Source organism: Vitis vinifera, chromosome 8 (assembly GCF_030704535.1).
Source record: "Vitis vinifera cultivar Pinot Noir 40024 chromosome 8, ASM3070453v1".
Taxonomy (NCBI): Eukaryota; Viridiplantae; Streptophyta; class Magnoliopsida; order Vitales; family Vitaceae; genus Vitis; species Vitis vinifera.
The window spans coordinates 11,388,424-11,460,512 of record NC_081812.1 but is presented as its reverse complement, the minus strand read 5'-3'; the positions used below and the strand labels follow the sequence as shown (position 1 = coordinate 11,460,512).

The 72,089-nt window shown below is 31.9% G+C and overlaps 4 protein-coding genes across 24 annotated transcripts; 3 read left to right on the top strand and 1 right to left on the bottom strand.

Moving 5' to 3' along the window:
• Positions 1-9,907: 9,907 nt before the first annotated feature.
• Positions 9,908-11,911, bottom strand: LOC100258595 (PAN domain-containing protein At5g03700). Its single transcript, XM_002266289.5, has 2 exons — positions 11,226-11,911; positions 9,908-11,117 (listed from the first exon to the last, which is right to left on the bottom strand). The coding sequence occupies exons 1-2, from the start codon at positions 11,619-11,621 to the stop codon at positions 10,116-10,118; spliced, it is 1,398 nt and encodes a 465-aa protein (XP_002266325.2). The 5' UTR covers positions 11,622-11,911; the 3' UTR covers positions 9,908-10,115.
• Positions 11,912-25,641: 13,730 nt separating this feature from the next.
• Positions 25,642-37,510, top strand: LOC100246527 (uncharacterized). 3 transcript variants are annotated; one of them, XR_002030729.2, is made up of 6 exons: positions 25,675-25,813; positions 25,897-26,026; positions 26,383-27,174; positions 35,299-35,643; positions 36,706-36,773; positions 36,951-37,063. XR_002030729.2 is itself a non-coding variant. In XM_010655060.3 (5 exons), exons 1-5 carry the CDS (start codon positions 25,728-25,730, stop codon positions 37,224-37,226), a joined length of 1,602 nt encoding a protein of 533 aa, XP_010653362.1. In that variant the 5' UTR covers positions 25,642-25,727; the 3' UTR covers positions 37,227-37,510. The 3 variants fall into 3 exon arrangements, 2 of the variants coding, with proteins under 2 accessions (XP_010653362.1, XP_002267882.2); XM_010655060.3 differs by lacking the exon at positions 36,706-36,773 and having other exon boundaries at positions 25,642-25,813; positions 26,410-27,174; positions 36,951-37,510; XM_002267846.5 differs by lacking the exon at positions 36,706-36,773 and having other exon boundaries at positions 25,642-25,813; positions 36,951-37,510.
• A 5,476-nt stretch (positions 37,511-42,986) lies between these two features.
• LOC100251671 (alanine--glyoxylate aminotransferase 2 homolog 2, mitochondrial) lies at positions 42,987-46,262 on the top strand. The gene is made up of 9 exons (XM_002267751.5): positions 42,987-43,379; positions 43,653-43,883; positions 43,957-44,127; positions 44,809-44,952; positions 45,041-45,220; positions 45,363-45,588; positions 45,694-45,807; positions 45,896-45,982; positions 46,092-46,262. The coding sequence occupies exons 1-9, from the start codon at positions 43,143-43,145 to the stop codon at positions 46,133-46,135; spliced, it is 1,434 nt and encodes a 477-aa protein (XP_002267787.1). The 5' UTR covers positions 42,987-43,142; the 3' UTR covers positions 46,136-46,262.
• Positions 46,263-66,903: 20,641 nt separating this feature from the next.
• On the top strand, positions 66,904-71,037 carry LOC100256797 (regulatory-associated protein of TOR 1). Of its 19 annotated transcripts, none has more exons than XM_059738955.1 (7): positions 66,904-67,147; positions 67,409-67,786; positions 67,931-68,081; positions 69,435-69,517; positions 69,914-70,006; positions 70,139-70,521; positions 70,665-71,037. In XM_059738955.1, exons 4-7 carry the CDS (start codon positions 69,480-69,482, stop codon positions 70,997-70,999), a joined length of 849 nt encoding a protein of 282 aa, XP_059594938.1. In that variant the 5' UTR covers positions 66,904-67,147; positions 67,409-67,786; positions 67,931-68,081; positions 69,435-69,479; the 3' UTR covers positions 71,000-71,037. The 19 variants fall into 19 exon arrangements, 12 of the variants coding, with proteins under 12 accessions (XP_059594938.1, XP_059594939.1, XP_059594935.1 ...); XM_059738952.1 differs by having other exon boundaries at positions 66,957-67,147; positions 67,931-68,072; XM_059738950.1 differs by having other exon boundaries at positions 66,957-67,234; positions 67,931-68,072.
• Positions 71,038-72,089: the final 1,052 nt, after the last annotated feature.

The window sequence follows — 72,089 nt, the reverse complement described above, 5'->3', positions numbered from 1 at the left end:
AATCCATTGCAACACAAACCATAGTCAAAGGTGTTTCTCAATTACTTAAGTACTCTATGAATAGTAATCCAATGGTCTTGATTAGGACTTTGGGTGTACTGACTCAACCTTCCTATTGTATATGCAATGTCAAGTTTGGTACAGTTCACTAAGTACATCAGGCTCCCAATGATTTAGGCATACTCGATTTAGGCAACTATGTTCTTTATCTTTCTTCAATTGTGAATTGGGATCATTGGGAGTTAACACTAGTTTATAGTCAAAATGTTCAAATTTCCTTAAAATATTTTCTTTAAATAACCCATTAGGTGTTTTAGTTATCTTGATTCCTAAAATCACTTCTACTTCTCCTAGGTCTTTCATGTCAAACTTAGATGTTACGAATTTCTTAGTCTCATAAAAGACCTTTGCGCTAGTTTCAAATATTAGCATGTCATCGACATACAAGTAGATAGCAACTCATGTGCTATTTCCAAACTTGTTGTAAATACATTTATCAATGCCATTAATGGGAAATCAATTAGATACCAACACATAATTGAATTTATTATACCATTGTTTAGGTGCTTATTTAATTCAACCCATAAAGTGATTTAACTAGCCTACAAACTTTTATGTGTCATTCAAAACTATGTAACCCTCTATGGACCCAGCATTTTAGCTCAATGCGTTCCCACTCGATGGCGCAACTCGCTTTTTATTTATTTGGTGAAAATATGATTATTAGAAAAAACTTGGAGTCGTCACTTATTTTTGTTTGATTTTTAAGGGAAAACAAAATAAGAAAGAAAATCTTAAGCGCAACTCTTTATTTGGAAAAGACAGTTTATGAAAAACCAAAGTCGGATTTGGGGGGTCAGGTTACTTATTGGGAAGGTATGGTAAGGATCATAACACCCCTTTAAGTCCCTAAAAACGAGTCTCTACTAAATAAGGTAAAACAAACATGACAATTAATTATGAAATTAATGGATACCAAAATGATCATAAAAAAATAAGTCATGATAACGAATAAATAAATAAAGTGAGAGTGAGAACGTACCTTGGCAGCAGGTAATAAAGTGCTATCATGAAACAAAGTTAGTGCACAATGATAAGTTTAATATATCTCTTGCAAAACCAATCAAAATCAAACAATATCAATCACACAATTCACTTTAATTATTTTTAAAAGAAATGTTATGAATGTTGGCCTCCCACCAAAGCCCAATTTATTTTTCATGAATTAATCTCACAAATTCCATTATTTTGGAATTATGAAGATCGCCTTCATGCTTATTAAAAATCAAGGAAAACAAAAAATTATTTTAAAATCAAAGAAAATTTGTGAAAGTGCTTACCTAAAAGGAAATGTGGCAATATTTACAAAAATGAGATTTTTAGTGGTTTAGAACCCTAATGAAGGATGGAAAGTAATAGAATTAAAAAAAAAAAATTGAAAATTGGAGTGGAATTAAAATTATTTGAAAGAAAACTAGAGTTTTGAAATTTATTTAAAAATGGAAATCTTGAAAATTAAATTTTTAAAATTGGAATTTAGAAAATTAGACGAAATTTTAAATAATTTGAGAATCGGATTTTGGAAAATTAAATTTGAAAATTAGAATTTTGGAAAATTATTCGAGAATGGATTTTGAAAAATTATTCGAGAATGGAATTTTGAAAAATTAAATTTGAAAAATGGAATTTTGGAAAATTATTTGAGAATGGAATTTCGACAAATTAAATTTGAAAAATGGAATTTTGTAAAATTATTTGAAAATGAAAGTTTTGAAAAATTAAATTTGAAAAATGGAATTTTGGACAATTAAATTTAGAAATTGAAGTTTTTGAAAATTATTTGAAAATTGAAGTCTTAAAAATTAAATTTAAAAAATTGGAGTTTTGAAAATTAGAATTTTGGAAAATTATTTGAGAATAGAATTTTGACAATTAAATTTGAACATTGGAATTTTGAAGAATTAAATTTAGAAATTGAAGTTTTTGAAAACTACATTTTGACACCAAAAGATAAAAAAAAAAAAAAAAAAAAAGTTAATGCACTAAAGAATAGTCATGCACAGCCCTGTACACGTGGGGGGTTTAAGTGCAAAGGTAAGGTTGCTTTGTGAGTGCTACTTGCTCTCCTTTAAAAAAAATCATATTCCAAAAGCTTGCCAACCTAGGACCTTCTATGCCCAGTTTTATCCACATCCATATGTATAAAGGATTTGAATCGTGCAAGTCATGTGCCAAACGAACCCACTCAACTTCTCAAGATGATAATTGTCTCACATGGGAAATGAAACCACGTTTCTACATTTTTTTTTACACGGGTCAGTGCTAGTGGCAGTGGGGAATGAGGTCTAGATTGATTGGAGCTGAGGACCGAAGCTAGATGATGTTCCGGGGGTGATTGGTAGGCATTGTGGCAGGTGTGTGGTGGCTATGGAGGTCATGGGTGGGTTGTGGGGTGCATGTGGTGGTCATGGGGTGCATATGGACTACATGTGGGTTGTGGGGTGGCTGTGGAGGCCATGGGTGAGTTGTGGGTTAGGTTGTGAGATGGCCGTGTGGGCAATGCAGGTTGCATAGTGGCTATGTGGTATGCCATGCGGGGACTATAAGAGAGGTGCGGGCTGCATAATGGTGGTCTGGTGGCTGTGTGGAGGTTGTGAAGGAAGTGCAATTGAGATAAGTGGGTTTGGTAGGTTAAATGATGATAATGATGATGATGAGTATAGTATATGAGATGAGCTGAACGGGTAAGTGGTAATGGGTATGGTGTCGGGTTTGGTGGGTATGAAAAGTGATGTTGAGTAAAAAGTGTAATAACATGTATTAGTCTCTCATAGCCAGCAAAGAAGTAATAGTAGCCAAATTGGGTTTATTGGTGTAGTGTCTCACTTCCCTGCATCTTTGTATTCAACTTTGGATAATGATGACTTGCTCAAGGCTCTCATGGGACTGGCGAATGCCCAACCTTAGCTTTTGCTTCGACCGTGAGACAAAGGTCCCAATGTTGCTGCTGCGATGGATTTTTCGTTCATTTCATCTTCAACCGTAGATGACATCCAATATGACAGTGAAGATGAGGAAGATGATGATGGAGTCATGATGAACCCACCAAACATGTCACCGCATTTTACCCATTTCCTTGAACAAAAAATCTCAATATTGTTGAAACCATTTGACACACGAAGTAGTGTCTATGCCATAATAGGATTTCGATACTTGAAAAGAGAAGAGTTGCCTTGAAGTAACTTCTGAAGAGTGAGGAGGCCACCGTACTGGGCACAGGAATCACAACATTTTGAATTTCCTTCCCAAAAAATACTTCACTTGTCTCTTTTATCTTGGTCAAACCCAACCACACTGATTTCTTCATTACATATAGAACATGTGTCACTTCTTTCCATCCGCTTCAAAAATGCACGCATGATGAGAACGAAACAAATTCGAGCTAAGTCTAAACAATACCTAATAGAATAGTGAATATATCAACAACATAAAGCATGCAAACAAACCAGAAACCTACAAAGCCACCATGCATTCTCTGTTATTCGTAACCAAATCTCAAGGTGTACCTCTGGTTCTATTCCTCTCCTGTGTCTCTCATTCTCTGTTGCTCTTTGGTTTCTTTCTATCCAAACCTTTTTTTTTCTTGCCCCTTACCTTTCTATAAAACTCACAGCCTGCAATCTCACTCTGCCCAACTCACTCTAACCCCTTAGGAAAAAAATGTCCATCCTCCATTGTAAGCCAGAAATAGAGAAAAACAAATGAGAAGGGAAATAGAGACATAACGAGAATAGATATAACTAAAAAAATCCATTAGTCATAGGTTCATCTCATGGGATATTGAAGAGCAAGAAAAACTGAGTGGGATGAACAAAATGGATTTTAAATGTGAACCGAAAACACAATTACAAACATTATATAAAGAAACCCATACAAAGCCAAACTAACCCCAACAAAACAAATAGGAAGAAATGAACACACTATAGCACAATCAAAGCAACTTAGAGATCAGTCGGAACAAGCATCTGACCCTCAATGCCCACTCCCAATCAATAGGATATTGCTAAAAAAATCAACAAAAAATGGAACAAAATAGTGAAAAAAACGAGAAACAAGAAAATCGCAGTGATCATACCTGGTAGGTTTCTTCTCTAGCGTAATGCATCCAACTTTCTCATTCCTTTGGTACTCTGTTTCATTTTTCTCTTTTTCAAAACGTCTCTTTCTACTGTGTTAAAAAAAACCTTGTGGTTTTTCCTCTCTTCCCTCTATGGAGCTATCTCTACCAGAACTTCCCCCCTCCCATTTTCCTCTTCCTCTTATATCTCCTGTCTCTCTCTGCTCCATTCCAAAAAAAACTTTTTCATCTCCTCTCATAATCTGCCAACATCTCATTCCAAATGGCCCTTTTGCACCTCACCACCAAACTCTTTAACTTTCTCAAAAAAAACCAACACGAGTCTTCTTTTTTTACTTTCCCACCAAAAATTTGTTTTTTTTTTCCTTTTTTTTAAAAATATTTTTATATCTTATTATTATTATTATTATTATTATTATTATTATTATTATATTTAAATAAATGAGTAAATAAAATAAAAATTAATAAAAATGTATTTTGGAAATAGAAATGAAAATAAAAAATAAAAAATAAAATAATAATAATAATCTTAATAATAATAATAATGATATTAGAAACAATGGTAAGAAAAATAATTATAATAATGATAATTAAAAAAATAAAACGACAATAATAATAATGAAAATGTACAATGACTATATACATATATAAGTAGATATGAAAATGAACAAATAAATAAATAATTAGATATAAGTACGCAACATGTATTTATCAAGAAAACATGCAAGTTACGTAAGTCATGTAAGTCATGCAGGCCATGTAAGCCATGCAAGCCACGTAAGCCATACGAACGACTTAGGGGTGCTAGGGCAAGCCCCAAAAGGACTAGGCGTACCTAAATGGGCCAGGTGTGCTTAATGGGCTTAAATAAGTTCAAACAAATTGTCATAAATGTGTATCTAGTATCCAGAATGACTCAAAGAGGCAAGATATGTGAGTACTTCCAAGAACTGCTATAAAATATTGAAAGAGTACTCAATCAAGGTATGTGCCAATAGGACAAAATGGAGGGTCTACACTCTCATGTTGGTCTATATAAAATTCCTCTTCCAATTCCCCATTCAAGAATGCATTATTGACATCCATCTCGTGTATCACCAAGTTATGAATGGGAGCTAGAGAGATCAATACTCTAATTGAGGATATTTTGGTTTTAAGGGCAAAAGTGTCAAAGCGGTCTATACCCTTACTTTGTTTAAACCCCTTAATAACTAAACATGCCTTACATTTCTCTATAAACTCATGTAGCTTTAACTTTCTTTTAAAAATACATTTACCGCTTATAATCTTAGTAGCATGAGCTAAATACATTATCCCTCATGTGTGGTTATACATGATTGATTTTATTTCACTGTTAATGGCTTCCTTCTAGAATGGTGCATCTAGAAAAGTTATAGCTTCTATATAGGATCTAGGGTCCTCATCTATTAGGAAATTGTAAAAGTCATCTCCAAAATTTGTTTATTTCCTATCTCTTTACTTCTTTTTAATTCAAATTTAGAAAGTTCATTGGACTCATCTCTAATCATTCTTTGATTTTTTTTTTCACTACTTGGGTTTCATCAGAAAGATGTTTTCAAAGAAGTCAGTATTCTTTGTTTCCACTATGGTGTTCACTTCTATAAAGTGATTCTCTGATTTAATAACTAGAAACATATTTGTTGCACTATTCTCAAGATACCTCATAAATACTGTATAAACGTTTTTAAGACCTAATTTTTGCTTTTTAAGTTCAAGAAAAGGTACTTTAGCTAAACACCCCCACACTTTTAGGTATGTTATATTAGATGTATAACCCTTTCATAACTTATAGGGTGTTTTACCAATTTTCTTATGAGGTATCTTGTTTTGAATATGATATATAAACGATGAGGATAGTTTCTTCTCACAAGTTCAAGGTGCTCATGAACTTACCAACATTGCATCCATCATTCTTTTAGGGTCCTATTTTTCATCTCAATTACTCCATTAGATTAAGGGGAATAAGGAAGAGTAGTCCCATGAATGACCATATGATCTTTATAGAAAGAGTTAAAGGGTTGAACTTAGACTCTCCTCCTCTACCAATTCTAAGTCTCTTTATTTTCTTACTTGTTGATTTTCTACTTTGCTTTTGTATTTGATGAAAACATTTGTTGCTTCATCTTTGTTTCTTAAAAAATATACCCTTCTATACCTTAATTAGTCACTTATGAAAGTTATGTAAAATCTTTTACCATCTATTTTCATTGATTTTTTAGAATTCCTAAGTCATTATAAATTAATCTTAGTAGTTTTGATTCTCTTTATATTGATTTTCAAGATTTCTTTGTGGTTTTAGATTCCATGCATGATTCACATTTTTCATTTTCTTAAGACAATTTAGGAATTCAACTTAGATTAACCATTTTCTTTATATAGGAAAAGTTCTCATGTCTAAATCTAACATGTCATAAATCACAAGAGTCAACTAAGTAAGCAAAAGAATATGCAATATTATTATTAATGATTTAAAAAACATTCAACATAAGTAGATCTTGATTACAATTGTCTTTCCTAACAAGTACATCATTTTTTGTTAATATAATTTATTAAAGTTAAACAAGATCCTCATTCCTGCATTTTTGAGAATAGATATTGACATCAAGTTCTAATGGATATTTGGCACATGAAGGACATCATTGAGAATGAGAACTTTTCTTGAGGTTAGCTTAAAGAGAAATTTCCCTTTGTCAATCATCGCAGAAGTTTTAGAGTTGCCTACAAACACTTGTTCATTTAGTCATTTTATCATGGTATAGGAAGTGAATGCACTTATGTTGCCACAAATATGCTTGATAGTCCTAAAATCTACCACCTAGTCCTTTACACAAGTGACCGTGCTTCCCTTATAGGAGACTACCACAACAATAACCTTTGTCTCTACCGGGTTTGCTCTTAGATTAGACTTCTTATTTTTTTTTTCTTATGATAGCATTAAATTGCATAATGTTTAGGCTTGCCACAAACAAAGCAATTAACCCCCTTTTGATAGTTAAGTTTTGGACCTTGTTTGTTGTATTGGGCTTGGTTATAAAGTTTTGTTTTCTAGATCAATTGTTTTTTGCCTCGGTTTTTCTTCTACCCAATTAGCCTTAGAGGACAATTCTTTGGCTTTCTCAACCTTGTCCCTATTTTGATTTTGTCCTTCAATCCAAACATGGATTATAACATCTTATAAGGACATTTTTTTTTCTTTTGTGCATCATGCTATTTTGATATTCTTTTCAAGAATCTAGAAGAGTCTTAATCAAGTACCTTACTATTAAAGGTTTTGGCAATCAAAGATAAAAATATTGATTTAACATTTATATTGACAACTTGATTTTATGAATATATTAGTAGATATTTTGACACAAAATATTAGGAAAAAGAAAATTGATAAAAAAAAAAAATTCACAAAAATATTAAGAAAGACTAAAAAAATGATTTAAAAAAAATACTTATATTGAAGTTGTTTTAACAAAGAAATTAATTTATATTGAAGGATATAAAAGAATGATGATGCATAAGTATTTTTTATTTAAAAATATTAATAATTTTGCGTATAAATTTATATATATATATAGTATGTGTAAGATAATATATGTATAGGTATATAATTGGATGTGCACTTGTAACAACAAAGCACATTTGGTTAGGTAGGGACTGCACATTGCATCCTCTAGGCTTTGGTTCAAATCCTTTATTTGCATGTTTTAAGTGATTTTTTTCATTTACCTTGGAACATCAAAATTTCGTAGATAAGTCAATGATAAAAGAGGGAAAAATGAAAAGTTGCTCATTTGAGATTTCATTCTCATTAGCTAGGTCATTAACTAGTAAGTAGTCATACGTGGATTTGAGATGATACATCTCTATCCTCAATTATTTGGAATTTTCTAAAATTTTCTATGTCATATTTCAGTGTTCCTACATCTTCCACAACATACTGTTTATCCATAGTATCCCAAATGTCCTTAGCTACCTTGTATCGACAATAAACATCAAACAACTCATTTGAGAGTGAGCTAATGATGACATATTTGACTTATTTATTTCCAATTACCTAGGTAGGTAAAATTAAATTAAGAGTTGTCCTTGGGTTTTAGGTTAGTCAACACACGTCTCATGTTCACAACATCAATTACATAAAATACCATTTCCTATCATCTCTTGAAAAGCGTCCCATTAAAGAGATCAATCCTAGAGGTGTCTAGACAGGTGCGAACTAGTGAAGTCTTCATTTAAAATATCTACTTTAAGATTTTTAGTTCAAGAAGTCTAAGAAATTAATTAAACAACTTGACTAAACCTAAAACCAATCAAACAATAAATAAAACAAAAATAGAACAAAGAACTTATTGGATTAAAATGATTGGAGAGTGACAAAGTATTATTCTTAAAGTAAATCTACCCTTCTCGAAGATGAACCTCGGCATAGAAAAGAATTGACGTCCAACCTCTAGGGTACAATAGTCAGGAACCTTGCCTTAGGTGCGCTTTATAGGCGGAGGATAATACAACTCGTATTTATGAGTCATAAATTCCTTCAAAAAATGCGAAAAATGAAGAAAGCTACAAAAGAAAGGATATAACAGCAAGATGGTATTTGCTTGGTTACAGTACAATAGCAAATACAACACAATAGCAAATACAACGGGATAGATTGCTTAAGTTGCAATAGTAGATGAACACAAATCTAGAGAGAAAGAAAAAATTCAAAGAGAGAGAGAGCAAGTGTGTACGGAGTAGTAGCAATGGGAAGTAGAATATAGGGACGAGACAACCTTTATAGGCTTATAAATTGGCCCAACAGAATGATCAAATCAAAAAAAGAGTTAAAAATTAATTTATAAAAGGTTGCTAGATTAGCACACATATGCATGAGGAGAAGGGGTCTTTCCTTGCAGGATGTGTGCAAACACTATGCACATTAAAAAAAATTTACTCGAACCACCTGAAATCTCACTAGAATAGGCTTGGGCCCCTTGGGGGTGTGTGGTTCCCACTTACCTTTCCACAAGCTCATGAAGTAAGGAAATGGGAAACAATATAAACTCATAAAAGGTGTCCTTTCCTATGTGGGATTAATGCTTTTTACTTTTCACTCATAAACACAACTAACACACCACTCTTCTAATAACTTTAGACCATATACTCCGTAGAGATACCATTATATTCTTTAATTTTGACATAAGAGTTTGTCTTCTTCAATATTTTGATGATAAATAATTAAGAATTTGTTTAATAGTAATTTTAGGAATCGCTTTTAACCTAAAAAGTGTTTTTAAGTGTTTAGCAAAATTTAGGAAACGTCTTTGAAAGTATGAAAACATCACTTATAATGTTTTTTTGATAAACACTTTACAAGTGATTATTCTAAAAACACTTTAAAAAAGAAACATTTTAAATAAAAACACTACTAAATGCACTCTAAGTTTATTTGGTCTCAATATAAATTAGTCACTATAATTTCTATTATGACCTCATTTGAGAAAGCTGGTTTGAACAAATAGCCTGTTTACTTCCTTGTTTTGTCTTACCCATAAAATCGTCTAATTTCAGGTAGTTTCATAATCTTTTTACTGTATTTGGATCTCTAATGCAAATAACTTGAATGATTGTCCGGTTTAGACATGTGACAGGTGAAGACAAGTAGAAAGTGAAAGGGATCCCTCTTTGGAGATATAGGTTGGATATGTGTCTGGAGTAAAAAAATAAAAAAATCACTTCTTATCCCCAGTGGAAACCATATGTGCCGTTCAGATATGACCCCAAGTAATAGTGTTTACAATACTAGGAGGTTGCAAGTAGACAGAAATTGGAGACATAAGAAGGTAGCCATGTTTCTTTGAAAAATTGGCCTTCCAAATTTTGTGTTCTCTTGTTTCTACAATTGGAAAAACTGCAATCAGGTATTGAATTCTCATCCAAAAATCAAAAAAAGGGGCAAAAAAGAATACGGAATCACATGTGATCAAGTGGTGTTGTCAGTAGCCAAGTTCTTTCTTCTCTTCCGGATGATATAGTACCCAAGCCCTCCCAAAACAAGAAGAATAATCAAACCATCAACGACTCCTACCATGACCAACACCCATTTTCTCACATTTTTAGTTCTTCCATGACCCCCACCACTTCCCTTTGGAACCTTCACCATATAATTAAATCCACTTCCCCTGTCTACCTGTTTCACTCCTCTGACCAATCCGTAAAGAAAGCATTCTCTTACATCTGCCCCACCTTTGCCTGAGGAATACAAAGCTGCAACACATTTACAGTCATCCATACACAAACTGGAGCACTCTTCTCTGCTAACATTAACTTGTTTGGGATCATTCCTCAGGACAGTGCTAACACCCTCTAACTCAAGCATCTCCACCTCTCTGCCGCAGAACCCTCTTGGGTGTCCCTCATCACAACTTGAACGCATCCTTTCTTCTGTTTTTTTTACAAACCGGATACAGGAACAAGCATTGGAGAAGGTACAAATACCATAGGGTTCGCAGGCCAGAGGAAGGTCGCATGTGGTGTTGAGTGCTTGGAAGGAGGTTTCAAATTTTCCCTTGTCAGATGAGTAATAGTAGAGCCCCAAATTTCCTGTTCCGTTTCCCAGCGACATAAACCTTAATGGTTCAAGTCTTTGTGATAGAATCTGTGCAATTTTCTTGTGTTTGTTGTTGAATAACTCCAAACCTTTTGTCCCCAATTCAATAAATGTAATGTTTCTGTTCTTGGAAGGCTTGAATTCCCAGTAAGAATGCTTCCAACTGCCAGAATTCAGGTATAGAGCAATCTTGTTGGGTTGAATTTCGAAAGAGTAGAATGAATCTGAGTTGCTGGCAAAAGAAGTCAAGCGAGTACCCAGATCGAATTTCTGACCCCACAGCATCACATCTGTTGGAAAATTGAAACTCTGCCATTTTATACGGTTCAAGGCGTCCACCAATACCAGATTGCCGGTCCTCGATAACTGTAGTCTCTGCATCAAAAGAAGGAAAAGAACTATAACATATTAGAATCCCCATTGGCCTAATGGGAGAAAGGACTACAGCGGCTAATTCCTAATTAGTTTTTACATTAATGTTACCTCCACACCTTGTCCAAAAGTAGCAGTTCGCCAACCCACTTGCTCCTTCGCACCCTTCAACTGTAAATCTCCATCTGTAGTCAGCTCAAGGGCGCACCTTTCTGATGTGTAAAACCTTGTAGAATGGCCAGAATCCCACACCTTCACGTCCCCAAGAAAAACACCCAAGGAACACGCGTATTTTCCATTAATTGCTTCCACGCTCAATGCAGCTCTGAAACTGGGTACCATTTGGTTGGCCTCCATTAGAAATGCTCTCCCTTTGAATCCCACACTATATCCCACCGGCACTGCAAGCATAACCTGAGAAGGGGCGGGAAGATCAGACTTGCAAGAGCCATGGGCGAACAAATGAATTAGAACCCCAAGCAGAAAGAGAAAGAGAAAGAGCTTCATTAGTGAAACTTCAATCCCTATCTGCACTTTTTGGCACTAATCCTTGGGCTTGTGGGAGGTGGGTTTGGTGTCATTAGGAATTTCTGGTGAGGGTTGATGGAAGACAGTGAAGGAAAAGTTTGGCATGGGTGTTGGAATGTGGCATTGCCAAAAAGGGCATGAGCTTTCAATTCTCTCTTTCCACTGGTATCCAAAAGTCTATATCCTGGTGGGCGTCATGAATGGGCACTATGCTTGGGGCAAAGGTTGTTGCTCCTACTCACTGGAGTATCATAAAGCGAGCATAGCACCCACCTGCTGTGGACAGCTGTAGATGTGGATGCCAAAGCCTATCAGGCAGCGATTGTGCTCGTATTTTGGGCTTTGAGAGAGTTGGATTGCGAAATTGGTAGCGTAGTCTGATGAGGACCCACAATGGTGAATGAGTGCTTCTTTCCATGGGTGGGGGATCATGGGTTGAACAGTGATGTTGCGTGAGCACATGCTGACTCTGGTCTCACGCCTCAATGACACGCTGTCTTATATGTCAACCTAGTGCTGCCACCGTGGGTTTGCGGCGTGCTGCATGCGTGGCAACCACTGCCAACATCCTTTCTGCTCTTAATGTTTTCTTATTTGCTCAGTTACTTTTGTTCTGTTCAAAACCTTTCTCTGAGCCTATGATTCAGAGTTGCCGAGGTGGAAAGAACAATCTTAATTATTTCAAATAATTATTCCTTTTAAATAATGCTATCATGCGATGAAATCATTTTGGAAATTCAACAAATATTTCTGTCACATCACTGACAAAAAAAAAAAAATCTCTTTAAATGAGTTTTCAGTTATTTGTGTTGGGGGCATTGGAGAACAAGTGGGCACGTGCTTCCCAATCAATTGGAGATTTTGGCATCTAATATTTGGTTTGAATGCTTTCCTTCCGGAGTTTTATTCAGAATTTCAAACGTTTAAATTGATTTTGGAGAAAAATAATGTTTCATATTAATTGGGAAGGAGAGAAGGAAGCCTATGATTATAGGCTTGGAAGCATGCTCCTTGTTGGAGTAGAGGCTTTGAGAAAGTGACGACAGGCCACTGATGAATGATAAGTGAGAGCAAAGTTAATGGGTTCAATCAAATGATGGGTGGCATGCCAAATGCTTCTGGTCCCTGCCGTAAAGTGAGTTTGGAAGCATAAACCTTTCCATACTACTTTACATTGCTTTCCGTATTGGTATTGGTAGTGGTAGTCGACTTTTAGTTCTTTGCTTAATTTCACTCATTTCCGATCCATTAAGAGACCATTTAATAGTAATTCTAAACAACGTTTTTAATATTTTTAACATTTCAAAATTTTTATCTTTTAAGTATCACAAAAACTATAAATACTTTTTAAAATCACCACAAAATGTACTCTAAATATCATTTACATCAATTTTATATACAATTATTGTTTGGAGGATTAAATATTTTTTATATCATTTTCATACATGTTTCTCACTTTACTCGAAATGAGAAGAAACATTTAATAAAATTTTAAATCAATAAAAATTAAATATAATTAATTAAAAATTTAAGAAAATAGAATAAAATTAACTCTATTTTTAAATACTATTTATAACAAGAATACATTTTACTATAAAAAAAAACAAACCTCGAAGCCTCGTTCTTCAAAATTAATATTCTACATTTGAGAATATTACTTCTATGAGAAAATGTTGTTTTTGAAACTTCAATAACAAATATATATATATTCTCTATAAAAATTCTTTATGCATATGATATAAAAGTTCACACTTCATGAAAAACAATTTAAAAAATAAACTATTTTCCAAAGAAATTCTTAAAAACTATTTTTATTAAAAAATTTCAAAAATATTTTTAAAAATTATTTTCTATTTTAAAAAATAAAATTATTTTTTAGAGCAATTTTCACCCTTAACTTTTGTTAATTTTTTAATTCAAGTTTAAAAATAAACTTCTTTGAGACATTCTTTTTTTTCTAAGATGATTTTAGATTTTTCTTTTCTTTTTTTTTGTATTTTTTTTTTTATCTCAATCCACCAAAATTACTTTTTAACTTGAGCTTTTACAAACACCTAAACACAAGTTGTATCATTTATCCTTTTCCACTACTCTGAGTAACTTACATCCATCATTGTCCAACCTCACTCTACTCTCAAATTATAGTTATTGAATTATTAGTTTTTTAGTCAAATTATTAATGGGTGTGGGTGTTTGGTAAATCAATTTAATAACTTAATTTAAATTATTAAATAAATTAAATATATTTGGTAGCATAGTTTATTGGTATGACTTAAAGTCAAAAACAACTTTAAATAATAAATCAAAACAATTAAATTATTCATATTTTTATTTTACCTTCTTACTCTTATTTATCTTATTTACTTTCACCATCTTTTTTGTTATTCTATAAATTTCATTCTTATGTGACCTCATTTGCTCTAGTTATAATTTATAAGAATAAATATATCAATTTGATGAGAATAATCTTTAAATTAATTTTATCAAACAACTTCAATATTTAAAGTAAGAATTAAGTAATAAGTTTTAAGTCAACGACTTAAATATAATTTAACTTAAAATTAACTTAAGTTATTGAGTAATAAGTATTAAGTTTTACAAAATCCCCCTTTAGTTTTCAAATATAATAACTTAATTACATAAAATAAAAATTATTTATCTATAAGGATAAACCCATTTTATTACTAATTTTAAATGTTGTTAACATATAAAATAAAACCAATAACTTTACATAATAATACTCCGACCTTAATAAAAACAAACATCTTATTGTGATTAAAAAATTGATCCTAATCTCATAAGAATGAAATTTCATTAAATGGATTTTAATCATTTGATTTATATTTTTTTTCATCCTATTTCATTAGATAATCTTAAATTGTAGGGGATTGATTTAAAGATGTTATGAAACCACATTGTAAAGGTAATTACACAACTCCGACCCATTGATCAATATTCTTAAAATATTGATCTTCAATCTTAAGATGACCATGTAATCATGGACATTTTTTCTTTTTTTTTTTCTTTTTTTTTTTTTAAGACATCGATGAGGTTTTCATCCATGGGATGCTCCCAAAATGAGGACTAAATAATGGGGGAAGTCGTTCATGTGTCACGGAAAAGGCGTGACATACTTAATATCATGTCATAATTCTTATAATGAATGTTGAGAGAGAAAGAATATTACTGTACTGATGATAATGCCATTTTATTTTTCACAGTAGATGGTGGGAGCGCTTTATCATTAAATCACTTTGTATTCAAAGCAATCACATAGAATTTGCATTTACTTATTTTTCCATTCAAAGTTGTTATATAAAGGTATGTTTGGCTTCGATCTAAAAAAACATCCCAGTAGTTTTTTTTTCCTTTTTTTTTTGGGGGGGGGTTGAAAATTAGAGTTATAAATTAAAAAAAAACAATAAATTAATATTTTCACCAGTTCTAAGAACGTGGAGAACATGCTATAGAACAAGAACTTATTTTGACATTATATATATATATATATATATATATATATATATATATATTTAGGCTCACTTCATTTAAGTTTTTCGTCCAATTGTTAAGTCCATCTTCATGCACATTTAAGCAAGGCCAAATTTGGGTCATTCATTTTTTGTTTCATTCCAACCATCTATTTCAAAAAAGCTTAAAGACCCATATGAAGAGAAGCACCCACTACCAAATTTCTCTTCTTTTTTCCTTGTCTTTTCTCTGTATCATCTCTTCATATCCACGACTCCCATAGACTGCACATCTACCATAGCTCCTCATCATTGTGCCGCATCCACCCTTCACTACCACCACCATCTCATTTTAGACATGTCTGCACCAAGGATTGAGAAAGAAAGAGAAAGAGAGAGAGATTATAAGGTTTTTGGGCAGTTTGCAATATATCAACATATTCATTGCCAAATTGATTGATATTTGTGAGCCCATCTTCCAAATTTTAAGGAAGAGTCAGCCTACAATTTTGATGTTGATTGTTAGCATGATTTTGAGTGGATAAAGGAGAATTTGTTATGTCCTCCAATTTTTGTACCTCATACACCAGACAATCCTCTACTCTTATACTTATCAGTTTCAAACATTGTCTTTGGTTGCATGCTCACTCAACTTGATGATTCAAGTGGACTAATGAGATGGTTAATATTGTTGATTGAGTTTAACATCTAACATGTTGCTCAAAAGTCCATCAATGGGAGCATTGTCGCAAATCATTTGGCCTTACTTAGGGGATTGATGATTATGGAGTTTTGATTGTCCCTAAAGGCTAGATAGATGGACATGTTGCTCAAGATGAGTACCACTATGAGATGGACACACTAGGTATCAATTGAATGTTTAGTATGGATCAGCCACAAGTAGTTTTCCTTTTTGATTTGTTTGGAATGCAAGCCATTGAGAATTCAAAGGATGTTTAGCTTGTTCCTACTTCAGAGTCATTAGAGGATTTTGTTTCTATTAATGATGCATTTGAGGGTATTGTTAACCTTGTTATTGTTAAGTTTGTTTCTATGGACACTTCTCGTTCCCTTGATGTATCTTTGGGATTTGTCTCCCAGTCTGACAATATACTCACTATTTCGTTAATGGACATGAGTCATTTTTAGTATTTGCCTATTTGCTTTGACCACATGTGTGATTCTTTATATTGCTTGTCACAACATCCATTTGCTTCACATGTTTTTGACATAGATGATGAGCCTCAATCATCTCATTCAAATTTATATATCACTTCTCATTTGGGCCACGGAGTTGAGCCAGTAGGTGGGGATTTTAAGATTGTTGATTTTGGTTAAAGTGATTAGCCTCAAGAACTCTAGATCAACACTTCATTATCTTCATATTAGAAGGTTGGTCTTATTTAGCTGCCTAAAGCATATCTAGATGTGTTTGAATAGCCATATGAGGACATGAAGGGATTGGATCCTTCCATTATACAACATCACCTATCTTTACTTCCTCATGCTAAATCATTTAAGCAAAGTTTGAGAAGACTAGACCCTCCATGGATCCTTAAGGTGAAAGAGGAGACACACAAACAATTAAGCATTTGTTTCCTATCAATAGTAGAGTACCTAAAGTGGTTGGCTAATGTCATTCATATTCCCAAAAAGGATGACAGAGAGTTAGAGTTTACATTGACATTGTCTTAGATTGCATTCTTGCTCAACTTGATGATTTGGGGTAGGAGCAAGTTATTTATTACTTAAGCAAGAGAATGCTAAAGTACAAGATGAGATATGTCATGATCGAATGTCTCTACTTAGCATTGGTTTGGGCTGCCCGAAGGTTGAGACATTATATGACAAAGTATTTTGTACAACTAATTTCTCACCTAGATTCCTTGAGATATTTGTTTAATATAGCCATGTAAACTAATAGACTAATGAGATGATTAAGGTAGTTGGCTAAGTTTGACATCCAATATGTTTCTTAAAAATTTTTCAAGGGAAGTATTATCACATATCATTTGGTCTCACTCTGGTATTTGACAATAGAGTAGTTGATGATAACTTTCCAAATAAGGAGATTATTATTGTGACCAATTTTTTGGGATGGTGTATTTCGATGAACCTATAAACAACTTTGGGTATGGGATTGACATATTGTTGATATCCTCTCATGGTGACCATATCCTAAGATCAATTCACCTAACATTTTCTAACTATTACCTTGCCACAAACAACATAGTTGAGTATAATGCGTGCATCCTTGGCTTAGAGATTGCTCTTGAACTTGGGATCAAACATATGAAGGTTTGTGCTGACTATAAACTTGCACTTCTAAAGATTTCAAACATGCCTTGACACTTTTAAAATTTATTCATTTCAATATTTTTTATTAGGAATGCCAAAAATTTAAAGAAAAAAACTAATTAAATTAAAATTAACACGTCAATGAAATTACATTCGAAAATTTTATTTTTTCACTAGCTAAATTCTTCTCATCACTCATCAATGGTATTATCAAGATATCTTTTACTAGTCATATTGATGTTACAATAGTTTTTTTTTTTTTTTTAACTTTTCTAAGAAATGTTCACATCATTTAACTTAGAATAAACGAAAAGGAAACCCAGTCTCAATCATGCTTAGAAGTTAGAAGTCCTTCACATTGATTTCTTCACTCCACCACACCCGATCTTGCTAGGCAAGTAAGAGGAGTTTGAAATCTTTATTATCCTTCTTGTTAGTTTACATGTTAACGACTCCACTTTTTGAATAGAGTTAACACCATTTCAATTGTGAGACAAAATTGATCCACACAAGGGTATGCCTATTAGCCACCATATTCTTGTTGTTCTTGATAATCCTCTTACACAAGCAAAACAACATTTATATACATCCACCATTCTTTGGGTTATTTTGTCACTTAGGCGTATTTCCCTACATCCACCATAGAAATAAAAAATAACAATTCGTAAAAATTAGAAAAGTTGTAGATGAAGCAAGTACAAGTCAATAGAAATAATAAAAATAGTGAAAAACTTCTTACCCCATACAGCTTTCCCAGCTAGTGTGACCAAACCTAGGTCACAATGACCTACCATTATTAACAAGAGCATTAGGAATGAAGGAACAACCATACTAGGGTTGTAAAATTGTCATTACTTATCACATCACATAAAAGTTCAAAGAAGAAATTTTACTTCAATGATGGTTCTCTTAATCATAACACCAAGAGAGGTATACATTTGGCCATTAGGATTTTTCTTCACTCTAGTTATCTCGAGGTTGAAAGTGCATTTGAGTTCATGGTGCATCACATGGCCTTTGGTGAATCGCAATCTTATAGGATGGATAAATATCTCATACTTGGGTTTTCTTCTAAATCCTGCTCCCACAAACATGGCCATAGTTACCATCCTCTTCCATTGCTTTGCTGCAAATGACATACTAGACATGGATTGTCAAAGGTAATAGGTAAAGGGATTGGGTTTATGTTTCAACCTTTTCAGCATATGCATATCCTCAATCTAAACTACAAGAGAGATTTTTTCTTGTCATCATATTAGGTGTCATCATCCTTGTTTGAGAAATTATACATAATACTAAAAAATGAAGTCTATTATAACAGCAAGATTTCTTTTATTAATAGAGACAATATGCACAAGGCATTACCAACAAACCCCTTTCTAGAGTCAATCTCAACCACAATTTTAGCAAGATTGACTTTCAATATTATTTGGGCTTTGTTTTTGTTGGTATTTAGATTGCATTTTAAGCTAGGCCTATTTTCTTAATTGGACTTGATTTTTTTTATTTGAGATGTTGGGCTTGCATAGTTATTGATTTAGGTTGCTAACTTATGTTATTTGGGTTTGTATATTTTGGATATTAAATTAGGCTTGATTAAAATATTTTCAATGGCCTGTGACATTTCTTATATTTCTTTATATTTTGGCACTGTGTTGAGAGTGGGAAGAGCAAAATGAGAGCAATCGGGGTGGTTGAAGCAGGGTATGGGCATGGGTAGAAAGTTAGTGAACCTGATTTGGGGATAAAGAAGTCATCTTGCAGCCAGAAAAATAGGGGGGAGGACGGCTAAGGAGGGCGACTCTCTAGATTTTTTCTAAAAAAACTCTCTTTGTATTTTCTTTGTTTTTTTGGTTTTTTTTTTTTTTTTTTTTGTGAGATGTTTGAGATATTTGTGGGTATTTCTAAGCTTTGTTGAGGAAGCTGTGTAGAGCCACTAGATTTGGGATTGCACTATAAAGGGTATACCAATTATCTCTGTCCTCCTCTTTGTTTTTATTTCATTTTATATTTATTTTTGTATATATTGGATTTATTCTGCATGTCATTTTGATATATACCGGTGTATGCAAATGATTCATGTCGTTTCATATCCTCTAAGTATTTTAAATTTTTGTTAGTTCGGTTATTGTTGTGTATGCGGTAATTTATTTATTCATTTGTTTATTTAGTCATTCATTTATTTTGTATTGTTTCTAATTTTCAGATTATTGTGTAAATCTAATGATAACCAAATAATGATGTTTCTGCTTATAGATTTTTTTTCTTTTTAATTTATTTATTTTATTTATTTGTTCATTTTATAATACTAATAATAACAAAACTAAAGCTCTTTTTCTAGATTTAATCATTTGTAAATAATTTTTTTTAGTTCTAATAAACCAAAATCCCTTTTCAATATTTTTTTAATAAATTGTTTTTTTTTGTCTTAAAAATAAATAAATATTTTTTTAATGGATAAACTCAATTCTATAAAACTAACTTTAAAAAAAAAATATTTTTTAATAAAAGACAATGTTCTTCCAAGCAAGTAAAAAATTCCTTATTTAAAGTTATAAAAAATATTTGTAGACAAATAAAAATTATAAACAGTTTCTTTTAAATAAAATTGAATTGAATATATATATATATATATATATATATATATATATATTAACACAAAATCTTAAAAATCCTTTTTGTTATGGTAAAAGTCAAATAAAATTCATCCCTTTTAAATAAAATTGTGAAAATGTAAAATTCTCTTTTGAAACAAAATATAAAATTTTAAAGTTCATTTAAAAAAAATGAACAATCAAATTGTATTACTCTTATGAATAAAACTTGAAAAAAATCATTTTCTTAAATAAAATTAGATAAACTTTTTTTTTTTTAGTTTTTTTATTTTTATTTATTTAATTAATTTTAGTCCTAATAAAATTGAATAAACCTTTTTTTCAATAATTTATTTATTTTTAATAAAATCAAACAATAAATAATTTCTAGTAAATAAAAAAAAGATTGAAACATTTTTGTAATTGATTTTGGAAAAAATTGTGTCTCTATTAATTTTTTTTTTCTTCTTTTCTTTCTTTCTTTCTTTTTATATATATTATTTTTAATAAATTCTTTTAACAATATTAAGTGTAAATAACTTTCTTGAAAATTGAATACAAATGAAATTAAGAAAATAAATTGATTATTTTTAAATAAATAAATTGAAATCACTCATTCAAAATTGTTTTTAATAAAATCCTTTGAAATTTTTGGAAAACTAATTTTTTTCAAATATTTTTTTAATTAGTTCAATAAATCAATTTGCATAATTCTATTGTCATTTATTTTGTACATTCTTATAATTTTATTTTGTCATCATCTTTGTGTATATTGTTTCATTCTTTTAATCTTGGTATCTATGATTAATTAATTAATTGTCACAATTCACTTAATTCGTTTAGTAAAGGTCATACATATACGGGCTTAGAACGGTGTTATGGCTCATCACCGTACCTTCCTAATAGGTAACCTGACCCTCGGACCTACGGGCTTAGAGGGGTGTTACGACTCATCACCGTATCTTCCTAATAGGTAACCCGACCCCCGAACCTAGACTTGGTATTTCATAGACATGTTTTTCCTTCAGGAATCACGCTTAGGGTTTTTCTTTCTTATTTTGTTTTTCCTTTTGAAAAAATAAAACAAAAATAAGTGGCAGTTTCAAGTCTTTTTTTTAAAAAAAAATCAAAATTTCATCAAATATTAAAAAATGGGAACACATCGTAAAAAACGCGAGTCCACAATATTATTATCCAAATTTCTTGATGAAAAAAATGGTTTAGATAATGATTCACTTTAAAAATATATATATTTAAAAAAATAATCATAATTTAAGTTTTTATTCTTAATTGATTCAATAAAAAATAAATTTAGGTAAAAATCAAATAAATACAAGAAATTAAATTAATTTGTTTTTTAGAATTCAAATTTTAAATAGAAATTTTTAATGTGCACTCAATTCCTATAATAATAATAATAATAATAAATTATTTTAACTATTAATTTCAATTTTATAAAAAAATAATAATAATATTTCAAGATGATATAAGTTTTTCTCTTAAAAAATTAATAGTAATTTATGTTATTAATTTAGTCAGTAAACGCTTCTAAAAATATTACAAATATTCATGGTGGTGAATTGATTTGTTTTTTCCAATCCAAATTTAAATAAATAAAAAAATCCTTTTTATTGTTATTTGAAATATTAAATTCAAATTTCAAGAAATCAAGAGCTAGCTAGCTTATATAAAACTTTTCAATTTAAACTTTCTTAATCAAATCTATAAGTCCAATGATTCTCCTAATCATATTTTGATGATAACAAATTATGGTTAGCATATTAATGGTTCAAAATCAAGATAAGTTTTAGGTTTTAATTAAGAAATTCAAATTGGAATGACAAGATACTCCTCGGGGAATCAAAGAATGCAAACTTAAGAGAATATGAAGATCGTTCAAGTTTAGGACTTACTTGTAAGGTGAATGTATGGGTGTACTTAAGATTTTCATATTAAGTTATACATCTTTAAAAACTCTGTTTATACATTAAAATTAAATTTTCATTAAAAACACGAGTTTTCTCATAGGAACTTTAGCCAAATTGTTCTAAAAATGATATATTAGTATACTTCAAAACCTTATCTAAGTGTTAAAAGTGAAAAAAAATAAAAATGATAGGTTTTCAGACCAAAAAAGTAAACTGGTCAAGGGAACTGGTCAACTAGCTCAACCAGTTAGGTAACTAGTTGACCTATTCAGTCTTCTCAGTCAATGATTGGTTAAGGGATGCAAAAATCTTCTCTTTTTTCTTATAGTTATGCATTCTCGATTGAGGGGTAGGTCTTCCCAATTGAGGGGTCAATCTTCTCAATCGAGATCTAACAGCCACCTACAATACATTTAATGAAACAACTAGTTAATCGGTCGAACCGAAACTTGACCAATTGAGGCCATTTTTTTGGCATTTTTGGTGTCCGATACTAAAAACCTATAAATTGAAAACTCCATTTCATTTATGAGTAAGTGAACACCTGCATTCAATTGTCCAACTACTTGTTCTTCACTTAAAAGCTCTTTTTTTCTCTTTGGTGCATTAATTCTTCACTTGCATATCCTATAGTGTACCTTTTGTCATTCATCCTAGCCTTCTTATGTAATTGAGCCTTCATTGAGCTAGGTTGTGAGTTTCCTTTATTTGTTTAAAGTGGGATTGTGTGAATAGAAAACTTTAAGTCAATGAGTACTTGAAAGGATTCTATAAGAACTCATTAGAGTCAGAATCTAAGTGTAAAGAATTAAAAGTTTAGTTGAAGCTTCAAGGATAGTGGAACCCTTACTCGATTAGGAGCTTAAGGAAAACGAATGTAGGCAATGGATATCAAACCACAATAAAATTTGTACTTGCACTCTCTAACTCAATCTATTTACATTTGTACTTTATTTTACTTAAAATTGTTGTGCTTGAAAAAAAATTCAAAAACCTAATTCACCCTCCTCTTATATGTTTTTTTTATTAAAATATTAGTCTTATTTTCTCATTATTTTTAAAAGATATTAAACATTTGAAAAAGGCAAAAACAAAAAAGAAATCTAATGTTTTATCATCTTCTAATACACCAAAAGAACCTTAATTTTTGTTTGATGCTTCAAACCCATCTAAAATTTATTCTATATTTAATTTCTTCCAATGATGCCCACTTATATAAATTTAATTATTTAATATAATTTATTAATTTGAAAATATATACTAAAAATTGATTTAGATAATATTTTTCTTTAAAAAATTATCATAATTTAAGTTTTTATTCTTAATTTATTCCATAAAAATTAAATTTAGATAAAATTTAAATAAATAAAAATAATTGTTTTGAATTAATTTGTTTTTTAGAATCCAAATTTTAAATAGGATTTTTTTTCGTGCATTCAATTCTTATAATAGTAACAATATATTGTTGCTTTAACCATTAATTCAATTTTTTTTTTTTTAAAAAATAATGTTACAAGATGATATAAGTATTTCTCTCAACAAAAATTGATAATAAATTATGTTATTAATATACTATGTAAAAAGCTTCTTAAAAAAAAATTACAAATATCCATTGCTGTGAACAAAATTGTTTTTTCAAATCCAAATTTAAAACAAAAAAAATGTTTTAATGTTTACTCAATTCTATCATAATAATAATAATAATATTAAGAATCTTTTTTGTTGTTTGATATATTAATTTAATTATTTTTTTTAAATTAAGAGGTTTATCTTATATAAAATTTCTTCAATGTAAACTTCTTTAATCCAATCTCTTATTCTTTCTCCCAAACATCTACTTATCTAACTTTTAATTATTTAGTATAATTTGTTAATTTTAAAATATATGTAATTTATAAAAATAGTAAGTGTTTATAGATTTTTTTTTCCCATAATACCTTCGTTTTATTGCTTATATCTTTTTACTTTTTGTAATAACTTATTTAATAAATCGTTCATATCATGTATTTATTATTATATCAATTCAAAGTATTCATTATTATTGTATTTCAAATTGATTTTGTTATGGATGCTTATTTACTATAATAAATATTAAGAATCATTATCTATTTATTTTATGTCTATATAAGTGTAGATTCTCATTAAAAAAGCTTTGTTCACATTCGTCACCTATAATGATTTTTTGTTCATTTCCTTTATGTCATTCATATTTGTTATATACTAATTCATTCTCTCATCCATAGACTTTTAAGTTCATACCATTCACTACCCTTTTCACATCGAAATGCAATAACCATAAATCATTATCAATTTATTTAATACTTCTCATTAAAAATATAAAAAATACAAAAAATAAAATTAAAAATTAAAAAATCTCATCCAATCCCTTCTATGGATGTTCATATTAGTTCATTCCCTTATATTGACTTTTTAGTTCATACTCATTCATTTTTTTTTTCAATTTATGTTCATTCACATCCACCCATTCCCTTTTTCAATTTTGTGTCCATTGCCGTTCATTTCCTTCTTCAAATACCTTCTTCAAGTACGAGAAGATCTCTTTGTATTTTTCATTTATGAGTTTGAATCTCTTCTTTATAAAGGTAATTTGTTTAATATTTTGTGATTGATGTGGTTTGTTTTATTCTTTTCTAAGGTTTTCATTACCTATTGTCTCTTTCTTTTAAATTATTAAAAAAAAAATAATTAGAATTCAAATAGTGAAAACTATCAATGTATCTAAAGATAATTTACGATGTAGCATGTGAAATCAAAATTTTAAAATAATAATTCACTTTTATTTATTTAAAAATTTTTAAAAGTAAAAAAAGTCAAAAATGCAAGTTTATCCCTCCAAGAAAAGTATCTTACCATGAGAGGTGGGGATCATTAATAGCAATGTATGCTCCTAAAAAGTTGGTCTCAAGGATTCTGCCCTATGAATCACAGGGTGTATGGCAAGCTACTTGGACTTATTTCTGTAAGTCCTTCAGCAGTCTCAACTTATCCACTCAATATGTTTCATCATTCTAAGTTCAAAAACACCTTAATGTTACTCATAATACTTGTAATGCACTTATCTTCCACATTTAGAGATTGGCATCATAAATTATTTGATTTACTAATATAAACCATCATAAAACTCACGGTAGCTGTTATGGCAATTGGGCTATAGGATGGTGGTGGTTTGATTTACTTATAAATCAACAATAGGAAAATGAAAAAAAAAAAAATTAAAAAAATTTAAATTTTTTATATTTAGTTTCACTATAAGAATGTTAAATATAATTAAAATTATTAAAAAATTTATGTATTTTAAAATAATTTAATCTATATAAAAAAAAAATTAAAGTCATGTAAAAAAAATTTGAAATATGTATAAAAATAATTTATTAATTTTAAATTTATTTTTTATTTTTTTATTTTTTATTTATTTTTTCCTCATATTTTTCTTCAAACTTTCTAGAATTTAACGTAGCATTAATTTTTATTAAAACTAATTTATGGATGGGAAATGCAATTTCAAGAATTTAAATGAAAACATAAAATAAAATAAAAAGGGGCAAACCAAAGGCTTCTCCTCCTTTCCGTCGACGAGAAAAACCAAAATTTATTTTTTCCTCGTATTTTTCTTCAAACTTTCTAGAATTTAACGTAGCATTAATTTTTATTAAAACTAATTTATGGATGGGAAATGCAATTTCAAGAATTTAAATGAAAACATAAAATAAAATAAAAAGGGGCAAACCAAAGGCTTCTCCTCCTTTCCGTCGACGAGAAAAACCAAAATGGCCTCTGATGCGCGCGTCTCCACCTCGATTACTTCAAACGCGCCTACTACCCCAAAGAATACGAGAATACAAAGACTTGAAGAATAAGCATATGTACCGTCTTAATTATTCACGCACTCCAACTCTGAGACGCGAAGCATCAAATACTGATTACTCTCCTCCTTTATGTTGTCCAGGACAACCTCGGTGGCCGCCATATCTCACCGTCTCCATCAAATCTTCCCCCAGTTTTCCTCCTATTTACCAAAGATGAATTCTGTCGACGGCTCCATGGAGAGAGTTTCGCGCGATATTTGCAGTGACTCTGTGAGTTTTCTGTTCTTTTTGTTTTGATTTTTTTTTTTTTTGGGTTTTTGGTTTTCCCTCTCTTTTGAATTTTTTTGTTCGGATATGTAAATTTTTGTAGTGCTGATGTCTCAGAAGTACTAGTATGATAAACAATTGTGTGCTTACGGCATGTGTTGTTGGGGATTTTGAGATGTTGAGTTGTATTTTGTCTGCACAGGATGTGTTCACCGTAATGTTTTAGTTAATTGGCTGTAGTTTGTTTCTCTTTTTGAATATGATTGTTGATTCAATCCTAATATTTCTGTTCCATCCTCCACTGGCTTAAATTTCATTTGTGATAATCACATTGGAATGCCCTCTTCCGCAAACCAAAGGTGAGAGCCGATGGTCGTCTTCAACAGGTGAGGAATTTTGCAATGGTTGCACGCAGTGGCTCAAAGGAACCCGTGTCCTTGTTTGATTCTTCCTATGCCGAGGAATTTCCTATGCTCTCTCCCGATGGTATTTTGCCTATTAAGAATAGAAAGTCCAATAAAATGAGAACTCGGGTGGATCTAAGTACGGAAGTGGGCACGAGAGAAAATAGTTCTTTGCACCATGAGAGCCCACCTATGTCCAATTCCACTTTCCAGCAGTATGGCACTTCTCTCCCTTCTGATGACACTTCTTTCCCTTCTGATTGTCAAGAGAAGGGAACGCCTTCTTATTCTAGAGAACTCCATCATGTTCAAAGTTGTGTAGATGACGAAGTTAGTAGTACAAATGCCAATCAGGATGACTCCAAGCTGCCCACTAGTCTTGGGAAGAAGAGCATGCCTCCACATTTGAGACAGCGTGAATATGAAGACAGTACTAGGAAAGATGAGTCTGATAACTCTTATCTGCCTACTCAATTTGGGAAAAAGAGCACACCTCCTCACTCCAGAAAGCCCCAGCGAGGCCAACCCTATCACAGGCATGATGTTGGTACTGGAAATTCTGAATGCCCCAGAGGTTTGCAGAAGTTTGAACCATTTGATATCTGCAAGTCTGGCGTCATGCATCCTGTCAAGAAGTGCCTAATCCCTGAACAAAATGAAATAAAGCACTCCATGGAAGGGACTACACAAGAAGTGCTTAGACCTGGCATGGTTCTGTTAAAAGGTTACATCAGCCTCACTGAACAGGTACTGCCTAAACCATTTTTAAATTATAATTAGAACTGTTTCTATAAATTTATTAAACTGCTCAATTCAACATGCCAATCCCTGTATTTGAGCTTACCTACATGGATCCCATATATGCCAGTGTGCTCTATATCGTTATGTTCTTCATTTAATCCTCAGTAATCATGTCTTATCTCACCACTTTTGAAACCTCCAATTTCAGTTGAATCAAATTACTTCTCTGCACTGCACATGACTCAACCATTTTATACATCCTTGCCTTATCCTTTCCTCATGTTGTATTGTTTTGTAAAAGGAAAGAATCGGATTCACCAAGTCCATCATCAAGAATTGAGTCTCAACCATCATCACCTAAAGCCCATGCTTAGTCAATTATTTGTACAGCTTTCTTTTCACTCCTTTCTAGGTGAAAATTTCTGTTGTAATTATCTGCCCTGTTGTATAACTCTTGTGGTCATTTGTATATATCTTTGTACACAGTTCAACTATCAATTAACTTGAGAATTTAAAATGCTTGTGTGAGTGTTTAGCTAGGTTGGCAATTCCGGACAAAATTCCTAAGTGTCCCCTAACTCGGCTTTCCTATTCCTATTCGGACTACTTGACTTTGAAGACTAAGACTTTGCTAAGAGGCCGAGGTATGTAGCCGAGTGTGGAGTGATTGGATGTGAATCAACCCGGTTTTTAATCTTTAAATGTGTTAGAAAGTTGGGAAAAATGGTTTTTGGTGCAAGGCTTTCATTCCCCTGTTTCTGGATCGATCCAGGTGCAGGGGTGGATCGATCCAACTAATGTTTTTTTTATCAAATCTCAGCCATTAGATTAAGGGCTTCTTTTTACACTTTAAAAACCGATCTTCTCTCATTTTTTGGTGTGAGTGACTGCAGAAAACGTGGGGAGAGCAGCCACACTCCTAGTGTTCTTCATTTTCTCATTTTTGTTTTCCTAATTTGGGGTTTTTGATTGTAAAGAAAATCTACTTCTCTTAATGTTTTCCAAACTAGTTTTTAATGAATTTTCTTGAGTAATAAATGGGTTGATTCATTCCTTCATTCACATCTAAATATCTCATTCTAATTGGGTTTGGGTACTGAAAATGAAGGTACTAGTCAAGTAGTCCGAGAAGGATTGGTTGGCTTGAGCTAGGTAAAACCTTGTACTCAGTTTTTATTCTTCATAGTGAAGTTTTTCAATCGGTGATAGGCTCGTGGTTTTTTATCTCTTTGAAGGTTTTCCACGTTAAAATCCGGTGTTCATTGTCTCTTTCTCTCACTCTACATTTTGATTTATTTTCGAGGAGTGTTGAAGCATTTGCATGTGTTTTGCATTGATAAATTGTTGGGAGAGTGTTGATGCATACATTTTTACGTGTGGATGTTATGTTTTGTTGAAAAGTTGTTGGAAGAAAAGTTTCTTGACATTAAGATAGTCTAAGGTTAGGTAATATTTGTTGGGAGAATTTTTAAATTGTTATACAACACCTATTCACCCCCCTCTAAGTGTAGTCCATTATTGAGATTCACATTTTCAGTTTGTATATCTCTTTCTGGTCTCTAAGCCGTTGCTCCATCAAGCACTTTCTCTTTCTTGCTGCAATAGTCCATCATTTTTTCTTCCTAGCATCATTGGCCAAAAACACTGTCGTGAGCTCAACCACTATCCCAATTGTAACCAATGCCAGTTCCACTGTCAAATATTAGTAATCTCAACTCTCTGAAGCTGCCCAACTATGCCCATGAAACTTACACAGTGCAACTATCCCTCATGGCAAGCATGATTCTACACTCTTATGTTTGTCTACAATTTACTGGATTATCTAGATGATACCCAGCTTTGTCCTGAACCAACCATTGTTTAAAATGACATAACTATTCCAATCCCTGCCTATACTATTTGGAAGCATGAAGACAGCTTGATTCAGCTTGATTCTTCATGCAATACATGCATCATTATCTGAGTTGGTAGTCTCTTTGGTCCCTCGATCAACCACGGCTAAGGAAGCATGGCATCTATATGTCTATAACTCAAGATTGAGAATCATGCACCTTCAAGATCGTCTTGTCACCATCCAGAAAGGCAAGAAATCTATCACAGAATGTATAGATTGTCAAAGGAATGAACTTGCAATCATAAATGTTCCAATTGATGCTGATGATCTAACTATATAAGTTCTTCAAGGCCTTGGACCAGAATTCCAAAATATCTCTGCAGCAGTTTGAACAAGAGAAACACCAGTATATTTTGAGGAACTTCATAATCATTTGCTAGAACTGATCGTCAATTTTTTGGCATTAAAACAAATTTATAACCTAATTCTATTAAGGTAACTTTTACTCGATCGAAAAAATGTGTTTTCAACAAAAGTTATGATGGTATAGTGGTTTTAGATATTCTCCACTAAGATAGTGTAATTTCGGTCATCAAGGCTTGAATGGAAGAAAAAGAAATGAATATGATCAAGTGAAAATGGATTGACAATTTATGATAAAATGAAAATGGTGTGATGAGGTCAAATTTGGGAGAAAAATTCTATCTAAAACAATCAAAAGTTGAAAGAAGATTATTATGAAAAAGTTCTTGAACTTAGGATTCTCTAAAGAACAATATCTACAGTAAGTGTGTACTAAGATCTACTATTCATCAAGTTAGATTAAAAATATGAAATCTCATTTAAACCAATTTTAGATATATCTTTAAGTCTAAATCAAATTAGGTGATTCAATCCGAAGGATTAATTCAATCCAAACATTCGGTTCATCTTAAAATCATCTTCCAATGATTTATACAATGCAACTCTTCAATTTCACTAAATATAGCTTTAAGAATTTAGTGAATTTACCTAGTTTTCACCGTACTTGTCATTCAAGATAATTTGTTTTTCAAAATCTTATGAATCAATCAATTGGATCAAATTTAATGATCATAGATCTTGTCCTTAGATACCCCTTCCTCCAAGAAAAATAAAATTTAGCGACTCATAGTTGTGAGATCAATTCCACACAACATGTGTAGGTAGTGAGAAAATAAAAGAAAGTGAAAGAAAAGGAAAATTTTCTATTTAGAAAGCTAGAGAATTACAAAATATGAGAAAAGTTCTCCCAAAATATCAATTTTTTTTTTTAAAAAAGTCCTTACTCAAAGATCGTATCCTCTATTTATAGACTAATTGCATGAATGACACTTGACATTATCTCATTGAACTTTCAAAATCTTGCAATTTCAAAAAATCTGAAATTTGGTGCCCAAAATTAATATTCCGCACGTGAGACTCCAATTTCACGTGGTCATGCGAAGTTGATTTAAGCTGCCAACAAGTTGTAGGTTATCTGGACTGTTTGGCATCTGCATGCAAAATTTTGCATGCTCATGCGAAAGCAATTTCAACAGGCTCCTCTTATTATGCAGCTTTTGCATTCCCTGGTTCATTTTGCATGACTCTGCAAAATTCATTTTCTCATGCAAAATGGGATTTCCCATAATCCTACCATCACTTGACCATGCTCCATTCCGCATGATCAAGCGAAATTGCTAACCTTTGATTTTTCAGCTCTCTTCAATAATTCTCCACACACCTTCCTTCCACAATTAAATTAGCCACCTCCAACCAATTCCAAAAATAGCTCCAAATCAATTTGCATTCATGGGAACATGATTCATTTCCCATGAATGCAAATGTGTTAAACATTTTACTCCATGAGATCAAGATCAAGTTTCTTATTCTCCATGGTTTCCCCATTTCTACATGTAAAATCACACATTCACATTACAAATTTGGATCATCATCATACTTTTGCCCACTTCAAATAGATTCATATTTCTTGTCACTTAATTCATCATCAATTTCACCTTCAAATCACTCCATAACTTACAAAAATTGTTAGTAACCTTTGCAAGAATAACATGTTAATTGAGTATTTTTAGGTATAATTACTACCCAAAAGATGTAAAACTCATGGTAATTTTCATTGCCCATACAAGTTCCACCACTCTTTCCACTCTTTAGAACAGTTTTGCATTAAACAATGTCCTGCATGCTCCTTCAATTCACAAAAATTTACTATCAATTTCTTGGTTTTGTAAACAAAACAAAACCTTCATTGAATTTTTTCATTGTTTTGTTATTAACGATCTAGGCACAGGCCAATGCTGGTACGTGGAATAAGCAGATGCAATGTGTATGAGTGGCCCTCAACCGCACTTGTTCCATCACCAAACCAATGGCTATGGCTATAATAAAATTATCAAAGCAAGATTGGCATTGGTGGCTTGGACATCCTTCCACCAATGTTGTTTCTAATTTTTTATCTTCTAACATTTTACCATTACAGTCTGATCCCAAAGTTCCTATGCATTATAAGTCATGTCATTGCAATAAAAGTCACAAATTACCATTTGGTTTGTCAAGATTCACAAGCTCAAAACCACTTGAATCAATTTCTAGTGATATGTGGACCTCTCACATTACTTTGGTAGGTGGAGTTTCTTACTATGTCATATTTGTTGATCATTACACCAAATATCTCTGGTTGTACCTAATGAAACGTAGATCTGATGTTCTACCAAGTTTAATGCAATTGTTGAATTGGGAGGGTTGGTAGCGGTGGAAGAGGAGGTGGATCAGGATTCGTTGAGGGTTATTTCGGCTTATGGAAGAATGTTGGAGTTCGTGTCAAGGGTGGACTAGGAAGTGGTTGAGGTAGGAGGTGGGGTCATCAAGGAAAAGGACTTTGGATGAGGGGTCTTCACAGGAAGAAGGGGGTTTCTGTGCTCATTGGAATGATGGTTGTCTAGTGAAATTCAACAAGTTTTTGGGATTCTCGACAAAAAGGTTTGAAGGGGAAATCCTGAATTTGCTTTTGAGGATGAAAAAGAGAAGAGAACAGAGCAAAAGGAGGGATTGTATTGCATTTTCAAGGTTTGAGAGAGAGCTGAAAAATTTAAGAGTGTTCAATTAACTATAATGGAGTAGGTAGGGAGAGTGGGATGGTCTAAGGAGGGGCTAGAATCTTGAGTCATAGATGAAGTTAAAAATTTTATCTTGAAATGTAAGAGGGGCTAACGACAATGATAAGAGGAAGGTAATTAAGGCTTTAATTAGGTCCCACTCCTTTCCATTTTAAGAACATGTGGTTGAAAGAGGAGGGGTTTGAAGAGTTGCTGAAAATTTGGTGGCAGGGGTTTAATTTCGGTGGTTCTTTCAGCTTTATTCTGGCAACAAAGTTGAAAACTTTAAAGACCAATTTGAAAATCTAGAATAATGAAGTGTTTGGGAAGATTGAGGTTAAAAGGAGCTTGGCTCTGTAGCAAGTGACTTATTGGGACGAGCATGAAAAGTTAAGAGTCTTATAGGTGAAGGAGGTGGAAGCTAGGAAGGAGGCAAGGGAGGACTTCAAAAAATGGGCACATATTGAGGAAATTTCCTAGAGGCAAAAATCAAAAGTAGTATGGCTGAGGGAGGGAAATAGGAACATTGACTTCTTTCATAGGATAACTAATTCCTACAGAAGGAAGAATTGTCTGACCAAGATCAAAATTAATGGAACTTGGTTTTCAAATGAGCATGAGATTCAAGAGGGAGTGGTTTGTGTTTTTCATAACTTGCTTACGGAACCTAGGGATTGGCATCCAAGTACTAATAGTATGGATTTTGATAGACTAGAAGGGGAGGATGTTGCGAGGTTAGAGGAGCCATTCTCAATGGAAGAGGATTTTTTTTGTCTTGTTAGAGCTAAGTGGGGACAAAAGGCCCATATGAATTATCTTTAGCTTTTTGGCAGTTTGGTTGGGAGTTTGTGAAGAATAATGTTATGGGTTTTTTCAAAGAATTCCATGAGCAAGGTAGATTTGTAAGGGGTTTGAATGCTACATTTTTTGTTTTAGTCCCAAAAGGGGAGGGGGTTGAAGATCTTAGAGATTTCAAGCCTATTAGTTTGGTGGGAGGCTTGTACAAGATACTAGCAAAAGTGTTAGCTAATAGGTTAAAGAAGGTGATGGGTAAGGTGGTGTCTTCGTCCCAAAATGCTTTTTATTGAGGGAAGACAAATTCTTGACACAACATTGATTGCTAATGAGGCTATATAGACTCTTTGTTGAAAAGGAATGAGTGTGGTGTGTTTTGCAAGCTTGACATAGAGAAGGCATATGATCATGTAAATTGGAACCTCTTGCTTCTTTTGATGTAAAAAAATGGGTTTCGGGAGGAAATGCATTGGTTAGATAAGGTGGTGCATTTCTACTGTGAGGTTCTCTGTTTTGATCAATGGCACATCATTAGGTTTTTACACACGTCAATCTAGAGGATTGAGGCAAGAGGACCCCCTCTCACACTATTTATTTGTGATTAGGTTGGAGGCTTTTAGTAGCCTCATAAAGAGAGCTATGAGTGGGGTTTTTTTGTTAGGTTGTAGGGTGAAAGGAAAGAGTGGTGAAGGGGTACAAATCTCTCATTTGTTGTTTACTAATGACACGCTTGTTTTTTGCAAGGCTTCTCAAGACCAGATGGCTTTACTTAAGCTAGTTGCTAATGTGGTTTGAAGCCATTTCAGGGTTGAGAATCCATTTTGGACAAAAGTGAGATTTTACCTGTGGGAAGGGTAGAGAATTTAGACGATTTGGCCCTTGAGCTTGGTTCCAAGGTGGGAGCGCTTCCTTCCTCCTATTTGGGGCTTCCTTTAGGTGCTCAGTTTAAATTCGTGGTTGTTTGAGATGAGGTGGAGGAGAAGTTTGGCAAGAGGCTAGCCATGTGGAAAAGACAATTTATCTCTAAAGGAGAATCACTTTCATTCAAAGTACTTTGTATAGCATGCCTATTTACATTATGCCTTTGTTGCGTATGCAAAGAGTGGTTAGATTGAGATTAGAGCAGATTCAAAGGGACTTTCTCTAGGACGGGGGGACCCTAGAGCAGAAGCCTCACTTAGTAAAGTGGGCGGTTGTTTGTTCTAACAAGAGAAGGGGTGGCTTGGGCATTGGATGTTTTTCTTTTCTTAATAGGGCCTTATTAAATGGAGTTGGTGCTTTGCAGATGAAAGCAGGGCTCTTTGGAAGCAAGTTGTCAGTGGAAAGTATGGGATATAAGAAGGGGGGTGGAGTACCCATGAAGTGAGGAAGGGGAATGGTGCAAGTTTATGGAAGGCAATCAAGAAGGAAGGGTATCTATTGAGTTATAGGATCGTGTTCTCAGTGGGTAACAGTAGAAGGGTGAGGTTTTAGAAGGATAAGGGTGTCTATTGAGTAATAGGATTGTGTCAACTTTGTGTGGCACATGTTTCTTCAGCTGATCAACTTGCCAACGAACTCACCAAACCTCACTCTCGCCAAAAGCATCATCAACTACTTTTCAAGATCAGTGTTCTTGACAGAAGCACCTTCTTGAGGGGGCATATAAGGAAAGAATTGTATTCACCTAGTCCATCTCCAAGAATTGAATCTCAACAGTCATCACCCAAAAAGATCACACTTGGTCAATTATATATACAGCTATGCACAGCTTTCTTTCCACCCTTTTATAGGCTAAATTTCTGTTGTAATTAACTATCCCTGTTGTGTAACTCTTGCTGTCATTTGTATATATTTGTACTCAGTTCAAAGATCAATTAACTTGGGAATTTACAATACTTGTGTGTCCCCTTACTCCAACTTCTCAAAAATGTGTTTGTTTCTTATTTAATCTGGTTTTATAGTGTTACAATTTATGAGTATGGGGGTCCTTCGTATGTTGTGACTATGGCCAGTGTGCTACTGATGTATCTATTTCAGACAGCATTTGGATGTCTGTTGCTCCTATCTCAAAAACCAATTGAATAAGCAAAACACAATTGGACGCGCGCTCACAGCATAATGATTATGTGACAATAAGCAATTTGACTTTGATTCCTCTGATGGGTTTTCAGTGAGGATGTCTGGATGCACCTTTTATTGGTGCAAATACATCCCTGCTTTTGGTTGGAGTATCTTTTTTACTCCTTTTACTGATAATTTGTAATATTAGCAGTCTCCAGGTCAATAGTTTGCAAAGCTACATTTTAGCATTTCTTTCAAAAAATAAATGTTGGTTATTGTTATTCCATGGTACTATTCCAAGACATTGTTAGTTAACACTTTCTGCACATCAAAATGATCCAGATCAAGATGGTAAAGAAATGTCGAGATCTTGGTGTAGGGCCAGGTGGCTTTTACAGACCTGGTTATCAAGATGGAGCCAAACTTCGTTTGCAGATGATGTGCCTTGGTATGAATTGGGATCCTCAAACAAGGAAATATGAAAAATGGCATCCACTTGATGGTTCTGAGACACCTGACATTCCCCATGAATTTAGTGTGCTGGTTGAAAGAGCGATACAAGATTCACAGTCCCTTATTAAAAAGAATAGTGGTGAGAACAATGTGGAAGACACACTCCCGAGGATGTCTCCAAATATATGCATTGTGAACTTCTATACGACCAGTGGGCGGCTTGGTCTCCATCAGGTTTGTCCTAGCCAAGTGTATCCATCTTCTTCCTATCAACAGAATTCCAATTATTTCACATTTAAGTCACTGTTTACAGTTGTTCTTCTCATTGTTTATGGTAAACCTGCATAAATATTATTATTTAATATTTGCAGGTAGTCTAATAGTATATTCATGGTATTTAATTATTTACATATTGGTTTTCAACAGCATTTTAGATGCTGAGCCGAGCAAGTCTCTGAATCGGAAAAAAAAAGAAAAAAAAAAAAGAAAAAGAAATACTGTTTATAGCCTTAGAAAGCCGATATTATAAATACAAACTATGCCATATTCTTTTGTTGTTTTGTATCATTGACTCAAGTAATGCGTAAGGTGTTGAATGTGTCTAGTTGTGAAATCTTTTAAATTCCTAATCTTAGGACACAGCCAACTAGCCAAGTACTCTAATTTAAATTTTCTTATCATTCTATACACTATGCTGGATTAAAATGTATATCTAATATAGAATAATATCCAACATAGGTGCTTCATTCCTATCTTTGTAACAATGGAGCAGATTACAAAGTTCTATAGGATCCTTTTACTTATTGGAGACATTTCTTGAATGCATATCTGATGGATGGGTATGTCCTACACATACTATATTGGAAACACTTATCATGTCAAAGACAGGCATCCCACATAACTTGGATCATGTAATTTAGATTGCTTTTTTTTTTATTTTTGGTCTATCCACTTAATTTTGTTGATTGTCCGCTGATGTTAGTGCTGGTTTCATATTTCCAGTTATTTTTGCACTGCCATTGTTCTGCAACTCACCTCAAACCATTAGAGGGCTTTCTTTTCTCCTGATTTTATATGCTTAACAAAGCTTTATACATGCTCAACACGGCCTTCACCACAATCACTCAGATTCATCTCCATGAATCTGTGTTCATTGAATTCTACTAGGTTCTTTGTTAAATTTTTGCAACCATGTCTTGTCTCACAACCTCAACCCCATATCCAGATTCCTTCTTTGTTGTCTAATTATCGAAATTTTGTAACTGGGATCTTTTACAGCTCTTTATATTCTAACAGCTTGGATTCTCTTGAGCTTCATCATTATTGACTAGTTTCACTGGAAGGAATGTTTGAACCCGCTTCAAGTAACTTCCATCTCTATACAGTAGCATGTATAATCCATAGAGAAACAAACTTAATTTCTTCTTATTTTCATTATTTCTAGGCCAATAATGGTTTCATAAAATGATATTTACTCCTTGATTCCTCGAGTTCAAACACTTATACTTATTTGAAGTTTTTATCTTATTACCCATATGTAGGACCGTGATGAAAGCGAAGAGAGCCTCCTTAAAGGATTACCCGTGGTCTCTTTCTCCCTTGGCGACTCAGCAGAGTTCTTATATGGGAATCAAAGAAATGTAGATGCAGCAGGTAAAGTTGTATTGGAATCAGGAGATGTCCTAATATTTGGTGGTCCCTCAAGGCATATTTTTCATGGGGTGTCATCAATTATCCCTAACTCAGCTCCAAACTCCCTACTAGAAGAAACAAATCTTCTTCCTGGCCGTCTAAACCTTACCCTCAGGCAGCTTTGATATGCTTTACCTTCAGACAATTTTCATACAGCCTCATCACGAAAGAATGCATCACTGTCAAGTTTTGTCCTCGTATATTTTTCTTATTGCTGTTGGTTTTGTGATTGAGTATGGCAATATTGTTTGATATTTTTGTTCTATTCCGAATGAAATTTAGATTATTGGTCCCTTTTTTTTTTCCTTTTTGGGTGGGGGGTGTTCTTTCTAATAACTTAAGATTATGGAACTTCTTGTATTCTCTCTTGAGGATTGTATTGTCCCTAAATTTGGGCTGGTATGGCTTACCTTGAGTTTCTCAGACAGAACATGCCTTTAACTGGGTTGAATGTGAAACCTTATAGCATATTCTGAACTGGGAATTGTCAGTACAGCCAGTGTGGATATAGGCAATCAATAACAGCATGGAAGCTATCTTATCACATCTCCACTTCAAACACCCAGATCACATGGTGCAGCATCTTCATTCCCATCCTTCATGGCAGAGGGATGTCAGATTTTGTCACCTCAGATTCAGACGGTACAAAAGTGATGGTAGCCTTCTACTTCAAATCGAAAGCAAAGTTTAGATGAAAAGGAGTTGATTGAACTCCTTTCCCCCACCCCCCAAAAAAAATATAATAATTAAGATTTACAGTAGGTTCCAGCATGACTTTCCATCTCATACAAGTGGCCACCCATGCCAAATCAAAGTGATCTAAAATAGTTCCTGAGACTTCAGCCTTTACATCGCAATCAGGTTTTGGATGTCTTGTTGCTGAATCGTTCGTGTACCCATTAACCCCACTGCAACATTTAAAGGCCAATCACACACCGACAACAATACAAAATATATAGATGAAGCAACATGCATGATTTTCTGAGTCCCTCACTCGCCTCTTGAGCGTCCACTGTGCCCCCTCTTAATAATGAACCACAAAATCCCAACATCAGAAGATAAGGTATGGTATGAAACATATTCATATAAAATTCCAGCCACGCATGTCTTGCATCATCAGAGTCATCACGATAAGATACCCTCCAATTATTTATAGGAATTATGATGGTGTAGGGATGCACTAAACCCTGAAATCCGTCCCTTTACTCAAAAATATATGCTGCATTCATGATTATGTGTTTCTTGGAGCTGATGTGGATGATTGAGATTGTGGGTTCGCGTCCATCTTTCTCTGTAATAGGTCTTTTTAATAGAAAATGTTTGTCCATATTCTTTTATGTCAATTGCTTTCTGTTTGTTCAATGAATGTGCCCGTCATGTGGTGCAAAAGGGTTGTCCTCAAGGTGGGACGACGATGGAAAACAAACTTGTTAATCGTTGGTGGTTCCATTTTGTTGCTATGTGAATCGTTTTCATAGAAGGTAATGTTGTCATAAAAAATAGCTTTCGAGTGTGACAAAGACCGGCTAAAAGAAACATTGGCATCGGTCTCGTCTATGATAATTTGTTTTAGAGCTAAAATTGAAGTTAAATTCATAATCTTCAAAAGATAACATTAGTATTATAAAAGTTATATTAACATGAAAGAATTTTGTTGGCAAGTTTTTTTTTAATACTCTTCTTCACATATACAGGCAAGTTCTTCTAAATAGACTTTTATATCACATTAAACTATCAATTTTCCAAAAAATTCAAACTTTTAGGATTTAAATTCACGATGTAGATCATTTTCTTTAAACAAAATTAATTAAATAACATATAAATTCTTATTAAACTTCAGAAAGAGTTTCTGACGTCTCAATATGGATTCAAACATGGCCTTCATTTGGAGTTTATTTTATTTTCTAACCGACATTAAACTTTAACTATGCGGTTGAGGGAGAACGAACTCTCATTAATTTATTTTTTTAAAAAAGGTCTTAATTGATTGGCAAAACCCTAGAAAATAGGAACTTGCGTACACGCATGAGAAGATGATGGAAATCCGATACGGCAAACATGATAGAATGGTAAGGTGTGAATCTGATTAAGAGGAGACGTGAAAGGCTGAAAACCATTTATATCCCATATATGTACACTTCCTATGCGTAATTTGTCATTGTTATTATCATCACCTTTGAGGGAGACTGGGAGAGCCATCATTATTTTAGTGCATTATTGCTATGGTGCCTCCTTATCATACCCACAACTTCAAACTCTTTAACGCTTTTTCACCTACTTTGAGCAGCTTGTAGCTAGAGGAAGACGCCCAATAAAGGCAACAATATTGTAAGTGCTTTAAACAGAAGCCACATAAACGAAGCAAAAAATCCATCTGGGTTAGTATAATTTGCTGCTCTTAAGGAATCTAATACAACATGTGATCATTTCATCCACAAAAGTCTTAATCAATCTTGGGAAAAGCAAAAACCACAGTGCTTAATGAATTAGGCCAACAGACCTAAAGTAAGGAGTGACATGTGAGGTTGATCTTCAGGAGGTTTCCACCTGTATACGCATATATAAAAGGGTGATGAACCAAAAGCAGCCTGGTATCAGAGAAGAAAATTGTGTAGTTTGTTAGCTTTTAAAGTTGATATGGTAGGGGATTGGAGGAGTGGGAACCCCATCTGATGCCTTCTTTTTGGGACGGTGCCTGCCCTTCAACAGTCGTGATTTATTAAGTTTCAACCTCTTTGAAATTCAATACAACATTTATGTTGTTCTCAAGATATTTCCCAAGGATTTTCATTTTGCAATTTTGGCTGAAAGCTGCATTCTAATCCTCAAGATTCATCACCTCAAAAGTCAATTAATGCATTAGAGAATGATTATTTTTTTATTTTCTGGTTTTTTTAAAAAATAATAATAATAATAATAATTTTTATACAAAATATGAGAATTCTTAAAAGCTCATATTAAAAATGCAACAATATTTAAAAATTAATTAAAAAAATTAAGATTTTAAAATATTTTTACTATCTCAAATTTTAAAACTTTTTAAAACAATGTTTAATATCATGAGCAAGTCCATACTTTTTATATTTAAAAGTTTTCGTTTTCTATTCAATCAAAAAATTGAAGAAAATGTAACAAGTTAACAAAAAGTAAAAAAACATATTAAGAAGTAAAAAAAAAAATTAGCATGTTATTTTTAGTATTTAGAAAAAGTCAAATATTTTGATTTTTTTATTTAATTAATTTTTTTAAAATAAATAATAAATTTATAAAAAAAATAAAAAAACAAACAATAACGGATTGCTTTTAACAAAAAAATTAAAAACAAACCACACTTGCATTTAATCATCATTTACAATGAAATAAAAAAGGTGGTACAAGAAATGTTGCAAGACTTGCTTAAAAGATATATGATATTAAAGAAATATAAATATACTTATAATTGAATAAAAATATTTCATGTCATTATCATAAATGTCTAATTTTTCCATTATAAAATTATTCAAATAATTTTATCTTAAGTTTATAATAAGGGAATAAAATAAACCACAAAAATAATTATATTAATAAATATATTAGATCTTTAGGTGCCAACCAAAATCACTTTCTCAATTATCTTTTTGTTTTAAATATTAGTAATAATTCCTTTTTTTTTTCAATGGAACTGTGCATGTGTTTTTTAATCTCCATTAATACTATTAATTAAGAGTTCGTGTTTTAAAGTCTTTCTTTTTTAATACTTAAAAAAATAAAAATATTAAAAACACTTCCTAAAATCACTCTAAATTCATATCATTATAATGATGAGAATTTTATAGATACGGTTTAATTATAACATATTTTTTAACATTTGACTTTTATTATAAGTACATTCCTAAAGGAAATTGTTAGAAGATTTACATTACCTAAAATTAGTAAATAAAAATACAATAATTACACAAGCTTAATTTATTCATATGAATATTTGTTCCAACCAAAATAGCTTTTAATAATTTTTTTATATTAAAAAGGAATTATTATTTATTAGGAAAATGTCATAATCATATATTTTATCAACATATTATCATATTTTTGACGATAATATGATCATAGTCATGTAATTTTATTATTTTTTAAAAATCCTTTTCATAGTGATTTTGTTTACTAAAAATGCTTTTGAAAGTAATCCTCATACAGATACATTTTTTATTTTTTGTTTTTAAAATTTAAAAATTTTAATAATAAGAGAACATCTTGTATAAAAAAAATATAAATTTATTTTGACTTTAAAAATCATTTATAAAAAATTTAAAATTTAAAATAGTAAAAAAAAATTAATGTCTAATTTTTTAAAATAATTTTTATCATCTTTGCTTTTTAAATCTAAGAAAAAGAGTTGTAATATTGAAATTAGTCCTATTTTTTATTTTAAAAAGAAAAGACATAAGGTGTATCCTAACAAACACCTAGTATTTAGATAAAATAATATTTTAATAATATTTTTTATATATTATGTAACAAAAAAGTGACTTATAGGAAAATTACATGGAAGAATAATCACCCAAACAATTGAGCAAGAATCATTTAAGTGATTTTTAAAATTTTTAAAAGTGAATTTGAAAAAATTCCCAAATACCTAAGGTGACGCATAGATATTTTTTTTTTATTATTATTATTTAGTTTTTTAGTTTTAAATTCAGAAATATTTATAAAAAAAATATAAGAATTTGATACAAGAAGAAAAAATTTACCTTATGTTTTTTAAAGTCTTTTCAAAATTTTAAAAATATGAGAATGTGAAAAAAAAATTATTTTATTAAATTTTAAAATTTTCAAAAAGTGTTTTAAATTACACAAGATGACATAGGTTACATATTAGAATTCTTATATTTTATATAAGACTTTTTACTTTGAAAAATAAAAAAATAAAAATATATTCAAATATTTCTTCAAATTGATAAATGGTAGTTTTTCATTCATCCTTTCATTCGTTCATGTACAGAGTATATATAGAGGGTAATCATCATTCCGAGAATGGGAAAAATGATACAATGAAAGAATTATATAAGGAAATAACAACTAATATCATAATATCTCAACTTTCCTAATATCTCAATATTCCTAATATTTCAATATTCATAATATCTCAACTTTCCTAATATCTAAACACTAAATGATATAAGGAAAGAATGATATGAGGAAAGCATTCCTAATATCTCAACAATATTCACTCGTTTAAAAAAACATTTTTAAATATTAGAAAACAGTTACTTCATGTGATTGACAATATTTATAATTGAAGTGTTTCTAGAAGTATTTTTTTAAAAAATGTTTTTTTATAAGTATATATTAAAAGTAGTTTTCGTGAAATACTATAAGTGATTTTTTTTAACACTTAAAGTGCTTTTGAAAGTGATTTAGAAGCAAATTTTTTATTAAGGTTAATATAAATGTTTGTAATTTCTTCTAACAACTCATCAAATGTAGCTTTTGCATTTTTCTTTTCTTTTTAGGAAATTAATCGTATTTCATTGTATGTATGCATATGTTTTGAGTAAGCTTCTATTAAAATACACAAACAAAATTAAATTACATTAACCACTCCTCAACTCTGATCCAAATAAAACTCAGATGAAATTCGATCCAATGTAAATTCAGTTACCTAATAGAATGACATATAAATTTAGTAAGAGCTTAATCATGCGGGAATTGAGCAGGATCAAGTGGGACCAGTCCTATCCACCAAACAAGTAGTTTAAATGACTAGTAATTAGGTGAGTGTTTGGGCAGTTAACTCTAGTAGGGATACAAATAGGAACGTAGCCAAACAGCGGAACCCACTATTTCTGCATGTGCAGAACGGAGAGAGCCAAAACCAAAACCAAACAAAATGCAATACAACGTAATACGTCACGAGGATTTCTCTCTTTATATATATATATATACGTAGGGGCTTCGCCTCTTTACCTTTGCCAGTCTCTCTCTCTCAACACAACACGCTCCCCCATTCTCGGATATCTGTTCCGTTTCCTGAGAAACAAGGGAGAGAGAGGCGCCCAATAAAGATGCAGAGGTTCGTCGTCGGAAGGGTTTCGCAGGAAAAACATTTCCTTCAATGGCGTCGGAACCTCTCCCAACTCGTCCAAAACAAGGCTCCTCTCCAAGAAAACGACCTCCTTCTCCCCAAAATGCCCCCCTTCGATTACTCTCCTCCTCCCTACAACGGCCCTTCCGCTGCCGATATCTTGCAGAAGCGGAAGCAATATCTCAGCCCTTCCATATTCTGCTTCTATAATCAACCCGTGAGTCCTACCATATGTGTTTGGTTATTCGTTTATTAATTTATTTCTGTTGATTGTGATTACTTCTTTTTTTTTTTTCCTTTACATACATGTTTTTGTCATAAGAAATTTTTCCTGGTCATTTTTCTGTTTCTATTAATTTTTTTTTTCCAAATTTATTCTTATTTATTGTCAAAAAATTGTAAAAATATAGATCGTCCGATTCTCTAGAGTGGGCCACTCTCATGTTGCGAACCGTTAGATCTAAAAAGTTTTCTGATGGGATTGGGACAGGTGAACATAGTGGACGGGAAGATGCAGTACTTATTTGATGAGAAGGGGCGCAGATATCTGGACGCATTCGGAGGGATTGCTACGGTGAACTGCGGCCACTGCCATCCCGATGTAGTGGACGTAATAGTCAAGCAAATTAACCGCTTGCAGCACTCCACGGTGCTTTACCTCAACCATGCCATTGCTGATTTCGCGGAGGCGCTGGCCTCCAAGATGCCTGGAGATCTCAAGGTATGTATCCAATGGTGGATATTGGTTTGGGGTGTTGAATCAGCAGGGAGGTTGATGGAGGTGTGTTTTCCAGGTGGTGTTTTTCACTAATTCAGGCACGGAGGCGAATGAGTTGGCGATGATGATGGCGAGGCTATACACTGGGTGCAACGACATAATATCACTGAGGAACGCGTACCATGGGAACGCAGCTGGGACTATGGGGGCTACGGCCCAACGTGTCTGGAAATTCAACGTCGTCCAGGTATAGTCCTGTGTAACTCCACCGCTGGCCCATTGACCTTTTTAGTCTCTGCTTTGGCCCAACTATTTTTAGTTACCTTAATTTGATAAATATTTGGTAGTACCGAAAATTATTTTGAAGCTGCAGGCAAAATTATATATCAAGGCATGACACTGGTGACAAGAGACCCTAGCGTAAAGAGTTGGTCATCAAGTGACCCAATTCTTCTAGTTGGATAACGAAGGCCCACATAGGATTGTGTGCCTTATGAAAATGGAGCACAGAGCCCTTTGGCTGACAGGTTTAGCGTGGGTGCTACTGGACCACAATAAAACTGATTTCTCTGGAGGATAGTATGCCACAATCTACGTTCCAATCATATGTGCGGGACTGTTTCAGTCCGAAGTGGGAGTGTTCCATCCAATCTTCTATGTCGATGCTTGTTTTAAAATGGGTGAAAAGGAGGCAAGGAAAAGGAAACAATAAAAGCTATCTGATGATGACAGCGACATTTTAAGTTCTAAACTGATTTCAGTATTTCCTAGTGCTTAAATCGATTTAAACTACTAATTCTCAGGTGCAGGAGTGGTTATTTTGTTTTATGGCAATGTTTTCTCTGAAACCCAAATGAGGATACAATTTGGGACCTGCATTGATCAAGTTTTCTATGCTTTTCGCATGTGTTTTTTATGGGGCCATCAGACCGGAGTTCATCATGCCCTCAACCCGGACCCGTACAGAGGTATGTTTGGCTCGGACGGGGAAAAGTATGCAAGGGATGTCCAAGATCTCATCGACTTTGGAACATCTGGCCATGTAGCTGGTTTCATTTCTGAAGCCATACAGGTAAGTGCCATGAATTTTAATCTCTGCTTTCCTAGGTTTTATTATTTTGCGGGGTTGATTTTACTTGAATGATTTGTTATGCGTGCAGGGAGTGGGTGGAATTGTAGAGTTGGCCCCAGGTTACTTGCCTGCTGTGTACAGCAGCGTAAAGAAAGCAGGAGGCCTTTTTATTGCTGATGAGGTTCAGTCTGGGTTTGCTCGCACTGGGAGCCATTTCTGGGGATTCGAATCTCAGGGCGTTGTTCCTGACATAGTCACCATGGCAAAGGTGCTTCATTTTGTTTGAGTAAAACATCCCTTTTGCCGGACCATAGTCTGATTCACCTTTTGCAATGCCGCTGGGTTCACTAATCCTGCTCATAGAAAATGGTTTTTATGTGCTGACTTGGTTCCTTCTGTGGTACTCTTAGGGTATCGGAAATGGCATTCCCCTTGGTGCTGTAGTAACTACTCCTGAGATTGCAGAGGTCTTGACCCGTCGCAATTACTTTAACACCTTTGGTGGAAACCCAGTCTGTACCACTGCAGGCCATGCTGTTCTGAAAGTAATCGAGAAAGAAAAGCTTCAGGAGAACGCATATGTTGTTGGGTCATACTTGAAGGAGCGGCTCCTTTCCCTCAAGGACAAATATGAAAGTAAGGGTGAATTTTTCCTCCCCCTTGTGCAGTATGTATCTTCTCTCTACTGTCCCTTGTAATTTTTTCTGACGATGGCTGAGTGTATTGTAATCCTGTCTGCAGTTATTGGAGATGTGAGGGGAAGAGGGCTGATGCTTGGAGTTGAATTCGTCACTGATCGCAAACTAAAAACTCCTGCAAATGTCGAAATTCTGCATATAATGGACCAGATGAAAGGTCTGTATTCTCCTTTCTCAAATGTTACTGCTGTCTGCTTTGATTTGCTTCTAATCTAGCTACTAATTCACTGGTACTGTTTTAATAGAAATGGGAGTTTTGGTGGGGAAGGGCGGATTTTATGGAAATGTTTTCAGAATTACGCCTCCCCTCTGCTTCACTAAGGAAGATGCAGGTAAGATTTACTCCTCACGTACACACTAACGATGGTAGCAACTAGCAATATCTTATCCCAAATAACCTTCTTAATCTATTGATTATGAACCGTAATTCTTTTGTGGCAGATTTCTTTGTGGATGTCATGGATTATGCAATGTCGAAGATGTGAGGCCTAAATTTCACAGCAGATAGGATTTTGTTTGATCATTTATAAATTGATCTAATCTTCCTTTGTATATCTTCTCTTCTGTCATGTACATGAAGATGATTAATATACAGATTTCCATTTGCATAAATTGCAGAGGCCTTGTACAGCAACCAGCCAATTTATTAGACTAAACTCCATGGGCTCATAGACTAAACTCTTTCCCCCCAAGAAGAAATGTTCTCATTCAGACAAGTTCTGCCCTCCCAACACTTTCATGCCTAACTATAAGACTATAAGACTGTGAAGAGCATTGTTCTATATTCTCTAAAGTTGGCTCTGGTGATAATCTCCCTTATAATATGTATATAAATGCATGAATCTACAAAATCCTTCAAATTGTATCTGATTAAACCATATGTCCATAGAAAAGCCAACCCAAATTCATTGGAAAAAAGTATTACAGGTATCACATGATAAAATGGTTAGTGCTACATGCAGATCATCCTCAGATGACTAGGTTTACTAAAACCCATTTCTAGGTCTTAGTTTACCATGATTTAAAATGACAAATGCCTTTGAAATTACAAATTCTCAAAACTACTAGGCCTTTCACCCATCAACAGCAATTTCAACATTATTTTCTCAAAAAAAAAAAAAATCCTGTCATGTATAAAACAACTCAAATGAAAATTCATTTTAGCATATCAAATATATATGATATGTTTAGAATCTTTCTAATGAAAAACTATACTAATCATAATAATAATAATAATAATTACATGAGAAATTTTCAATTATCGAGAAATATTTATTTTTATTTTATAAGTTTATAGAAGTTCATGATTTAATTATTGGAATATTAGATGTTTTAAAATTTAAAAGTATTTTTAGTAAACAGATTTTATAATTGTGGGTTTCATATATTATATATTATAATTTAAATTATTATTTATAGAATTTTGGAGAAACATTTTATCTAGTATATGATATATTAGTTCAAGGGAATATTTTTTAAAATTGATTTTTATCTTAATTCATATTCTTAAATAAATCAAATCTTGAAATAAAAATCATCAAAACAATTTTACAACTTTAAAAATTGTTTATTTCAAAAGAATAAAAGGAGAATAGAGTTTGATTAGACTCATGAGAACTACAAGAATGAAAATTTTTGGAATGTTAAATATAAAATATGATTCTTTACTTAAAAATATCCTTCATCTTAGAAAATACACGAAAATAGATATCAAATGTAGTAGTGGTGCCAGGAAAATATTGTAAGGAGGGAAGATCCAGGAATACATTTTAATCACAAAAAAATTCAGCACTCTTTAGCCAATAGAGGTAACCATACAATCGTTTTTAGAAGAGCTTCTCAAATCCTCACTTACACATAATTTTTCTAAAACTTTGGAGGGTTCACGGGGAAACTTGCCCTCTTGTCCCCACCATCTGAGGGTGGTTCATTGGTGAATTGGGTGTATGTAAAAATTTTATTTCTTTATAAATTAATTTGGGTTAAATACATTTTGCCCCTCAATCTTTGACGTGTTTTATATTTTATCTCTTTATATTCAAAAGTCAATATTTTACCCCTCTAATTTGTTAAAACATAACACTTTGCCCTATGTGAAACCAAGGTTTGGTTGATCTTGGTTTTGATGATAACAAAATAAGGCTTAAAACTAATGATTATATTTCAAGTATGATTAGACAAGACAATTTCCAAAGTAGCAATTACAAAGACAAATTAAGCCAAATAAAAATCATTAAGAAGAAGAAGACATTAAAGATAAGTGTTTTTCAAGACTCGACCTTCATAAGATCTCTTTGTAAGGTTGTTATTACACTAAGATTTTCATGTATTACATTCTTTATTTATGCAGCAAAATCATCAAAGAGTTATTTTGTTTTAAATATTTTAAAATTGAATGATTTCATGTTTTCAACTAAAACTTTATGTCAAATGTTTTTCAAACTTGTTTAAAAGGTTTTAAATTGAAAAAGTTGGTTGTTGAGCCAAAAATGACTCAACAGGTCGAGGGATGCAAAAAAAAAAAAACAAAAACATTTTCTCTCTTCTAGAACGGTTGTTCAACCGGTCAAAGTTGAACCTCAACCGATCGACCCCCACCTCAACCGGTCGAAACCCAACGGTCACCTGCCAAGTATTAAATGCTAACGGCTAGTCAATCAATCGAACCCCCAAATGCTAGTTTGACCTTTTTTTTCTCTATAAAAAAGCTTCAATCTTCATTGTTTCGTAAATTTAACCTTTCTAAATCTTTCTTGAATATATTTAAACCTTGAGAGAGTGTTTTTTAGTACACAATTATTCTAAAACTTACATATCTTTAGTGTACCATTCAATCCTAGTTTTCTTGTATCATTTGAGCTTAAAGTTTTGTACTACGATTTTATGAAATTATTTATATATCTTTGAGAAGAATAATCTAAGTGTGAGGTATCACTTAGGGATTCTCAAGTGTGGGGTATCACTTGAGATGTTGTTCAAGATTGGGGTATTTTTTGAAGATTATAAAGAGTGTTTGGAGTCAAAAGTCCAAGAAAGTAGATTGAAACCATAATTCAATTGTATTGCTTGAAAACTTAGTTTGGAAACCTTAAAATAATGGAACCTCAAGCTTGGGATTGAAGCTAGAGGAGAGTGGATGTAGATCGGGTTGCGTCGAACTACTATAAAAATATTGTGTTTATATTCTCTTTTCTCTATTATCTTAATTTATATGCAATTATTTTTATATTATTTTATTATATATTTACATATAATTATCTCTTGCATTCACATAATTTAAATTTACAAAAAGAGATCATCACCCTATTCACCCCCAACCCCCTATAGGGTGATTACCATAGGTTGGATTAACTTAATTTTTCTAACACCCTCAATTACAAACCTTTCATAAAATTACAGAAGGGATTGTTTTTTCTTTTAACATTCTAGTTCGAACATTAGTTTGAAGTTGAATAGAACCAACTTTGAATTAGAAATCTTGAAGTAGAATTTCTCAAATATTTTTAAACGTAATAGGTACCTATTTTGAATTTTTATTTTAGAAAGATGTTTGTATGACTATTTGTGATTTTCACGTATAACTAGGAAGTATGACAGCTTTAAACTTGGATAATAGACATTTTTTATTATATTTAAATTTTGTTTATTTACTTAACAAGTTGTTTATTGACTTTTTAATAAATTGGGGGATGTGAGGGGCAAAGTGTTGGATTTTGAATGTAAGGGGGAAAGTGTGACAAAGTAATTTTATTGATTTTCAATGGTTGGAATATTGAAAATGTTAAATAAATTTTATCCTTAAATTTTGCCTTTGGTTGCTTCTTATTTTTTAATTCCGTGTGTTTATTGCAGTAAGTGCAATGAGTTCGAGATTTATTATTGTCTTACAATAATTAGGATAAAATTATAGGCCGGATTGAGTGTATCTAAGATAACTAAATATATATATAATAAAAAAAATCAATTCTTATTGAAATAGTTGAAATACAACATCAAATTGTTCACAAGTTTTTGTGAAGTAAGACATTAATTCTATGGTAGTTATTAATAACACTGCAAAAAACTTTACTGAAATTCACATTATTGTTGTTATTTTTAACTTAGATAATAAGAGATTTTAGTCATATTAGATATTTACATCATGATTTCTACTTTGTGAATTCATGCTTCATGGGATCTTTAACAGAATGAAATGAATTTATGTTTCGTGAAATCTTAATAGAAGCAGCAGCTAAATGCATTGAGATTGTTCTCTCATTTTGTAATTTTGCAGTAAGAATCCATGTTGCAATCATGTTTTTCAATTCAACCAATTGAGATATGCGGTCGAATGACACCCAATAAAAGGAGCCACGTTAAACCCATGACCTGCCAAACAAACAGTTTTTGCAGGAAAATCGCCATTATCATTTCTGGAATAAGAATTCGTTCACCACGAGACATGTTCTTCGAGAGTTTGCATTCAACTCTCAACATCATCCATTCTAATTTAAGCTTGAAAATTAACATGCATATGAAAATCGTTAACCAGTACGAGTATTCATCATTTTATAACATCCGATGAAATGCTGAAAATCAACCAAACAGCGCAATACAACAAGGTAAAATGCAAAAAGTAAAAAAGACGCCATAATTATCATTCAAAAATAATCATACCTTGAATCTCAGGCGCGATACACCATGATGGACATTGGAGGATACATATTGGAGACTGCGACGGGGCGCCGGATGATGAAGCCGGAAAATTGTATGGCAGATGAGAGAATGGATACTAAATCCATCAACAAGTGAGATAGTTCTCGAAACAGGCTTATGCTCTTTCTTAGAATCACGCTCGTCAGTATCCAAGCTGCATCCTCAAATCTCGCCATGGTTTTTTCACTTCTCTTTGTTTGGAATCTTTGGATTGCGCCGTGGGTCATGACATATGACCTCCGCTGATTTAGATTTGATTCCTACCGCTTACCGTGTTTCATTATTATTGTATCAGTGATTCAGTATCGTAAATTCATTTTGCTTTTATAATTACCCAAACGCCCTTTTGTTTGAAAATAAAGGAAGTATCATTGTCAACGTGATGTATTTGATTGCTCCATCATCCTCTTTGATATTTGATTCGGCGGTGGGATATGGTTCCCAGGATCGGTTAAATTTTTATTGTAAACGAGGGTATTATGGTAATTAAGGATTTGACTTTGTCAGAGGGCAGATGAGCACATTGTGGAGTCATCCCGAGCAGGTGGCAAGAATAAAATCATGACTACGATCCAATTTTTGGCCTTCCACCTCATAAGTGTCGACATTCTCTCTCCATGTCGCCGAAAAAATGAAAAATATTAATAAAAATTAAAACCAACTAATTAAAAATAAAAATATAAAAGGACAAAATGTGAAAATACATAAAAGGACAGATCTATTCTTTTCTTTTTTCGGCCGACATAAAATATAGCGAATAATTGTAACAAAAAATTGTCTATAATTTCATTAATTTAGAATGTATTTATTTAATAATATTTTTAATATTTGAAAAAATTTATATTTTAAGTATTAAAAAAATTAAACATATTTTTTAGAATAATTATCTCACGCACTCTTAATAAAGAATACTAAAACAATGAAAATAAAGCTATAAATTAAGGAAATTTTATTTTGACATAAATTATTTAATGGGTAAATTTCCCCATAGCCTTCAACTAGAACAATCTATAAACTTTATTCTATGGTAAGACTATTATTTGACACGACATTTCATCAATTGCAATATTTTCAATTATTTATATTTGACACAACTTTTCATCCATCACAATCTTTTCAAGTATTCTTTTCATGTGACCATTTCTTTTTTACTTTTATTTTTTGGCCGGTAGTATACACTTTATATTTCTTACTTTTAGAAATATAAACTCTTATATAAAAATAAGAATTAATTAGTTAAAACGAATAAAATAACCTCTAAATTTATAAAATAAAATCATTCTCGTGTTTTTAACTTGAAAAATAAGTTTGTTATTTTACATATCATTTATCATTTTAAATATTTAGATGTGAGTTTTAAAATAAAAAATTATTTTTATAAAAATAATAATAATAATAAAATTTTTATTCAAATGAAACCAAAAAAATAAAAAATATTAAATTTCAAACATTGGGTTTTAATGATTCTTTTAATCAAATACCCTAAAAATAAATATAATAATTTTTATAAAAAAATTTATCTTATATTTTTTAAAAATTGAAAAAATAAAAATATTTTACTTCCTTAAATTAAAAAAAAAAAACATTTTTAAAACACACTTTTTATGTGGGATTTTTTATCATTTTGTATAAAGATTTTATTTTTAAAAATAAAAAAAATGAAATGTTTCTAATATAAACTTTATTTTCTTTTTTCTTTTTTTTAACTTATAATTTTTCTATCATACTTAAACTTAATTTCTCAAACAAAATAAACCTAAAATTTATTTTTAAAATTTTTGAGTAATTCTTTACTTTAATCATTTAATTTAGGTAAGAAATAAATCTAAAATAAATTTACAAAGTTTCAAAACTAAAATTAAAATTCAATCATATGCGCACACCATTTTTAACTCACAACTCAACCAATTTTTAACAAATTAAATCCATAAATTTCTGAAATTTCCATTTAAAAATGAAAACAATATCAGTATAATAATAATAAAACTTTGAATAGAAATGAATTTACTACCGTTTTTCATAATTCAACCTATTACAATATAATAAAATAAAATAAAAATAAACCAACTATTATTAATTTCAATGAATTTTTTTTATTAGAACTCCAAAATATGATTTACAAACTCACTTAGATATTCACTAAACTCAACAATTTCAATTAGTTTGGGAAAATAAAAAGATAGGATTTGATATTCTTTTTTGATCTAAAAAGTATTGAATTAATGTAGACAATTTAAGACATATTTTAATCATAGATCCATAGGTCAAAAAATACATTGTATAAAATTAGTGAGAAACAAAGTCTTTAAAGGCGAAGGCATAAAATGAGGCGTTTTTGTACCCATGAGGCGAGGCGTAAGCCTCAAAGTGTTGAGGCATAAGCCTTTTGAGACACTTATTTTATAATTAATAAAAAATTTATAATATATAAAAAAATAAAAATAAAATAGCATAAATTAAAAACATGAAAACAATCCATTAGAATTATAAAAAACCTTACTAATTTCATACTTTTACAATAGAAAATAAAGGTAATCATACTAATAGTTCCAAACAACCATAACCAAGTCACAAAATATCAAATAGAGTTCAACACATATTACTAGAACGTTTCAACTTAAATCATCCTCTCCAATGTCATCGTCATCCTCGTCCAATGTATCAATAGTTGGAAAGTTCCCACTATCAAACCCTCCCAACTCATCTAACTCCTCATCTTTATGAATTGGTGTCAAATTCAACCCCTTCCCTTTGCCTTTGCCTCCACTTTTACCTAACATAAAATAAAAAGTAGGTGTAAATATTATAAGTTCATTAATAAATTTAACAAAATTTATAACTTAAAATTTTGAGTGCTTGCAAATTTATCATGTTTTTTTTTTTTGTTGGAATGTGAAGAAACCATGTTGTCTGATGACGCTTGAGTCTCTTGGTTTTGGGATGACAAAATTATAATGGCATCAACATTAAATAGTTCATTATCTTTAAGCCAACAAAGATCAAGCGGGAAGAGGGGATCTTCTTTCTTCGCAATCCACTCATCATCCAAATCAATCTCATCTACCAAAATCGGATCAACATTTTGTTTCCTTTGTAGACTTCACTCTCTCAATCTAGTATTGTACCTCACATACACTAGAGCATTTAACCTTTTATGTTCGAATCTATTTCTATTTTTGGTTTGAATCTACAAATAATAATATAAACAAATTTATATATTAAAATTAAATTAAAGTTCTCTAACATTAGAATAAAAATGCATATACTAAATTTTTTTTTAAAATAGAAGTATTACTGATTCAAAAGTGCTCCAATTTCTCTCACATCCCGAAACACTACAAGTGAGGCTAATGACTCAAATAGCAAACTTCTGCAACTCTGATGTGGAACCCCTAAAACGCATCCACTAACACGTAGGACTTCTTAATTTTTGAGAATCAATTTTAATTTGGCTTCCAAATCCACCCATTGTTTGGTCATATGAATCCAACTAAATGTCAGCTTTTAAACATTCTTGGTAATCCAACATCCTATTCATGCATTCAAATAATCCATTCCTCACCTCATCCACATTAGAGAACTTATCTTCATAGCGCAATTGCGAATTAAGATAATAACCTATTGCATGTAAAGGCCGATGAAGTTGCGGAGTCCATCTTGCATCTACTTTGGAGAGTAAGAAATGCAGTAGCAAACCATGTAATTGGTGGACGAATAAGTTTATGATTTTTTGTAAATGTTCTCATCAAGCTAAGAACCCAAGAATGCCCATATATGAACTTCACCATTTGTCTAGCTCGCAAAAGTGTATTAGCATGAACATTTAGCTTCCCAACATCATCTAACATTAAATTTATGCAATGAGCAGCACAATGAGTCCACCACAATCTTCTCCTTTTTTCCATAAGCCTCATTATGATATTCACATAATTAGATGCATTATCAGTAATAACTTGCACAACATTCTCCTCTCCAATTTCTTCAACCACCTCATCAAGATGCTTGAACATCAATTCTCCATTTTTATTGTATCAGATGCATCAATTGATTTAAAAAACCATGTGTCAATAGGACTATTCACCAAAAAATTTATAAGACATCTATTCTTTCCATCTGTCCAACTATCTGACATAATTGAACATCCATATTACTTCCAAGCTTTTTTGTGCTCTTCCATCATGATATTTATATCATTCACCTCTTCTTTCAAAATCCATATCATTAATTCATGCATAGATGGAGGCTTAAACCTAGGCCTAAAATTTGCAATTGCATCAACCATAGGAACCCAATAAGAATCATTCACTATATTAAATGGGAGACTTTTTGAGTATATAAACCGACCAATTTTTTATACACTTCCTTCCTTTCTTCTAGCTTCTACTTAGAATTAAAAGTACTTTGTCTAGGTTGTGAAATGACAAATTTATCCATGGGTCCCCTAGGTATAGGTTCCCCATTCCCATATAAACTTCCACTACCACTCTCACTACCACTACCACTCCCACTCCGCAATGTCCCCATTTTTTTAGAGAAAGCACTCTCATTTGGACCCACACCAATTTCTTGGAGCAATTCATTTCTTTTTTATTTTTGTCCCTTATAATTGCTCAATGCCTCTTGCCATTCCAATCTAACATTTTCACTAACTTTGGTACATGGTTTCATACCATGATGAGTTTCGGCTAAGTGATGTTTGAATCTATTCACCCCTCCCGCACATCTTTGATTACAAAACTTACATCATATATACTTCTCTTCGGAGACTTCAATAACATATTTCCACACAAAATCTTTTCGTGAAGCTTTCGAATCAGAGGAACTCATTCTAAAAAATAATAATAACAATAATAATTAAATTTCATTATATAATTGACTTTAAAAATAATTATAAAACATAATTGAAATATAAATTAACAATTAAAAATTAAAAATAAAGTATGAAAGAGTGAAAAAACAGTGTTGGGTTCACTGTTTAGAAAAACACTGCTAGGTGCGTTGTTTAAAAGGTATTGTTGGATGCCTTTTTAAAACTTTAGTATTGTGCATTGTTTAAAAAATGGTCCAGTGCACCATTTAGCTTTACTGCACTGTGCATGCATAAATGTTACTGCCAAGTACAATAAATGTTGTTGGATGCAATAAAGGCTATTGCATGGTACAATAAAGGTTGTTGTAGGGTGAAATAAAGGTTGTTGGAGGGTGCAATAAAGGCTGCTGCAGGGTGTAATAAAGGTTGTTATTGGGATTTATTTGAGATTGTTGTGAGAAAAAAATAAATAAAGGTAAAGAACTAGAGAAGAAAAATAATGTTGTTGAAGTTATGAGAAGTTGGACACTAAAAAGAGTGAAAAATAGAGAGAGAATGGGAGATGAAAAAGGTGTGACTGTGTGACTATGTGAGACTAAGAGAGGGTGAGCGACAAAGAGAAAAGACCTACCTATTGAGAATCAAAATGAAGAAGATGTAGTTTTTCACGTTGTGTTGTCGCTGAAGGAGAACTTCTATCAAGATAAAGTCGTCAAAGTGAAAAAGAAGAGCAGCACTTCAGTGTTTTTGCCTAAGAATAAGTCAATCTTCAAGTTGTCAAAGAAGAAGTTGATCTTCAGGTCATCGAAGATATGAACCATGAAGAGCTAGGGTTAGGGTTAGGTTTTTCCCTCAACTCATTCTCTTTGTTCCCTCTTCAGTCTTCAATGTGTTTGTGGGGTTATAAAGTCTTCAACGGTAAGTTGTTTTTTTAATTTTTTTATTAGCCACCTTAGCAAACCAAAGGCTCACACTTTAATGAGCAAGGCGTGAAAGGTGTACGTAGGGTGCGCTTCTAAAGCACTTCAAGTGAAAAGGCGTTTGCCTTTTGTGTTCAACGTTGTTGTGCCAACGCCTTAAGGCGTTTTCTAGACGCCTCGCCCTAAAGTGCACCTCAAGAGCGCCTTTCAAAACATTGGTGAGAAATAAATAAAAAAAATTAATAACTTCAAATTGATGAATGGTAGTTTTTCATTGATTATTTCATTTGTTCATGTACAGAGTATATATAGAAGGTAATTACCATTCTAAGAAAGGAAAAGAATGATACAAGGAATGAATGATATAAGAAAATAACAACTAATATCCTGATATCTCAACATTCCTGATATCTCAACATTCCTAATATCTAAACATTCCTAATATCTTAACACTCCCCCTCAAGTTGGTGCATAGATGTTACACATGCCCAACTTGTCGAAAAATTTTGAGAACACTCGACTTGAGACCGCAGCTTTGGTGAGGATATCGACCAATTGATCTTCTAATCAAATCTTAGGCAATTCCACAATCTTATCATCCAAGTTCTCCTTAATGAAAAATCTATCCACCTCGACATGCTTTGTACGATCATGTTATACTCGATTGTGAGCAATATCACATGAGGATTTATTGTCACAAAACAATCGGATTGGTTACCTAGATAGGTAACCTAAATCCTGTAAGAAAAGTCTTAGCCATAATGCCTCACAAAGTCCTAGAGTCATACCCCTAAATTCCGCTTCTGCATTTGAACAAGCGACGACATTCTGCTTCTTACTTTTGCATGTCACAAGATTACCACCTAAAAAGGTAAAGTAACCAAATGTAGATCGTCTATCATCCACTGCACTGACCCAATCACTATCAGTATATACTTCTATATTCTGATGATCAACATTTTTAGTGAACAAAATTCATTTCCCATGAGCATTCTTCAAATACCTCAAAATACGCATGACTGCATTCATATGTTGATCTCCAGGATTATGCATGTATTGACTTACTACACTCAATGCATAAGCAAGATCTGGTTTTGTATGAGCTAAGTACATTAATCTCCCCACAAGTCTCTGGTATCTTCCCTTATCGGTTGATACTTGATTAGGCTCAACACACAATTTCAAACATTCTTCTATTGGTGTATCAACAAGTTGACATCCCAACATTCCAGTCTCCTGTAAAAGATCTAAGGCATACTTTCTTTGAGACAGAAAAATTCCTTCACTTGATCAAGAAACTTCAATCCTAAGAAAGTATTTCAGATGACCTAGATCTTTCATTTCGAATTCTCTAGATAGATAATTTTGCTGAGTCTTTCTTTCTTCAGGATCATTTTCTGTAACTACCATGTCATCCACATATACGATGAGTGTTGTAATCTTAACATGTTGTTTTTTTAGGAACAAAGTGTGATCTGAATTACTTTGACGATAGCCAAAAGCTCTCATTGACTTTGTGAACCTTCCGAACCATGCTCTTGGGGATTGCTTCAACCCATACAATGACTTCTTCAATTTGCACACCTTCTGACATTGCTTTTCTAACACCATACATCCTGGTGGAAGATCCATATATACTTCTTCAGATAACTCGCGATGCAGAAAGACATTTTTCACATTGAACTGTTGTAATGGCTAATTTAGGTTTGCAGCTAAAGATAGTAATACTCAAACTGTGTTGATCTTAGCTACAGGTGCAAATGTCTCTGTGTAGTCAATTTCATAAGTTTGAGTGTACCTTTCTGCTACCAGTCTTGCTTTAAATTGTTCAATACTACCATATGTCTTGTACTTCACAATATAGATCCAACGACACCCAACAGGCTTCTTTTCTGGTGGACATTCTACGAGTTCCCATGTTTCATTCTTCTGCAATGATTTCATCTCTTCATTCATGGCTGCTTTTCACCTTGAATCAACTAAGGCTTCCTACACATTGTTAGGAATAGCTATAGTAGACAATTGATTTACAAATGACTTATTTGATTCAGACAAATGATGGTTAGACACATAGTTGCTCATGGGATATTTGACTTTGGTAGATAATTTAGGTTCATATGTGGGTTTAGGAATACCTCTATTATGACGGTGTGAAGTTAAGGATCCTTCCCCAATAACTGGGGTTGTGTTACCATTGGCTGTGGAAACAATTTTTTGTGACGAAGGTCTAAGGGGTTAGACTTGTCTAGAATCAAAAGTCATATGATTTGTAGTACCAAAATCAATTATCCATGCACTATTAATAACAGGTGTAGAAGTATTTAAAAACTTACTACCATAATCTGTAGTGACTACCAATGTAGAGGCTTTCTTAGCAACATTAGCTTTTGTTTTTATTTCGGCAACAATTGCAATCGAGGTTTTCTTGGAATCCTTCTTCCGTTGATCAAGATTATGATCCCACCAGCTTGGATATCCCACAATTTCAAAGCAACGACTCCTGATATGACTAGTCTTATTGCAGTGAGTGCATTTGAAGGTTGACTTATCAATATTAGGATATGTCTTAAGATGGTTGGTCTTGGATTGGTCCTGCCAATTCTGGGTTGATCGCTATCAGACTACCATAGCTGAGGTGTCAAGGTTGTCAGATTTTGCTTTCATACTAGCATGACGCACTGCCTCTCGTCGAATCAGTGCATAGCATTCTTCCAAATCGGGCAGAAGATCTTTGCGTAGAATCTCTCCTCAAACTTGCTCAAAGTCACCATCCAATCCAGCAAGAAAGATGTGCACCCGTTGTCGTTCAATGGATTTCCAGTATGCTGCAATGTCCTCAGGGTCTTTCATGACTACCTTATCCCGATGATCCAATTCGCAAAAAATTTCAATTAACTCTCCACAATATTTAGAAAGAGACCTGTTGCTTTGTTTGGCAATGAAGGCTTTTTTATTCAAAGTGAAAACTTGTAATTCATCACTTCCATCATAGAAGACCTTTGATAATGCACTCCAAATTTCTTGAGCGATGGGTAAGCATAAGTAACTCTTCATAATTTCTGGACTCATGGACATTAACAACCATCTCTTCACCTTTTGATTCTCAGCATACCATTTTTCATATCCATCTTCTAACTCTTTTGATGGATTTATCTTACCTTGAATGTAGGAAAGTTTTTCCCGTTCGGCAATATGCATCTCCACGAGTTGTGACCAAACGTCATAGTTTGATTTAGTCAAAATAATTCCTGGATAAAAAGTACCTTCAAATTGAAAAACAATAGTATTTTTTTCACTCATTTTTTTTTCTTTTTTTTTCTTTTTTTTTATCGCGAAAGAGGGGCGATGACTGGCCTTACTGAAAAAATATCCAGGATTTTAGTTCCATGGTTCTGATACCAACTTCAAATTGATGAATGGTAGTTTTTCATTTATTATTTCATTCGTTCATGTACAGAGTATATATAGAGGGTAATTACCATTCTAAGAAAGGGAAATAATGATACAAGGAATGAATGATATAAGAAAAGAATAACTAATATTCTAATATCTCAACATTCCTAATATATCAATTTTCCTAATATCTAAACATTCCTAATATCTCAACAAATATTTTAAAAAGTATTAACTTCTCTCAATAACCAAATATAATTATAAATTTTCTTACTAATTACATAATTAATCATGGTAAATTTTTTATTGTAATAAATTTTTGTTTTTTTTATATTTCCAAATATGTTAAATTACTATTTTTTTAATTATTAGTATTCAAATATTTTTATCTTAATTGTATAAAATAAAAAGTAACATCATAATTAATTTCATAGACATTTTAATAAGTAAATAAAAATGTAAGACCTAATAATATTTACATTAATAATATTGGAAAGTGTTTCAAATTTCTAATTAATATTTTATTTGTAAAGAACATTGTATAGAATATTTTCTAAATTAATATATTATTATAATATTAGATTTACTTATAAAATAAGGAAAGTTGTTAAAAATATCTCTATAAAAATTCTAAATCATAAGGTGAAAAAGATTATGAGATGGAACGGGCATGTAGAGACCATATGAGGTGGATAAGGATGTGAGGAATGATGAGAGATACTCACATGGAGCGAACAAACTTGTGATTTAGGGTGTAAATACAAAAAGTGGGGAAATATGAAATGTTTTGAAAATCTAATAATTGTATTTGATTATCTCTTTTATAATATTTTCTATAGTATAATGAAATAATTTTCTATCATTTATGGATGGGCATAGTTAGCCCAATCACATTAAAACTTAGTGTACTATTACATGAATTATTTTATCTTTAAATTCTTGAATTAATGTTGTTTGCATTAAAGATTTCACTCATACCACAAATAGAACAAACTATTTTAACACTTTGGAGCGTTCAAATATTAAAAAAAAAAAAAAAAAAAAAGTTTTCCCACCTAATCACATGCAACTTTATTAGGATATAAGTACTTAAATATGTGTTTTACTTTATTGGGATATAAGCACTTAAATATGTGTTTTGGTTGTTTGTTTTTTTATCTATGACTTTTTAATCTATTTCCAAATGTTTTATAATGATTGACTATACAATAAGTAATAGAATAGTAATTAGAATTTTTAATTACGTTTTGTTTTTTTTTTAAATAAATAAATGAAGTAAGTTAATAAGTTTCATTGACTAAACACTTTTTTTTTCTTTTGTGGCAAATGTTTGGATTTATGAATTTGTGATTACAAATATGTGTTCGGTTATGGAGGATGATTTATTAATTTTTATATTTAAAAAGAAATTAAAATTAGTGATTCAATCGGATATTTAGATGAGTATAAATTAATTTTTTGAGTAATAATTAAAATTTTTCACTAAAAAAAATCATAATTATTTTGTATTGATTTCATCATTCTAGAAGGGATATAATACGAGCTTTTGAGGCGTTGTGAAACGCTAAAGGTTAGGGAAAATTTGTGGGAGGCTCCAGGTTTAAATTCTAATGAAAATAAAAAATTTATCTGTCATTAAAAAGAGGATATAATTCTGAAAATTTGTAATAAACTTGTTCACAATCAAAATTTTATAATTTTATTGTTTTCATTTTTTGAATACCAAGTCAATAAAATTTTATAAAATTTAATTTTATGGAGGATTGGTTGAGTTATGAGGAAAAAATTGTGGCTTTGTGCCAATGAATCTTAATTTCAATTTTAGAATTTTATAGATTTATTTTGATTCATTTCTTATCCAAATTAAGTTTTTTTTATTTTTTTTATTTTTTTATGTTATTGAATCCATGTAACAATTTAGATCTAAATTCTTTTGAGAAACTAAAAAAACTTGATAAACAAAACATATCTTAGTCATATTTTTTCCTTTTCTCTTTATGACACTTTTACCAATTACTAATAAATTTATTTCTCATCCAAATTGCATAAAATTAAATGAATTTGATTTTTTAAGTAAAAAATACTAAAAGTTTTAAAAAACAATTTTGTTTTTGTTTTATATTGGAAATTAAAATTTAAGTATTATAACAAAATTAAAGGTTGAAAAAAAGGAAAAAGCAACTTTTTCATTGATTATCTTAAATAAATAAAAACTAATTTGTTAAATGAATAAATAAATAATTAAAAATTATTTTAAGCAGGTGATGTTTGTTTTTTTTTTTTTTTTTTTGTCCGGAATTCCAAAATTTCACTTGCATTTGAAAGTATGGATGTAATGAGAGGAGGGGTGTCAATTAGGGAAGATTCCCTTATAGGAACTATTGAATAGAACTCGAGGCATGACAACAGGAACTAAACTCAAAGCAAAGGTCTTCATGCTAACTTTCAATCAAACTTCTTACTCCAATATGACTCCTCGGATTAAACTTGGATAAGCTTGACATCTTCAGAAAACTCCTAGACCAGAGAGGACGAACACAAGAAGCAACCGTTTAGATAATCAGCAATTCTTGGTATTAGTCTCCACTCTTCAAGCCCTTTGTTCTAAAAGACAGAGGCTAGGTGGCGGGAAGAGAGAACGCATCATCCCAAAGCACTACCCTTCAGCCACCCAACCTCAAAGGTTGACATAAATGCAAGGCCTAATACTACAGAAAAGAAATCAACTACCATTTGGCATTATGTACAAGAGTGGAAGAAAAAGGTTAAAAAGTAAAGCAAAGTTTCATCCCTGAAAATAGACAAACACATGGTAAAAACCCACTATTCGGCATTATGCGCAATAAAGTTAAAGAAGCGGAAGAAAAATGTTAAAAAGTAAAGTTTGTCCTTGAAAATAGACGAACACGTGTAAAAACACCCCAATTATGCCTTGGAGAATGGAGAAGTTCATCTAATAGCAACTTTAGGCTGCAAAAGAGAGGTCCTCCCTTGCACAAATATCATTCTTTGTATCTAATAATTTAACACTTAACAGCACTCAAATACTCATAAAAACTAAATATCTTAAATACTTAATAACATTAAATTTTATTAGGATATAGATTAAAAAAAAAACTGTTGGATTAGGGGAAGGACTGAAAAATTGGGATCTTGGTAGGGACCCTATATATATATATATATGTAAATGAGTATAATTGAGGTTGGATGGGACAGGTTCCAGTAGAAAGTAGGGTCCCTACCATGATCCCAATTTTCTACGCCCTCTCCTAGTCTCGATAGTTTTTTGTAATCTATTTCATAATAAAATTTAATGTCCTACTTGAACCTGTCACAATTGAATATAATTGAGGTTGGATGGGAAGGGTTCAAGTAGAAAATAGGGTCCCTACCATGATCCCAATTTTCTATGCCCTCTCATAGTCTCGATAGTTTTTTGTAATCTATTTCATAATAAAATTTAATGTCCTACTTGAACCCATCACAATTGAGTATAATTGAGGTTGGATGGGAAGGGTTCAACTCGGAAATAGGGTCCCTACCATGATTCTAATTTTCTACTCCCTCCCCTAATCTCAATAGTTTTTTGTAATCTATATGGTAATAAAATTTAATACATTAAATATTTAGGATATTTAGTTTTTCCAAGTATTTGAGTGTTTGTTAAGTGTTAAATTGTTTAGTTATATTCATGTTTAAATATAAACATTGTTTATAGCTTTTAAAAACATTTACAAAATTAATTATTGTATTTATTTTTATTTTAATCAAAAACTAATAATTTGAAAATGAACTTTAAATATTTCTAAAATATTAGGATTTATTACCATACAAAATTTTTTTATAATAAGTGATTGTATAATTAATTAGAAAATCAATAATTCAATAATAATAAAAATTTTCTAATTAAGTTTGATTACTTAAAAAAGTTAGAAATTTTTTTAAATTAACACTAATTTTTATGTGGTGTTTATGGATTCACCGTTAAAATATGTGTTTCCTTATTAAAATTAATTCATTGACTTTTGGATTTTAATTTGCAAATGAGTATCAAATTCTAACGTTTTAATTATCAAATTTAATTAGAATTGTTGATATTTAGATGAGTATGAATTATGTTTTAAATTTTTTAATTAAAATTAAAATTAATAATACTTCATTTTGGTTTTGATGTACTATAGAATGTTGAATTTTGAAAATCCATGGTAATTTTTTTTGAAATCTAAATTTTATGATTTCTAATGATATTATTTTTATTTTAAATAAGTAATTTATAGAAATTATAAAATATAATTTTGTTGAGAATTGGATGAAGCTATTTTAAAAATAAAAAATAAAAAAATTGAGAGAATATTTAAAAGAAGCAACTTTTACAAATTGAGAAAAAAAAAATGTGAGTTTCAAAATTTTAGGTTACTTTTAAAGATTAAAATTAAGAAGTAATAAATGAAAAAAAATTAATACAATCTCGAAAGAACAATAGTGTTTTGTTCCCTCACTTTTCCGATTTTCCCTCAAGGACAACAGTGTTATTTATTTATTTTATCTATTTATTTTATCTATTTATTTTATTTATTTATCTTATGTAGCTTGTTCTTGTCCAAAATTCATATGGTCTTATCTAATTTGAATTACCTTTTTTATTTAATTGCTTTCTTAATTTTGTAGATGGTCTAATTTTTTAAAATGCTAACCATGATGTGGGCATTATGGTCAATACAAACCGGTTAAAGGTTATCTGTCTTTAGATATCAATGCAAATTAACTTAATAATGATCTTATTATCTAAAACATGATTGATGGATTGTACTCCTGAGAACACGATTAGAAGAAAATCATGTTATTGAGAATACGACTATTACACTATATTCATAAGAATATGGATGTAATTTCATTTTTTTTATAAATATGATAATATAATTTTAAAGAATATTCTTTAATAGAAACAATTACAATTTCGATTTATTAATAACATATAAATTTAAGATGAGAGATAAAAATTAAAGAATATTTTAAAACAATAGTGAAAATCAAATTCATAACAAATAAATGTTTTTTAAAAAAAAAATCTGTATAACTGTGACTTAAAATAATTAAATAAATATTTGCTAATGCATTTGTTCGAAAATTTCGTCTACTTCCCTTTCATCCTGGTCTTAAAGATCAAAGTTGATGACCTAACTTTGAAAAAGCAGTGTATCTTTTAGACTCGTGGAGAAACAAAGGGGTGGAAAGTGAAGCCCAATCATTATATTGTTTGACTATTATTGAGACACGTAATACACGTGACTGTTGACAAGATTGGGTAATAATGCCTAATCATAGTATTCAAAATCATTTTGCCTACCCTATTTAGATTTTTTTTTTCAAATACGATTATTTTTAAACCATTTTAAAATTTACAATATTTTCAAAAATATTGATCAAAAGTTGTCATTTTCAAAAGAGAAATTTCAATTTAAGTATTAAAGTTATACCTCGAAAAACAACTTCCTAATTGGATTCCTTCCATCCGTATTTGAAAATGTTTTTTGAAATGTTATATTTTTTTAAAAGATATTTTCCAAACATTCTATTTTTTTTTTTATGGAAATCCTAGCACATAAGTATAATTTAATTTACTTTTTCTTAACAAACTCGAGAATGATAATTTTTTTTTATATCTATAAGGAAAATGCTAATTTATAAAGTTGTATCCATTGAATTCCACATCCAAGTCATTCGATGTCTATGGTAAAAGATAATGGTAGGCACAAATAAATCAAATATGAAAAGATATAAACAAACGAGACTCGATGCAAATAAATGAAATATTGAAACACTACATGGTATCACTTAATTGATAATATTTTTTTGATATTGAAAAAGTATCAATTGGTACTTTATGCAAACATTATCTATGACAATTCTATTAAAAACAACACCAAATGAAGAGTTTATTTGGTAGTGATTTTATGAGGTGTTTTTTAACTTGTCCTATAATTGAAAATTTTTAAATGTTAAATAAGTTAAAAATACTTTCTAAAATTACTTCAAATTCAAAAAGTATTATCATGCAAATGCAATTTCATACAACCATGATGCCATGAGGATAGGGGTGTAACTCAATTGGATTGGTCTTTTCCAAATCAATGTTTGGACAAGTTTGAACAAACATTTTCAATATTTGGATTGAATTTGAGTTAAGTTTTTTCAATTGAAACTTAATTTGAGTTGAGCTCGAGTGAAGGTTAAAACAACCCGAATCCAAACCCGATTTAATATTTTAATAATATTTATTATCATATATAATAATAATAATAATAATAATAATAATAATAATAATAATATTCATTTTTATTTTAGATTTAAATAAAAAATATCAAAAATTTTCATATTTACTATTTAAATTTAGGTATATATATATATATAAATTGTTTTAAAAACCAGCATTAATGGATTTTGAATTATATAATTTATTCATCTGATCAATTCGAGTTTAACACAATCAATTAGAGTCTAATTCAATCAATTTGAGTTTAACTTTATCAACACAAGTTTAACTTTATGGATTTGAATTTAATTCAAATTTAAAAAGATGAGGTTAGATTAGGTTTAAATTGAATATTTTAGGTTAAAGGTTGGATTAGATTAAATTTGAGTGGCTGTTTTTTTAATTTAAATTAGAATTGACTTAGGTATCAATCCAACCAAACCACACAAATTACAACCTTAAGTGCAATGTGCATTCATTCCAGCCGTGTTTATGTAATCTCTTTGAGATGTGATCCCCTCGACCTCCAGCCCAACGCCTACATCCGCACCAAGCTCAATGTGAAGTATGTACGAACTATGAAAGGACAGGCCCAATCGGACCACCTGACTAGGGAAGCCGCTATATGATCAGGTGTGAGCATGAAGGTTGGTGAAAGAAGGGCAGCCCTCATCAATGGTTTGCACACAGCAAAACCAGAATTTTCCTCATATGTCGATGGGCCTGTGGTAAGACTGTAAGAGACATTGAGTGGTTGTGATTCTTGTGAACCACAATTCTGTGTGTGGGATGGACATGTTGGACCCTGTGTTGAGCTTTGATGGGAGCATTTGGTATTTTGTATGGTAAAAATCACGGTTCAATGTCTCCGTCGCGATCACCAACTTGGAGAGTACGAGGCATACCGCCTTGGTGTCTCGACTAGGACGATACATAAAATAAAATAAATAAAAATTTTAAAATATTGTAATAATTATTAAAAACAAATAAATAAACTTAAAAATTAATAAAATAAAATATTATTAAAAATTAAAATTGTTCAATAAATTTTTAATATTGAAATTGAAAACAAAAACTCTTCCTCTACCAAACTCAAATTAAAAAAATAAAAATTGAAATAATAAAATAACATTTAATATTATATTATTTATATTATTAATGCAGGCATTTAAAACAATAAATATATTGTTGATGTAGGCATTTAAAACGATAACATCATTAGCCCTGCATTCAAATCCCCGATTCTCATACGCTACCAACCCACCCACGATATAGAGAGAGAGAGAGCGAGAGCGAGAGAGAGAGAGGGGAACCCTAGCAAAAGCAGAGAGCTTCCTCTGCAACCCACGGCCACGCCCACGCCGGTAGAGAGATGAGTGATCAGCACCCAAGATCGTCGCCAATGAAGGAGGAGGGATCCACGAAGGTGTTGTAGTTTATTCTGACGCTTTTGATGCTTGATGCTCTCTACATGTGTGTGTTGATGGGGGGTTGTGTCCAGGCCTTTGGCTAGGTCAGGCCATTTTTTATGCCCGACTTGTAAACAGTTTATTCTTTTCATTGTTTGATACATATATTTGGAAATTATATAAGCCTAAATAAGGTGGTGTTTGTATGGTTTGCTTATCATCATTTCATTTTCCTTTTCATTTTGCTTATGTATTAATTGCTCATTTTTGTTTTTCAGGATTTGGAATTATGATGAAGCTACCCTTCTCAACAGTTTTGACAATCATAATTTCCTGATAAAGGAATTTCTAAACTCTGCATCGTGAATGAGCTTGATGACAGCTTGCCGCTTGTTGCCTCATATAATTATGCGTTGATTATTTGGATAATGATTAGATGGAGATGTTAATACTTATTGGAATGCTAGATTTTTTATGAATCTAAGTTTTAGTTTCCCTATATTATGTAGTTGATGGAAATGTTCGGATTTGGAAAGATTCAATACTCAAGGATCAACAGAAACTTGTAACTGCATTCTCTTCAATCCAAGGTCATAGACCTGGTGTAAGAAAGTGTGAATGCTGTTGTGGACTGACAACAACAATCAGGATATCTGGTAAGGGTTCGCTTACAGTCTATGTGGGTGTGCAGTGTTTGGGTTTGGGTTTGGGTTTGTTTTCATGTTGGGTGCGATGGTTTGAAGATTTCTGGTTCTTCCTCTGAATGCTCTTCAACTTTGTAACTTTTATACTGCAACTAGTATGCTGCTGGCAAGATATCATCCATCATGGCTTGGGATCTGGATAAAGAGCAGCTTGTTTATTCAATTCCTTCATTATCGGATTCCAGCATGGGTTTTGCTTCTTCCCTGTATTGGTTCTTAACATTTTTACTCTCTTGAGGTATAGCAGGTATTATATAGTTGACAAAATTTCAAGTCAACTTGCTTCACTTTTTCCTTTTTAGACATACCAGCAATAGGACCTCTGTGGGAAGCAAGAATATTGTTAATTTAGAAATTTGAAAAACAGATTGTATTGGAAATGAATGTAGAAACACAACTTTGGCAGTGTTGTGCATATTTATAGTTCTAATCAATCAAAATGTATTAACTTCACTTCTCTTGGGAAATTTTGCTTTGCAGTTTGAGCTGATTTAGAGTTTTCTTTTTCAATTTTTCTTTTCTTTTCTTGATAGGTAATTTTTCATTCCCATTAAACTTGAACCGGAAACCTCCCACAAACCCTCCCAAACCCTTTAACTGCATCCTGTTTCCCATCTCTCTGTCAAGCTATTTTTGTTTCCTGGTTGGAACATTGAATTAATGTTTAAAATACATTTTACAATGTATTGGCCCAAATATAATCTTTTTCCAGTTTAAACTCCAAAATTTTTCAGCATTGCATCCACTTTTGGTGGTGGGGCTGGCTGGGCCTTGAGAAAGAATGTGATGGAATTCTCTTTTATGTGATTTTTTTTTTCTTTTTTTTCCTGAATACTTAAGGATGAGCACTTGCATAAGTGGTGGACAACAGTGATGATGATCTTATGAGATATCTCTTTGTATTGCTCTAGAATTTATTTTTTAATCAGTTCATATAATCTGTGATACTTGATGCTATAAAAAGTTGGTAATTCAGGCATATTAGAAAAGTACTAATAGAAAATGCTGACTGCTTTTAGGGCTTTCCATCCATCCAGGCGTTATGGGAGCTTGAGCTGTTTTTCTATTTTTATATTGACATACAATGATGTGTGCCAGGATTTAGAATGAATAAGTTGATTTGTAATTATTTTTTGGACATTCCTCTCAACATTTAATTGGCATTATTACTGATTAACAATTCCCATTCACTGAATCTCAGAAATTTCAGTAAATATTGAGTGTTGCTAGGAATCGTTCTCCTCTTCCATATCAATACGAGTAATGTATAGGCTGTGAGGCAGGCTGTTCCATTTTCTCTTGCCTTCTTTTTGGGCAGACAATGGTCATGGTCCATTCATTGGGGAACATGTTGGATTCCCATGCCAAAATTATCCATAGCTAAATATCCAAATTAGCCCGTTTGAGATTCTATAATCTTTCATTCAAAGATTTTTTGTTACAATACCATCATCTTCCTTTGTCTTTGTATAGTTTTATATGTAGCCTTTATTTATTGTGCCTTCCTGAAATATCTGCTGTTTGTTGCTTGTCCTGTATTTTCTGTTATTTGTCCTTGGTACCTTAGTTTAATGGGTATTTTTATGTGTGCTCTTTGTAGTCTGCATCTCAAGTTCATGGGGTCAACTTGCAGCTGGTTTTGTGGATGGTTCTATCAAGCTATTTGACATCCGACCCCAAAATGTAAGCACTTTCCAAAGAATTTTCTTTTGGCATGCACATGTTTTCCTCATCAGTAAAACTAACATTACTAATCTCTGGTGATTCTATCTGTCTTGTTCTTGGATTTCAAATGTATGAGAAACATGGTACAATCTCCTTGCTTTTCAGGATAAAACTACTTCAATTTTGAAATCAGTCTTCCGTAAAATCAATTTTTTCTCTGTTCCTACCTTAGTTGGCAAGGATTGTAGACTCGTGAGTATTTGATGATTCACAAGATACAGATGTATGTATTATGGGGTTTTATTTAAGAGTTTCTTTATTGACATTCTACATGTTCTCTTTCTCTCTCTCACAATGTTTGTATACATTCATGTTTTTCACCCCTTTTCCGATAATGACCCTTGTGATTTTTAGGCTTGTTTGTGCAGCACGGCCACACGCTAGGACAATAGAAAGAGTAGTGGGAATTGGCTTTCAGCCTGGGCTGGATCCTGCGATCCTGCAAAGGTAAATGGAGCACCATGATGGTTAGATGCCTTTTTTCTCTTTCTTTTTGGTGAAAATTTGGGTTTATGATTTTTCTGCGGCCTATCAAATGCTGTTACTTGATGATCCTCTCTTGAAAAATCATTATTACAGTGAACATTTAGGTGTGAGATACGTAAAATCTTACCTTCTCTTGCTTGGCTGTTTGACTGCCTTTCTCCATATTCTGAGTGCATCTGAGGCTGGTGAAATTCAGTTCCTTGATATGAGAAATGGCAATCATGTCTACCTCACAATTGATGCTCATAGGGGCTCACTTACTGCTTTGGCTGTTCAGCAACATGCCCCACTTATTGCCAGCGGTTCAGCAAAACAATTCATCAAAGTCTTTAGCCTGGAGGGTTCACAACGATGCACCATCAGATTCAACCCAACCTCCATCGCCCGGAAGATTGGACCTGTGAGTCACCTCACATTTCATCCATATCAGGTGCTACTTGCTGCTGGTGCTGCAGATGCTCTTGTCTCTATCTATGGTAATGACAACTCTCAAGTGTGATGAATGCATGTTCTTTCATGATTATCTGCTTGATAACAGGCTTCATTTCGGAGGCGGCTGCAAAGTGCCCATTAACTTACATTGAGATATCACCAAAATCACTGCACTTTGGTTCTCCAGGTGTCACGTTCTGCTGCCCCAATACCTCTTCACACTCAATGTTTCTGGAAATGCTCTGTGCATGCTGTGTTGAAATTGTATGCTATATATTCATTAGCCTCCATTGGATAGGATCACTCATGTTGGGAAGTTATTTGGATGCTTTGGCAAATAATCTCTCTCTCTCTCTATATATATATACACATACATGCATACATAAGAAGTTAAGCCGTTCTTTCCTTATTTTTTCTTTTTTCTTTTTCTTGGGTGTGTTTTTTCTGCTCCATCACTTTGCTGAATTTGTAAAAGCAGCGAATTTTATCATTATTATAATTTTGAGTGTTGCTGACAAGTGAAATGGTCTTTAGTCCGTGAAATGAATGGTGTTCAAACCTGTCCATTGTCTAGCATTTTGTACTTCATGAATCATCTCAGAACTTCCAGCCTTCTGATAAAAAGAAAAGCAGGAAAGAACAATCAGCCAATTAGTTGGGCTACCGCCTACTTTTCTTATCTGACTTCTTAAGTTGACAATACAGAATTTGAACATTCGATTTATGGCATGTTTATTTATCTCGAGAAATAAAGAAAATGAATCATTTCTTCTATGCTTACTTTTGACTTGGTAATAGGTGTGACATTCTGTTAATGGTATACTTCAGGTGTAAAAATAAAACTAATTATATCAAGATTAGGAATAAAGATAGGGTGATATTATTTTTCTATTATTATTATTTCTTATTACATAAAACTCAGGGGAAAAAGAGAATAATTTTCGGCTTTTACCTATTTATTCCATTAGGACTGTTTGGCCAAATCAATACCAAATAGTGACTTAAAAGGGACAAATTCAAATCCATTAAGACATGTTTGGTTGATCGGATATAGTATGAGATAGGATAAAAGAGGGGGATATTATATCATATCTCATGTTTGTTTAGTGATGGGATAAGATGAGTTATTCCATCTCTTATTCTAACCTATGTTCAACCAAACATGAGATAGAATAAGTAGTGAGATATATTATCCATCATTTTTGTTCATCATTTTTGCATGGGATATGTTAATCTCATGGTAAGATATATGATATATCTCGTGTATCAAAATTTTATTTTTTATTAATTTTTTATTTTTTAATATACTTATATTATAAAATAATTTTTTTGTTATAAAATAAATTTATGATTAAAAAAGAAAAACTAAAAAATATTTATAAAATAATATTAATATATGATATATATAAATTATTTTTATATATTAAATAACATAATATAAAAAAAAATTATAAAGTTTAAATATTTTAATCATGAATATTGTTAAACATAACAAAATTTAAATAGAAAATATTTGAATATAATGTCATTTTTATTTTAAACATTGAAAATAATATATATTTTATATTATTGTTTATTCATTTTATAAATTAAATATAAATATTATATAACA

Coding starts and splice junctions, on each gene's coding strand:
- LOC100258595 (XM_002266289.5), bottom strand. CDS start 11,621: ATGAAGCTCTTTCTCTTTCTCTTTCTGCTTGGGGTTCTAATTCATTTG. Junction 11,118..11,225: donor CTTTTGGACAAGGTGTGGAG/GTAACATTAATG, acceptor CTTTTGATGCAG/AGACTACAGTTATCGAGGAC.
- LOC100246527 (XM_002267846.5), top strand. CDS start 25,728: ATGCGCGCGTCTCCACCTCGATTACTTCAAACGCGCCTACTACCCCAA. Junction 25,814..25,896: donor GACTTGAAGAATAAGCATAT/GTACCGTCTTAA, acceptor TATGTTGTCCAG/GACAACCTCGGTGGCCGCCA. Junction 26,027..26,382: donor GCGATATTTGCAGTGACTCT/GTGAGTTTTCTG, acceptor CGCAAACCAAAG/GTGAGAGCCGATGGTCGTCT.
- LOC100251671 (XM_002267751.5), top strand. CDS start 43,143: ATGCAGAGGTTCGTCGTCGGAAGGGTTTCGCAGGAAAAACATTTCCTT. Junction 44,953..45,040: donor TCATTTCTGAAGCCATACAG/GTAAGTGCCATG, acceptor TTATGCGTGCAG/GGAGTGGGTGGAATTGTAGA. Junction 45,808..45,895: donor TATAATGGACCAGATGAAAG/GTCTGTATTCTC, acceptor CTGTTTTAATAG/AAATGGGAGTTTTGGTGGGG.
- LOC100256797 (XM_059738956.1), top strand. CDS start 69,480: ATGGTTCTATCAAGCTATTTGACATCCGACCCCAAAAT. Junction 70,007..70,138: donor GATCCTGCGATCCTGCAAAG/GTAAATGGAGCA, acceptor TCATTATTACAG/TGAACATTTAGGTGTGAGAT. Junction 70,522..70,664: donor TGCTCTTGTCTCTATCTATG/GTAATGACAACT, acceptor TTGGTTCTCCAG/GTGTCACGTTCTGCTGCCCC.